Consider the following 72,089-nt stretch of genomic DNA (forward strand, 5'->3'; position numbering starts at 1 on the left):
GAAAGATAAACTCATATTATTATATATCACATGTGTGTGAAAAAAATATATATATATATATATACCTTACAAAGATAAACGCATATTATTACATATATTATATGTAAAAAAAGGAAGTGACTCTCAACTACTCTCGAGACCGCGCATTTAAGATGTTGGGTCTCCGTCCGTTTTGTTTTCTTTGTCTTCCATTTTTATGCTAAAAATTATAAAGACAATTTAAAACAAACATCTAATCTAAAACTGTAGTTTATAATCATATAAAACTGACATAAACATGACTGAATATTCATATAACTTACGTTTTCCGCTTCAGTCGTAAAGTCGCACCTGCCAGCAAGTACTGATCTGCTTTTTAACGCTTTCATCAGTAGCATTCGATGAAAATAGATGTGCAGCTTCTATAAATAGTCACGAATTTTTACCAATAAAATTGAATTTATTTTTAGAAAAAAAAACTGCTGCCAGAATACTTACTGTGTATACTTACTGAATACACAATCCTAAGTAAAGATGTTTAAATGGTTTTTTTTTCTTTCTCCTTGTCCTTTGTGCGATGGGCTTGGGATTTAGAGTTTTAATGAAGTTTATCCTTTTATAACAACGTCTATAATAGTCAATAATTACAAAACTATATTTACAGCTATTTTACAATCGATATTCGATATTCTTGCGGGCGAATGCGCGCGGAGAGAGCCGTCACTCGAAGCGCGAGCTGAATCCCGAGAGCAGCGAAAAGGCGCTTTGAGACCGATCGAAGTTGAACACGAGACGCGGAATCGCAATAGCTCGCTAATTCGGTATCGTCGTCGATAGCGATTATCACTTTTCTCTCGATATGACTCGGAAAACGAATGTTCCTTGGCGCGCGGAGGGCCGGAGCTTTTATCAGCTCGCACTCCGCCTCCCCGTTCGCGCTCCGAAATTTCGCTGGACCAATCGGCAATCAACCTCCCGAGACGTACGTCACTCGACAATTTCAGCAGTCCTTGGGGCCGACGACCGATCAGCTGTTTTGGTATTTGTCTCTCCCTGTGTCCCGAGCGTTTACCTCTCGCTTAGAGGTTCTCGAGACAAAGGGAGCGTATCGGTACACGCGGAAACGGCGTGACACTGTTTATGATCTCTTGCAACTTCTCGGAGACACGGCACTTATTCTTCGAAACGAGAATACATTTAGCTTGAAATATTCGAAATAATCCGATTACGTTGCTCGAGAAATTCTGCTAACATTCTGGCAGCAGTTCGATTTCGAACACCTTTATAACTATATTTGACAGCTACTTCATCCACAAAAATATCTTGCATTATATAATTTATGAATACTTCCAATTTTTTGCCACCACGTTGTAATAACGTTTGTGCCTGAAAACATTGTTTGTAATGATGTTACGTCCAACCCCGGGATTAGGATATGAAATCTGGGAAGCAAGGAAAGGCTAGCCAGAGGGGTCGGGGGAAGGGAGGACGCAGCTAGATACTTACAAATGTCGCTCGCAGGTACGCGCTCGGAGACGCGTGGCGCGAGTCGAACGCACTTTTATGACTCAGAAAGGGTCAACGTCTGTAAAGTCGTTAGGACGCCTTTCGTGAGCGGTGCGATCGTCGGTCCTTTTTCGAGTCAGAGAATTTAATCCCTTTAACTCAGGATCGGACCTCGTGCAATTTCGAGAGGTGGATGGTAGTGGGTCTTAAGTTATAAATGAATGCAAATTGAAATTAATATTTAATATAAGATAAACATTTATTACAATAATATAAGCTAGGTGAACAGTAAATGAGAATTAGGTAAAATAAAATTTGAATACATTTATAAGTGTGAGTGTCGGATGTATGTGTACGTGTGTGGGTATTTCGCGCGGGTGTTACATAGGTGCGGGGGTGATCGGGCAAGATCTTTAAAGAAAAACTTATTTAAAAATGAACATCTTGCCCGCTATTATTATAATCGGAATCAGTAGTGAGATTACATGAATTTAGTGAAGTGTGTAGGTGTTGTAAATTAAGGGGGCATATACCTTTCTCGGACCAAAAAAACAGCATATTTCACGATTTTTTTCCGGCGAAAATATAAAAAATACGAGGATCGGGTTTTTTGCAAATGAAAGTACATATTTTAAAGTGCATTTCCTGATTTTTGTTTTTTATTAGTGATGAAAACCCCTTCCCTTACAGCCCCTTGCCCTAGGCCCTGCTTGTCATGTAGGATTTTGCGGTACCGGCGGAATCTCCGAGCTAGTTCATCTGAAGACAAAAAATAAAAAAAGGTCTTAAAGTTTAATAATTTTTCTAGTCCTTGACCCATCCTTTTTTGAAAATTCAAATTTTCAATAAAATAGCAGACTGTCAAAATTTAGGTATCAATTTTCAACAAAAATTTCAATCTTTTTTGTTAAAAAAAAAATATATAAAATCAAAATTTTTCAAAAAGCATGGGTCAAGGACTAGTAAATTTTATAAACTTTTATTTAAAAAAAAAATTAAATAGATCGGTTGATCCATTACCGAGATATTTATGGTACCGACTTGAAAAACATGGTTTCGAGAAAAACGCGTTTAAAGTTTCAGAACAAGTTTACACTATGATAACTGTTTTCTCACGACTTACATGTAATCATCTATTCCGGGGCCATACAGGGAATCCTCCAGGGCAAGGTGCTCATCATTTTGATGGTTTTTTTCAAGGCGGTGCTGTAGTCGGGCCTCCCGTGTTGCATGCTGCTCTCGGACGTCTGCTTGATCGCAGCGGCGAGTGTCACTCAACGCAGCAAATTGTACTGCGTTTTGTCCAACTGCTATTCCCATTGTACTCATTACTTTCAAAAGAGCTAAGGTTCCTTCGTTAAATAAACAAACAGCGAGAAAAGTCGCAATTTCGACGACTCGAGCGCTACTGTTTGTATTTTTTGGAGCATCCTCCAGATCAAGTTATTATAACTTTCGTTCGTGTTTTTGAGTATATCCGCCAAGGCAACATTTCAATAACGACTCATTTGAAAGATCTTCGTATATAGGGCGAATTGCATTCAAAACGTCGTCAGATAAGGTATCGTAGCTTTGCTCGTACTTGTCCAAAGATCCGTTCGCTTTTGCTAGCGCTCGGACGGCGCTCAGTACAAAGTGCTGTAACTTCTTCAATTTTTCGAATTTCTTTAAATGGCTTTGGATTTACATTCCTGAAATGTTGTTCTTTCGAAATATGCAATAAAAAAAAAATCGATTTTTTGAAGCCGAGAAAGGTATATGCCCCCTTAATTTAAATCGGAGCTTAAAATTAAAGTATATGTAAATTTTGAAGTTAAAACATATGAGAATAAAAAAAAATAAAATTTATTCTAAGATCACGATCTCTGGGTCGGCTAGTTCTCGAGATCGAGGGTCGAGGCGGTCGAAGAGGTTGGAGACGGACTTCGGGAAGAGGAGGGAGAATCGGGAGGTTCTAGGAAGCGGGCTGGATCGGGGTTGACGGGGACCACGCGAGGAGGGACCACGCGAAAACGGAGCCACGCGGCAAATAGGGCGATGTTCGACAAATGGGCGAAAAGGCAGGACGACTGGGCGATAGGGCAGGACGTTAGCGGGACGATTCTGGTTAGAACAACCGGGTTCTTCTGTACACGCTGGTAGGGGCGGTGGGATGGCGAGTCGCGGAGGACCGGCGTTGAGCTGGTCCCGTGGGAGTTCGACCTCCCGTCGCGTCCGCTTGTTCTGGCGATTTCTTTGTCGCCTGATTGTGCGGAGATTCGGTCCTTGAGGGGCTAGGACTTTCTGGTCCACTAAAATTATTTACTATTTAGTCGATCTCTCTCGGACCCGGTCGGAAGCGAACAAAAGGAAATCGTAAAAAAAGGGGGGGAAGGGGTCAGTGGACAGGCTGGGTCCACGACAACGACGAGACGCCGGGAGCCAAGTCAGGCCTACCACAACGCCAACGACCGCTGGGAACTCGATGCCTACACTAACCGACCCACGAGCATAAGCTCAGGGAGGTCAGTGGACCAGCTGAGTCCACGACAGCGACGAGACCCTGGGAGGTAAGTCCGGCCCACGACAACGCCAACGACCGCTGGGAACCTGCTGCCTACACTGACCGACCCCCAATTATATAATAAGCTTCCGGGGGTCCGACAATCGATAGACCGTTTAAGAAGGGGGGCAATAACGCGAAAAAAAAAGGATCAGGAAAATTCCGGGACTTACTACTTGATGACTTGAATTCGAACGAGTCTCAGTACGCCTTCTCTCAGTGATGGATGTTGGACTCGTCGGTGAGTGAGTTGGGGCGACTGGTCCGTCGGATCTGCTGCACTGACTCTAAACGTGACTCTAAACGTGAGCTTCTCGAAACGAATGAGGTTTAGATTGTAACCGAGCAATGCGGACTTGAACTGAGAAAATTTCTCTGGGCGCTAGTCCTGCGACGTCGCGATTTAAATAGGAAGGTTCGAAGGATGGAAGGGGTGGATTTCGTGTGGGATGTGTCTGGTTTTCGTTTAAAGGATTTCTGGTTGGCGGGATGTTTCTAATTATTATTTAAGGAAATTCTTATTGGGCGAGATGTTTCTTGCCCAAGAGGTAGATTTGAGTTTACGCCTATCCTAGTAAGCTAGAGACGGTTATCGATTTTTTCGGTTTTCCATTGGTGAGACCCCTCTTAAGGCCCCACTGTCTTATTGGGGGTGTAACCCATCGGTTCTTTTCAGTGACGCTTTGTTTTTTCGGCTATCGCCGATTTCTCTTTTATTAGGGTTCCTTACTTATCTCGCGACCCTGTTTCTATGCTGACAGACGATCCATACTTCTCAATTTTAAGTGCAGTTTTATTGCAAACAGAAACTTCCGCCACGTGCTCTTAAGATTTCTAAAAGCACGTATTAGGTTTCGTTTCTGTTTGTCGGAACATAGCACGGCCAGTTTTGAGTGAGTCGCGCGATATAATACAGATCCCCATCATCCCTCGCCTGAAGTTAAGGCTCCTTTCTGCGCGTCGTGTCGCCGGATTTATAGTTAGGGCCAGACGAGGTTGACGAGAATCTGGTCACCATATCCCCCGTCTGTTAGTAATTTATCATCTGAGAGGTTGCTTTTAAGTTGCCCAAGCAACGGGTAGTTTGATCATAAAAAAAAGGAATGCGAGGGAGATCTAACCTCACCCCGATCGATAACCGTCCGTACTCGGCTTGTTTATTCTAATCTTAGGGCTATCTTAGGCGCATAAGAATTCCCCGCGAAAAAGGATATCGTTGAGTTCCGCAGGACGTAACAATGACATGATCGCAGATGAAAATAAAATTGCTTTTTATGAAACTTAAATTAATTACCACTTGAGGTACAGTAAACGTTTTATTCTTTAACAGTTTTTCAAATTCTTCTACAGCATTTATATCCTTTAACGGAAAATAATCATATATTAAAGATCCTTTGGCTTGTTTAATTTCTTCCGTTAACATTTTTGATCAGTTCCTGATTTATCATCATTGCATTTAGTCTGGGTTTTTGTCTTCTCAAATATCATCCTGTTCAATTTGTTCATTATTAATGCGTTTGATTCTAAAACAAGAAAAAAAATAATATTTTATTACACGATAATTTTGTACACGATTCAACATAATTTTATCTCTCCAACGAGCGACCAAATTTCTGTTGATTTTTGACTGTTGATATACCAATGTAACAGCCAACGAATCTAATAAAATTAGAAACAGACCGATATCTCAAAATTTGCGAAAGTTTAAAACCACAAATATTTCTACAAAAATTCCGAAACCGCTTTACCGATTATCAAATTCAATCCCAATCTTCCTTACATATGATACTTTATCGATTAAAAAAAAAAGCATCCCGAAATCTTAAAATACGGAAGTTAGAGCATAAACGGATAACAAAAGCGTTACAAAGATACCTAAAAAAATTTTTTTCACGAAAACAAAGCTTCGACCTCTATGAGGAAGCAAAAATGTCAATATTTGTGGAACAGTGTATTATTATAAGTACGTACTAAAATACTATTACTTGTAGTAAGCAATAATTTTTTTATTACGGGGATGTATTTTACGTATTATATTCTTACCGCATAAATATTCCAGTTTCTCATCAGCAGTAAGAAACTTGTAAGCCGGAATACTTTTCGGTAAATCATTATTATTATTTTTACCGAGAACGTCATTCATCCCTTGATCATCATTGGGTAGAGAATGTTCATTTTGCCCACTAGTACCACTTGTACCTACATTTGCGTAAACACAAGTATGTAATTATGTAAAAAAATATATATATATATACAGAGCATTATGGAAGTTTATTTTAATAAATTCAATTAAAATAATGCGGTACAATGCAAAAATACTATTTAATCAAGAGAGAATTATTTTAATCATATAAACTAAATTGAATTAAGGAAAAAAAGCACGTTAATACATTATATATATATATATGTAGGTCCAGAAGTATGTTCCGGGACTTTTATTTTTTACATCGGTATATTCCAGGACATTTGGCAGTTTCCAGGACTGTCCTGGAAAAATTCATGTCCTACGGCACGTTTCGGGACAATTTTTTGAATCTGATTACATATATATGCGTTATATTCCAGGACTGTACATTTCAAAAAACGTAAACAGTCCCGGAACATACCTCTAGACCTACATATATATATATATAACGCCTTTAAATACGAATATATATATTAACAGTGTCAAAACGTGTGCCAGACTAGAGTCAAGCTCAACAGGGTCTTCTTTCCCCGCTAATTTTCCAAGCCCGTTCCCTTGGCAGTGGTTTCGCTAGATAGTAGATAGGGACAGTGGGAATCTCGTTAATCCATTCATGCGCGTCACTAATTAGATGACGAGGCATTTGGCTACCTTAAGAGAGTCATAGTTACTCCCGCCGTTTACCCGCGCTTGCTTGAATTTCTTCACGTTGACATTCAGAGCACTGGGCAGAAATCACATATAAATAATAATAAATATATATATATATATATATATGTATATATATAAATTTATATATATATATACAGAAGAATATATATATATAACTCTATAGTGCAAGTTTATATATTATATTTAAAGACAAAAATAATCCGAATGTCTAGAATTGGGTACGTGTCCAGGCATTGTTACTTTTACCTTCATAAAAATAAATATAATTGTGGATAACATATATGAATGATCACTTACTAGTCTCCCCATACAATGAAACAGAGGGTGCAATACTATTGACAGAATTTGATCTGGTTAAATTGTCTTTAGTTGTTAAATCAATTTGAAGGTAATTGGAGGCATTTGGTGCCTTTGGAAACTCTGTCAGAACAACTTCTTTTTGTTTTTGTTTTTGTTTTGATACTTCTTCATCCGTATCCGTACTGGTATTTGAGGAATCTGTGAATACACGTTTCTTTCTTTCGCTCCTGTGACGTCCTGGGTGATGCGAGGTGGCTCGATCCGGCAGAACGTCTCCGTTGATGGGTTCTTTTTCTTGCAGTTAAGGAGGTAAAACCCCAGGATAATTAACTGTTGATCGGCGATGTGGATTATGGCTCCTTGGATCCGTTGAAGGTAGGTATTCAATAATTTTTATCTTTCTTTTGATATATAGTAAAAGAGTATGGTATTTATTGTAGAACTTTTACGATACAAGTGGCTTATGTGGGAGGATGGAACAAGTATAAGATATGTGACCTTTCCTGGCTCATTCCACACTCTCCGTCGAGAGGGTGAAAGATTCCGCTTTTATACAATTTTGGAAATGGTAGTGGGAGGTGACCGCACCTCGTTACAATGAGTCATAGACGTTGTCTAGCGGATGTGAGTCTACTTCTAGTGGTGTTGCTCGCTTGCCAGCAATGAATCATGGGGTGGTGTCTTGAAATTCGTTACCTTATATGGTCATGCGTTGCGCTCTGCTTCGACATGTCCATATATGGTCTATGCGAAGACTAGATTCACTCGAATGAGTCATACAGGCGACTTATCTGAATTCTATTTCTTTTCTCTATTCTGACAACGATTGTAATAAGAGCGATACCTTCTTTCATTATAAAATCTCAATATGACTTTTAAAGAAATCTTTAATATTTGAATTTTAAAATGTGCAAATATATGTTAAATATTATTTAAGTTTCTTTAGACATACTTTACATTCAATAGAATAATTCAATAGTACAATTAAAGTCATTATTAGCATGTCTAAAGTATAAAAGATATTGCTCTCTTTATCTAACAGTTACTATAGTATATCTGACTCTCTCTTTCTGTCTTTCAGATCGTACAATACTCGCATCTCGCTCGGATTCGCGTTCCTATGCTACGCATATACAATTCTCTTTCTCTGGTTCGTGAGTGGCGCTTCAGCGTTTGACGCTCAAGATTTATATTGATTTTAGTAAGTATATATATATATGTATTTTGTTAATAATAATAATATTGATAAAAGTGATTTTAGTAATGGTAGTGATGTTTCTAATATCTTGTTAATAATGTGTCATGCAGGTAGGAATGGTTAGCATTCTCATTAGTACAGGAAATCAATGAAATTAATTTGTTTATATAATACGATTTTTATTATTTTTATATCTCGCGAATGGTTGGGAATTTGATGGGAGTGTATAGGAAATATATTGTAGGACTTTCACTAAAGTATAATATAGCATCGGAAAATTTTCATCATTAATATATGTGTTTGTTAATAACAAATTATTAATTAAATAAATTGGTACTTTTTAATTTGCGTATTAATATCGTTATGTTCTCTTTATTTAAGAGGTTTTGAATTTATAATATCATCTTGTTTATGAGCACACTTTATTTTATTGTTATAAATATTTTGTAAATAAACAATTGCAGAAATAAAAGTTATTATCATTTTTCATAGGTGTACTGATGCAAAGTTTTGTTACGTCCCGATAGATCGCGGCCGCGAAGGGGGCGGTACTCGGATCGCTTATACGGGACTAGTCGCTTTTCGGGTTATCGAGCCAAGGGGCTCTATCCGGGGATACTTGCGACCGAGGTAATTCGCTATCCAGACGCTCGTCACCAAATCGTTTGCCCGATCCGCACCCTTACTGGGAGATTTAGATTCGGTAGTTCATCACCGTACCGTCGATTCAGAGGATTCGTCAGATATCGTTCAAACGGTTCTTCTACTCTAGTGCATGCGTAACATTCGAAAGCGGGCCGACAGTCGGCTAGAACCTTACTGCACTCGCGAACCGTGGGGAACTCTATTCGCGGCCCGTATTGCACGAAGTGCCTGAGAACGCCTTCAAAATCTTGCCGGAAGGGCTGGTTGGCCGAGCTGGCAATCCTCGCAAATAATGACCCCCGTAGTTTTATTTTGAAAAAACAACGTCCAGACACAGATTCCTGTCATTAGCCATGCTCTGATAGGGCTAGGGGGTGAAATTACCTCCGGAGGTTGCCGATTTACTGGATGTCCGGGACACATGAACAATGGAACGCTAAACTCTAGTTTGGGAGATGGCAATTATCGTAGATTCGCGTTCTAAATATTGGTCTCCTCCCTCGTGTTCCACCGAACGTTTTACGTTAGAGAATATTTCACAACACGTGGTACACGCGGAGGGGCTCTGGATTTCTCCGATCACGACGTCGCACGAATCGCATTCTTCGACTTTGTATCGGTAACCGATATGCATATAATGGCGGACTAAGCAGTCGTACTGGCGGCGTTGCGGGCCCGTTAGATCTCGGAAACACTCTTCACAGAGGTAGTGTTTGCTATCACGATTTTGATGGCAGATAGTAAAGACACACACGGCGCGCGATAACCAATTCCGCCGCGCAATTCTAGAGGCCAATGGGGTTAGTCGGCGCGCGGGGCGTCGCGTGCGCGGCTCGCTCATGCCGTTCGCTTAGCGCCTAGGGGCGTCGTCACTTACCTTTAGTCGAGTTCCAATGGGTGATCCGCGGTGCCCCAGTGTTCTGGTGGTGAGGCGTCGAACCACAGGTGTAGAATCTCGGCGCGGCGCTGGATCAGGCGGATCCGGCGGGGGTCGTCTTTTTTGATTGAAGCGATGAATTCCCAAAATGGAACTGGTGGTGGATTGTCGGAATCTCCCCCCGGTGTGAAGGTGATCGGGGTTAGCCGATAGTTCTGGGCCTTCCAGAATGCTTGGTAATCTGCTCGAGACTCGGCCTTGTCCAGTGGAACGTAGATGTATTGTATACTTTTAATGTTAATTTTGCGCACTGAAGTTACGTTTTCGAGTTTTGGTCTCGCGTCCGCCTTGCACGCGGAACTCGCGACGAAGTACTTTTCGTATTCGGGATCAGGCGCGTAATCGGAAAGGACTCCTAACAATGGATTCGGAGGGGTCCCGAACAAAAGGCGGTTGAGCCTGCGGGTGCGTACCTTGAGTCCGCTTCGTCGCGTCTTGGGCATTTGTTAACTACTGATTGAGGTTAAAAGACAAACACGCTTCGGTTGACTCTCCTTGCTCGTGGCGAGAAAGCGTGCTGCTCGTACAGCACTGCCCCTCTCCAGACACCCACGGACGGTAGCGTGCCGCTCGTACGGCACTGCCTCGTACGCAGATGTGGCACAAGGGGAGGACCGGTGATTCGGATGCCTTATTGCAATTACTAGAATACCCACAGGCGGAGACGTGCCGCTCGTACGGCACTGGGCTCGTGTGTGGATGCAGTGTAAGTGGGATTAGTGGGGGATGTGCGAAGGGGTGTAAGAATTTGCAGGGTAAGATATTGTATAAAAATGATTGTATATTACGATAATTCTATATAGGACATACGATTACAAAAGTAACAAGATTACAATCAGGAATGTATATATGGTGACACGTAATTCTATATGTAGAGAGAGAGCTGAAGGCTCTGGGTTCGGTAACGCACGTGGAGATAGGAAGATTCTCGATGTAGAAATAGGAAGGTTCTGGATTCAGAGAGACTCGAGAAGGATTCAGTGGTTACTTAACTGGAGAGTCCGTGATCGAGGTAGGACTCCGGGGAACTGAGAGCGTCCCTTGGGATGTTCGTCCTTATATTCCTGTTTTCCCGATGGCGGGGGTGGTCGAGTGGAAGGGTTGCCTGAGTGGAAGGGTTGAGTTGCGTCATCGGCTTCGCTTTCGATTTCTCTCCTTATATGGTCATGTTCTGAGTTTTCTTCTTTTTGTTTGCCTGAGTGGAAGGGTTGAGTTGCGTCATCGGCTTCGCTTTCGATTTCTCTCCTTATATGGTCATGTTCTGAGTTTTCTTCCTTTTGTTTGCCTGAGTGGAAGGGTTGAGTTGCGTCATCGGCTCCGTTTTCGATTTCTCTCCTTATATGGTCATGTCCTGAGTTTTCGGGAAAGGTCTGGGAGGGTTTAGGTTTGCGTTACCTGAAGGAAGCGTTGCGGGGAAATTCCTATTGCTAAACCCTTGTGGGCATTGCGACTTATTCGTTGTGTATATACATTATTGGAATAGGCCAAGCCTATTGCGTACATCGTGACTTATTTTCTATATTTATATGCTAGTGGGTAGGTTAGGCCTATCGCGCAGGTCGTGACTTATCGCTGGTGTGATAACTTATTCGGTGGTAATCCTACTGTCGGTAAGTCATGCTAGTAAGTATGGTAACTTATTCGGTGGTAATCCTACTGTCGGTAAGTCATTGTTCTTATGAGTAAGGTCTGACTAAAGTCTTCCTACAATCTAAAGAAGGTTTCAAATTTCCCGGGCGTACAAGAGGGTGGACGTAACACCTCCCCCCTATTTGAAAATGTAGGACGATACTCCTACATTTTATCCTACATAAGGTATACTTAACTACTAGGGTATGGTAATCTTATATTTTATTTTCTTACGAGTTATTGTCGCGTAAATACTTCCTGAGCTCGCCGTAGTCCATTTCTCTGATACCGCTGCTGGTACTGGGCTCTCTGTCGGGGATGAAGGTGGTCGTCTCGAGCTTCTGTGCCTCAGGATCGGTTCCTTTGGTGGGGGTGTCTTTCCTGTTGCTGAGGTGCAAGAGCAGGTGCGTGACTGAGCTCCATACTGCTCCCAGCAGGTGTACGCTCCATCCGTAGACAGAGTGAAGCGCATATCCTCTGATGATGGAGTCGATCACCAGTTTGACCAGGCGGAATAGGAGAATAATGGCCAGCACTCCGGCACTCGCTGAGCCGAATGTGACGAATCCATTCCATAGGCGTCGTCCAGTGCTCTCCGCAATCCTTTCCAGCGATTCCTCGTCCAGCAGGTGATGCAGCGAAACATAGCCGCGTGGGATGTCATGGCCCATTGCTCCCTGCACCAATGTGTTTAGCATCGGTGGTTTCTCTATGGGGAACATGATGTGGTCGCGGAGGCGGTCGAGGTCTCGTGTGGAATATATTCCGCTCGTGGCGAGGTTGGATGGGTTTACGTACTTCCATTGTGGTTTCGTTAATGGCTGAATCGTAGGTGGAGCTAATGCTTCCACCGGGCGCGGCATTAATTTAAACCACGCCTCATCTACCTTATACATTGATGGTAGAAGTTCGTTGCAATCTCGAATTGTGCCGCCCTTGATCAGCACTCGAGATTTCGGGAGCAGGAAGTAGGATATATTATTGTGCGAGACGGGTAGCTCACTGTAGCAGTTCTCCGTCTGCCTTATTTTGCATGCGACTGGCACGCATTTCACTATATATATGACTTCGCCCGCTGTAATAGCTGTGTAGCCCGCGCCTTCATGATTCGATACGCCATTTCGTCGGGGGCGATGCTAGCAAGAGACAGGGCGTTCTCTAACACCTGCTTCTCCAGGGCGCACTTTTGACTCATGATGTCCCGGTAGAGTTGGGTTAATTGCGTCCTCATGTGTTTTTCAACGTATATGAACTTGCTGTTCACATACGTGAAGATGTCTAGATTGTCGATCGATATTCTCGCCTGAATTTTGAAGGTTCGCCCTGGTTTGGTTTCGAGAATGAATAATTTCGGATGCTCTGTTTGTATTATCTTGTAGCCGCAGAGGCTTGTCTCCGTGGTTTTGGCCAGAGCGAAGGTGATGTCCCTTGTCGTCAAGGTGTAGATGACCGGGGTCTCCTTCTGCGTAGGTTTAGGCGAGACTCGGTGGGCGTTTCCCTCGTAGAGCACGTCGTACTTGTTGAACTGGCAGGAATCGGTCGGCAACGTCTTCCAATATGTCATTGTCCCGTCGGCGTCGTAACACTCGCCTTCCATGGCTGGACAGCGGGTGCCAGAGGGTAGCACTACTTCGTTCGTAGCATGTTTTACAGGCACTTCCATCCGTCGCGTCGTTATTCTCACCGTTGCCTGTACAAACACGTTGTTCCAGGTGCCCAAGGGGTCACTATATTGCGTTCCCTCGCATTTACCATTCATGGTGAGTGATCCGGCCATTGTAATAGCGCGGGTGGTGGTGGCATTTACTTTAATGCCGGTTATCATTCCGCTGGCTCCTCCCAGGAATAAGGTTCCAGTATCCTGCATTTTCCGGCAGGCATCCCCTGAGATTTCTCGTATGTATTCGTATTTTCCTCCTTGCACGGCTGAATTGTAGGAGGACCATCCACAATATTTTATATCGCGGTCTATCTCGATTTTGCATTGGACCGCGGTGGTGTGGTCGAATTCGCTTAGTTGTAAAAGCTGAATATATGTCTCCTCGGTGACCGGTTCTAGATCTTCCAGCTCGCAGTCTCCGATATCCGTTAGGGACAGTGTTGTCACATTTAGTCCCTCTCCTCTGCAGTCAAAGCCCAGGAGGCCGCGCGCGGGCGCGCTAAGTACCGCCAGGATGAGTATCACTGTCAATGGCTCCATGATGGTGTTGGGTGTGCTGCTCGACCAGTTTTGTGGCTGGTGGTCGCTACGTCGTTCTTATATACTAGCCCTTAATGCTACGGGGGGGGGGGAGTACAATGGTGGGGGTTTCTTAGTTCCTATGATCTTAGCTCAGCGAGTTTCAATTTGTCTGCATGCACGATTCTAACCCTATTTCCTATTTGGAGCTTAACATTATTACTTCCCAAAGTTTCAGTTATTTCGTACGGGCCTACGTATTGGTCGTCTAACTTCCCTCGGCTCGGCTCTTTGAGGAGGTACACGCGATCTCCTGTTTTAAAAGTGCGCGCATTCATTCTTTTATCGTAATAATTTTTGGATCGCACTTTGGCTCGGTCAAGGTTTCCACCGCGCATTCCCTTGTGTTTCGCGCAGTTTTTCGAATAGCTGTTCCAGGTATTCGACGTAAGTCTCGTTAGGTTCCCCTTCCAGAGGCGGATCGCTTGACGGGGCGCGCGCGGTTTTTCCGAAAATTAGCTCATGGGGGTGTATAGTGTGCCCTCGTGTACACTAGTATTGTAAGAAAAGGTCGCGAATTTCAGGTAGTCATCCCAGTTATCTCTTTCGCAGAATTGTTTTAAGTACTCCCATAGTACGTGGTGCGATCTCTCTATTGAGCCATTTGACTGTGGCCTGTAGGCAGTGGTTTTGTATTGCGCGATACGGAATTTTTTTAGCAATATTGCGCATGAGCGCGTTTATAAAGTGACTGCCCTGGTCCGTGAGCCATGCCCGCGGGGCTCCGTATACGCAGATAAAGTCTTTGGCGAATGCGTCGGCTACGGCGATCGCGGATGCTTGTTTCAGGGGGATGGCTAAGGAATACTTGGTGAGGAGGTCCTGGATTGTGAGGACGTAGGAGTATCCTGTGTTCGTGATAGGTAGGGGTCCCATAATGTCCATGGAGATCTTGTCGAAAGCCGCTCCCGGTGAGCACCATCGGCTGTCGGGTCTTGACGCGAACCAGCTTCTTCAATTGACAGTTTCTGCAGTTTCGAACGAACTCCTGTACATCGTTCTTCATCCCCTGCCAATAATATTTTTCCCTGAGTTTTCGGTACGTCTTAGTGACTCCTTGTGTCCTCCGATCGCCGAGGCGTGAGCTTCTCTCAGGATCCCAGGCTTCTCGGCGTCTAATGGCATCATGATGTGATTTTTGCATACCAGGATGCGAGTAGGGCTACCCCGGAACGCATCTTCTAGTATTCGTCGGAACTTTGGACGGCACGCCGTCTACGCCCCCTTTGCATATAGAGACCGTTGCCAGGTCCAGTGTGGTACACACATCAAGGAGAGATGAGATGGTTTCTGTCACCCATTTCCTCTGCGTATCCTCCGAGACGCTAGTTTTAATTGGCAGTGCGATGATCCTCGATTTGCCTTGTGTAACTACTCGGGCTCGACCGAGCTCCTGATTTACTATCGTCGGCAGTCTCTTTTGTTCCACCATCATCCTACCGCCGAGATCACACGGTTCCCCCTGCTGCGAGATGAATACGACTAAGTTATCCCTTCGCGACAGGAAGTGATCTTTAATTTCCGTGATTTTGGCCTTCGCGGACTGTGGATCGAATGGCTCGTTCGGGTTATCGAAGATCTCCGATGCGCTACTAGTGTCATCTGTGTCGCTGTCGTCCAATGCTATGCCAGGATCGGAATCTTCACGTTCTCCGTCTTCATTTAAATCCTCATCGTCGCTGCTTGGCACGTTACCTCCAATGATTTCTCCTTCTCCCACTGCGGGGGTGTCCTCTGTATCCTTGGGAGAATCCGCGTCGGGCGAGGTGTGTTGCCTCCTCCTGGCACGCGGTTTGGAGGAAAATATCGACTCGTCTGAGTCGGTGGATTCTGTGGCTTTGGTAAGGAGGAGGATTTGCTGCTGGATCGGATTTCGGGAAAGAGCGTCTGCATTCGCGTTGACTTTGCCTGCTTTATAATCAGTGTGATATTTGTACTCTAGGAGTTTCAATCTCCATCGGACCAAACGCGATGATGGATCTTTCACTGAATGCAACCAAACAAGTGGCTTATGATCTGTGACTAGCTGAAACTCGCGGCCGTACAGGTACGGTCTAAAATGTTTGACACAATATACAATTGCGAGTAACTCTTTTTCTATGGTGAAATAATTTCGCTCTGCAGCGTTAAGTAATCGGGAGGTGTAAGCGATCGGTAAGTCCTTACCGACCATGCCCTGACTCAGGACGCCACCGATCGCGGTGCCCGAGGCGTCCGTGGTAAGGACAAAAGCTCCCGTGTCTACCATAAACGTTGTTTCGCCCCTTAGCCCTTCTATCGCTAATCTTACGCTAGGTGCGTGTGACGATTTCGATGGATTCGTTATTGCGATTCGGGTGTTTCTTCGCTCGGTGCTTCTATTATTGTTCTCATCGGACGGATTTCTTTCGGTGTTCCCGTTCGAGGTTCGTCCGCGTTCCTCGAGGGGTAGGGGGAGTTTCCCTGGGTTCGCAAGGAGTTATTGTATTGTCGTTTACGGCATTTCTTTATTTTATGACCCCGGTTTTTACAATATCGGCAGATGTCGTCGCTTTTACCTGAGTCCGCGCGGGCCCTTTCTGTCTCTCGATACCGTGGTCTGTTTGCGTCGTTATCGTAAGTTCTCTCTGTCTCCCTATAACGCGGTGTACGGTCCTCGTATCGAGGTCTGCTCGGAGTGTAACGATTATTGTACGCTGTTCGGTATGCTGTTCCATTATACCGATCCCTGTTTGTTTCGTAGCGCTCGGGGGGGACCTCGCGGGCTTGTAGGCATTTCTTTCTAATCCACGTTCACCGTCATCCTTACGAGGGTTATTGAAACGCGTATTATCTAGCTCTTGTCTCTTCGCGAGGGTCTTAACGTGAGCGAATGCGGCGGGGAGATTGTAATGGTCTCTGCGATTGAGTTGAATTCGATAAGTGAGCGGGAGTCCTTCGCAAAAGGATCGCGCGGTTAGGGCGTCGATTTCGGTCGTTGCGTGATCGTCTAAGTATCCACGAGTACGCCTTTCCTCATCGAAGATGGCCGACCGGAGATCTTTTACTCGGGTTATGTAATCTAATATATGCTCCCCTGATTTTAAATAAATAGTACTCAGCTCGCCGCGGTATTGATCTATCGTGCGCGGTACTCCGAAAACGCCATTTAATAGGTCCGCGAGTTGCGTCACGTTTTCGCACACCTCGTCCTCCACCGCGGATATAGCCCTTCCGCGTAATTTGGTCAGGAGAAGGCGGGTTAGATTGCGTTCGGAAGACGGTGGGAGAATCTCCTTGGCGCGTTTGCAGGCACGTACAAATTGCGACAAGGGAATATTCTGTCCGTCAAAGGAAGGGACTGTGTCTAAGGCTTCTTTGAAGGATATACGCGGGTGTTACGTCCACCCTCTCGTACGCCCGGGAAATTTGAAACCTTCTTTAGATTGTAGGAAGACTTTAGTCAGACCTTACTCATAAGAACAATGACTTACCGACAGTAGGATTACCACCGAATAAGTTACCGTACTTACTAGCATGACTTACCGACAGTAGGATTACCACCGAATAAGTTACCATACTTACTAGCATGACTTACCGACAGTAGGATTACCACCGAATAAGTTACCATACTTACTAGCATGACTTACCGACAGGAGGATTACCACCGAATAAGTTACCATACTTACTAGCATGACTTACCGACAGTAGGATTACCACCGAATAAGTTACCATACTTACTAGCATGACTTACCGACAGTAGGATTACCACTAAATAAGTTACCACACCAGCGATAAGTCACGACCTGCGCGATAGGCCTAACCTACCCACTAGCATATAAATATAGAAAATAAGTCACGATGTACGCAATAGGCTTGGCCTATTCCAATAATGTATATACACAACGAATAAGTCGCAATGCCCACAAGGGTTTAGCAATAGGAATTTCCCCGCAACGCTTCCTTCAGGTAACGCAAACCTAAACCCTCACAGACCTTTCCCAAAAACTCAGGACATGACCATATAAGGAGAGAAATCGAAAACGGAGCCGATGACGCAACTCAACCCTTCCACTCAGGCAAACAAAAGGAAGAAAACTCAGAACATGACCATATAAGGAGAGAAATCGAAAGCGAAGCCGATGACGCAACTCAACCCTTCCACTCAGGCAAACAAAAGGAAGAAAACTCAGAACATGACCATATAAGGAGAGAAATCGAAAGCGAAGCCGATGACGCAACTCAACCCTTCCACTCAGGCAACCCTTCCACTCGACCACCCCCGCCATCGGGAAAACAGGAATATAAGGACGAACATCCCAAGGGACGCTCTCAGTTCCCCGGAATCCTACCTCGATCACGGACTCTCCAGTTAAGTAACCACTGAATCCTTCTCGACTCTCTCTGAATCCAGAACCTTTCTATTTCTACATCGAGAATCTTCCTATCTCCACGTGCGTTACCGAACCCAGAGCCTTCAGCTCTCTCACTACATATAGAATTACGTGTCACCATATATACATTCCTGATTGTAAATCTTGTTACTTTTGTAATCATATGTCCTATGTAGAATTATCGTAATATACAATCATTTTTTATACAATATCTTACTCTGCAAATTCTTACACCCCTTCGCACATCCCCCACTGATCCCACTTACACTACATCCACACACGAGCCCAGTGCCGTACGAGCGGCACGTCTCCGCCTGTGGGTATTCTAGTAATTGCAATAAGGCATCCGAAACACCGGTCTTCCCCTTGTGCCACATCTGCGTACGAGGCAGTGCCGTACGAGCGGCACGCTACCGTCCGTGGGTGTCTGGAGAGGGGCAGTGCTGTACGAGCAGCACGCTTTCTCGCCACGAGCAAGGAGAGTCAGCTGAAGCGAATTTGTCTTTTAACCTCAATCAGTAGTTAACAAATGCCCAAGACGCGACGAAGCGGACTCAAGGTACGCACCCGCAGGCTCAACCGCCTTTTGTTCGGGACCCCTCCGAATCCATTGCTAGGAGTCCTTTCCGATTACGCGCCTGATCCTGAATACGAAAAGTACTTCGTCGCGAGTTTCGCGTGCAAGGCGGACGCGAGACCAAAACTCGAAAACGTAACTTCAGTGCGCAAAATTAACATTAAAAGTATACAATACATCTACGTTCCACTGGACAAGGCCGAGTCTCGAGCAGATTACCAAGCATTCCGGAAGGCCCAGAACTATCGGCTAACCCCGATCACCTTCACACCGGGGGGAGATTCCGACAATCCACCACCAGTTCCATCTTGGGAATTCATCGCTTCAATCAAAAGGGACGACCCCCGCCGGATCCGCTTGATCCAGCGCCGCGCCGAGATTCTACACCTGTGGTTCGACGCCTCACCACCAGAACACTGGGGCACCGCGGATCACTCATTGGAACTCGACTAAAGGTAAGTGACGACGCCCCTAGGCGCTAAGCGAACGGCATGAGCGAGCCGCGCACGCGACGCCCCTGCGCGCCGACTAACCCCATTAGCCTCTAGAATTGCGCGGCGGAATTGGTTATCGCGCGCCGTGTGTGTCTTTACTATCTGCCATCAAAATCGTGATAGCAAACACTACCTCTGTGAAGAGTGTTTCCGAGACCTAACGGGCCCGCAACGCCGCCAGTACGACTGCTTAGTCCGCCATTATATGCATATCGGTTACCGATACAAGGTCGAAGAGTGCGATTCGTGCGACGTCGTGATCGGAGAAATCCAGAGCCCCTCCGCGTGTACCACGTGCTGTGAAATATTCTCTAACGGAAAACGTTCGGTGGAACACGAGGGAGGAGACCAATATTTAGAACGCGAATCTACGATAATTGCCATCTCCCAAACTAGAGTTTAGCGCTCCATTGTTCATGTGTCCCGGACATCCAGTAAATCGGCAACCTCCGGAGGTAGTTTTACCCCCTAGTCCTATCAGAGCATGGCTAATGACGGGAATCTGTGTCTGGTCGTTGTTTTTCCAAAATAAAACTACGGGGGTCATTATTTGTGAGGATTGCCAGCTCGGCCAATACCAGCCCTTCCGGCAAGATTTCGAAGGCGTTTTTAGGCACTTCGTGCAATACGGGCCGCGAATAGAGTTCCCCACGTGTAGCGAGTGCAGTAAGGTTCTAGCCGACTGTCGGCCCGCTTTCGAATGTTACGCATGCACTAAGTAGAGGAACCGTTTGAACGATATCTGACGAATCCTCTGAATCAACGGTACGGTGATGAACTACCGAATCTAAATCTCTCCCAGTGAGGGTGCGGATCGGGCAAACGATTTGGTGACGAGCGTCTGGATAGCGAATTACCTCGGTCGCAGGTATCCCCGGATAGAGCCCCTTGGCTCGATAACCCGAAAAGCGACTAGTCCCGTATAAGCGATCCGAGTACCGCCCCCTTCGCGGCCGCGATCTATCGGGACGTAACAACATCTAGAAAGCATCCCTTGGGACAACACTTTAATTCTCTGGAAGCTGAGTGAGCCAGTAGCGGAAGAAGAAACCGATTGCTGTATTCATTCTACAACATCCTGTCTCTACTTTAACGAGAAAAGGATCGTTTCCGGAGAGCAGCTGCAGGGATAAGACTGCGAGCGTGTGGACAAGGCTTCATGGAGTCGCGCATAACTATCATTCTTTTTTTCACTATCATACGATACATGTAAGTGCGAACTTGCCAACTATTAACAAATAAATAATTATAATAAATAAAAATGGCTGTAGACAGAATAAATGATTTAACTGAACAGATAGGCGATATGAATATCAACGCAACCGACGCGAATCGTAGAGCTGTAAATGCGCCGTATATAAGTTTGCGAGATGCAGCCAAGACAATTCTCCCGTTTGACGGAAAAAATATGCCCGTATTACAGTTTGCTAATAGTTGCATGCACGCTAAAAATGTGATTTCTCCTACCGCGAAATATGGACTTGTCCAAATGATAAAAAATAAATTAGTCGGTCCTTGGCATTAAGCGGAGATAAGAACTAGATTTGCACCAGTTTATTCTTCGTCACAATTGCACGGGGAACTCGCTAAAGTAACTCAACATCCCGACGAATCAGTAGTCGATTACGGTAGCCGAGTATTAATGATCCTGCAACAATTAAAATCTTGTTATCAAACCGAAAATCCGAATCAGGTGATGCAATTTTTGAGTTCTGCTGAAAACAATGCTGTGAGAAATTTTCTAACAGGGCTAAAAACAGATATTTATACAAAAATGTATCCACGCGACCCAATCACTTTAAATACCGCGATAGAATCCGCAATAAAAGCTGAAACGGAGTATCAGGAACACGCGCAGCGTATGAGAATAACAGAGGGACTCATACAATCAATTCGATGCAATAATTGTCTTATGGATATGGTCATGATACTTATTCATGCAGCACTATTAATCCTCTTGCACAAATATCTCACGTACAATGGCAACCAAAAGTATGATCGTATTGTAAACATTCTGGAAATGTACGAGCGGAATGTAGAACCCTACAGCCGCGAATTCTGAACCGAAACCCCTTATTAAATAACGTTCGGAATCCTTTGATAAATAATACCGCGCGAAATATGAATTTTAACAATAATAACCGCTTTAATTGTCCAAATTTAGCTAATCCGCGAAACATTGGTATAGTTTGCCGATACTGCAAGATTTCTGGTCACAATCTCGAGCAATGTCGGAAGAGACAGTATAATAATAATCTGCGGAATCAAGGAAATCAATATTTCAATAGAGAAAATAGAGCTTCTGAAAACGTACGACGCGACAGAGCCCAAGAGAATCCGGGAAACCGAGATCGGGCTCAGCGAGCAGGCGCAGCGCTGAACGAACGACCACGAGTGCGCCTGGGCTGCTATTCTCGAACTCGCTCGCAGCAGAAGCGTATGCGCATGTGCCCATTTTCGAGTACTCGAATTGAAAAGTATATTCTCGAGAAGAATATGCGTATACTAAACGGAGCGAATACTTAAGTTTTTACTCGCAATGCAACGAGTGGGTAAAGGTATTCGCTTCCTACATTGCGAATACGTTTCTTGTAGAAAGTTGGTGGTATAATCTTAACCTTACACGTGAAAAACAATATTTATGTCGTTATCTCAATAATGAACTTTATTAATCAAGCGTTTATTTTAAATGAACTGGAGGCTGCCGAATTTGCAGCAGATAGAAATCCTCGTATAATATACGAAGAACGTGACCCTTTCCAATTAAGCGAAAAGAAATTTGTAAAAATATATCGGCTGTCAAAAAGATTAGCTACTGAATTTATAGAAGACGTGCAGCCTTTTATTATACAAGGAACAAGGGTATCTGCTTTGAGCACAAATAGAAAAGTAAGAAACATATGCCTTGAAATTTACAACATAACTATATTTACCAATTAATTAATTTCTTATTTCTTTGATTGTACGTTATGTTTTGTGTTGCAAAGGTACTTACTGCATTACGTTATTTTGCGAGTGGCAGTTACCAATTAGATATTGGCCAAAATTTAAATAGTGCTGTAAGCCAGTCTTCGGTGTCACGAAGTATACACGAAGTTATTAATGCCGCAAACCGTCCAGAAGTTATGGACAAATGGATTAAATTTCCTCGTACTGTGGCAGAACTACATCATTTGCGTAACGAGTATGTTTTATATAATAGTTATTAGTAAATTTGTATGTCATTATTATATATTTATATTATATCTGCAATATTATTATTAAATATTAAATATGTTATATTTATTAATATATAAAATGAAATGAAGTGGCATAAATCAAATTGTCTCAATATTTTTGTACAGATTTTACCACAGTCACAGATTCCCAGGGGTCTACGGATGTATCGATTGCACACACGTTGCAATATACCCGCCAAAGATTAATGACCCGCTTTACCCAGAACATGCATACGTTAATCGTAAAGGATATCATTCGATCAATGTACAATTGGTAAACTAACTGTACATACATGCTAAAATTGTTGTCTAGTAACTTTTGATTTTTATGTATTCTTTCAATGAATAAATAATTAATATTTTGTTTTTCAGATATGCGATCACAGATTGAAAATCCTGAACATCAATGCACGATTTCCTGGCAGCACGCATGATGTGTATATTTGGAATAACTGTAATGCTAGGCAAGCAGCGGAACAGATCTATAGAAGATTTGGGAGAAATACTTTCTGTTTACTAGGTACTCTCATATTTCATGTGGTCTATTGTGAACAGTATTCATATGCATGAATTGCAGAATTATTAGTACTATGATTTTTCCATTTATTTATGTAGGAAACCAAAAAATGAAAAATATAAGTCACTTATATTTGGTTCAAAATTATAATAATTATTGATTTTATTTGCAGGTGATTCCGGATACCCTTTGCGCTCATGGTTATTAACGCCTATTGCTAACGCACAGCCAATGAGTGCAGAGGCTCGGTATAATGAACGACAAATGGGCTGTCGTTCTTTAATCGAACAGTGCAACGGCGTTTTGAAAATGAGGTTCCGCTGTTGTTTAAAACATCGAGTTTTACACTATGCTCCTGATGTAGCGTCTAAAATTATTAATACCTGTGCCATTTTGCACAACATTTGTATTACAAATAACATGCCCGATCCTCAGCCATTAGAAGGAGACGACGAACTAGATTTTGGCATGTACGAAGAAGATGCTAATGAAGTAGTTGAGGAAATTAGGAATGCTCGTAGAGTGAATGAAGAGTTAGCAGCAGGACGACTACTGCAAACGCGAATTATTAGAAATTATTTTAATTAAAACAATGCAGTAGTAGGCTTAAAAATAACTGCAGTTAAGTTTACTGTAAGAAATAATTTTATTTACAAAGCTTATGTTCTAAGATGTACATTTCATTACACAAGTGCTATTTATCAATTTTTGCTTATAAATGTGTAATATTTTTTATGTAGACATGTAGAGAAACAAAATGTAATATATTTACTAAAAGAAAACTAAGTGAACTTAGATATTAAGAAAGTTTTATCTTAATTCCCAGGTAGCAAACACACGTTATTTCACGTCAGAATGATGTCACTGTGACGTCAAATGACGTTATTTTGATGTCAAATAACGTGCGTTTGTCACCTGGTTAAGTACCTTTTTAAAATAAAAATGTATTTTGAGAATTACAAAAAACTCTTCTCCTGAGTATACAAGTATGATCTGGTATGTATTGTTTATCACATTGTATTATCACATCTCAGTCTTACATACGAGTATCAAAACATGGCAACTTTTTTCGGGTGCTTTCCGGCAACCGTTTCCTTACAAACAATGTGATACTTTATTATTGCAAGAGACCACACTAAATTCTTACTCTTTAACGACAATTAATTGCACACATACAAAGGCTGTACGTATTGTTACTTAAACACTTTAGTTTTATGCAATAGTATCACAACTAAACCTATTTTTGGTACTTTTCTAATAATATCCTTTGGTAATAAACTATGTTATTTAATTGTACACTGCAATCGAGGACGCACAATGTATACTCTTTAACAGTGGTTATTTGGACACACATAAAACAACTGTAATCGCAGTTAATAACCACAACATAAACGTTTATGAAAATATTCTAACAAATTAAATTAAAAGTAGTACTAGCTGCAATAACTTATTATAAGAAGAGTTTTCCTTGTATAACATACATATGCCAAGCTAACAAAGAAGTCAATGTTAATTTAAGACATTTGGCATCTTTCTGCGGCCGAGGCAATGCGTTCCTTAGCCTCTGCACATCTAGCTATATATTCGAGTTTTTGTTTATAATACTCTTGTTTTAGTTTATAATCTTTATTAGCAATATCAACTAGGTTATCAGAAGCTTCTTTAGTCTGTTCTAATTTCCGAATTGCAAAAGGCTTTTTACCTTGTGTTTTAGTACATTTAGCCGTACTGTGGCCCCTGGTACCATTTACAACAGCATCACTTTCAATATTATTGTCTTTCTTTTTTCCCATCGCATCGAATGTGTTCTCTTTATTATCGTTTATGTCTGCTAACATTGATTTTTTCACGGTGTCATAGTTCTCTTCAAGGAATTCTATGTCGTTGTCAAATGCCATTGTTTTTAGGGTTGTACTGTCCGTATCAAAATATTCCACTTCCTTGATAATTACATCATCATCCTATACATATGTTCCACAATATTTATTCATACACACATATCTACATATAGTTATGGTTTTACACTTCATATATATTACAGTGTACATAATACCTCTTCGTTAAGCTGCATTTCAGTAGTTGACTCTCGTGAAGTGGAATGTCCATCCGTTAGATTTTTGGGGATCAATGACATGACTTTTTCTTCGTCCGGTGTAAGAACTGTTGTACATAGTTCTCCACCTCCTGTTTGACGTCTATGAACGTTAATTTCTCCTTGCTTTGATTTGCTTCGGGACCGAAAATCTTGCCAACACTATATAAACAAATTGTTCCTAATCAAAAGTATTATTTACATTACGTACTGTAATAATAATAATTTTAATTACCTTGCGCCATGCCTTCCAATTTTTTTCGGCACCGTTACAAGCATTTAAAATTTCAGCAATTTCTTGCCACAACTTTGCAGCATGATCGACCGTGAAAGTTTTCGAAAACTTGCCACTTACGAGATTCGGGTGATTCGTCATGTACTCTGTCAGCAAATTACGCTGTTCCTCGCTAATGTTGCCCGATCTCTTCTTCTTCTCACTCTTTATCATTTTATTATTGCTCGAAACCGTGGAATAATTCATAACTGCGATGACAATAACAAAGCTGTAGAAAGCTCGATATATGTAGGTTAAGTAGTAGTTCCTGCGCTGTTGCCAAACCTAATTCGTGTTCGCAAGGAAGCGCATACGTTTGGTCCTTCCCACGTTCCGAGCGCTCGCATCGCCTATTCGAGAATTGCAACTAACGAGCGTGCTCGTATCTCATCCACTCGAAATGCTCGTATGCGCAAACTTGCGAGTGAGTTTGAGAATCGAGCCCCTGGTCAACCCGGAGGAACCCCGAGAGGAAACGCAAGTGTAAAAGTCTGTAATAAAATCGGGAAGCCACCTTCTGTCGTTCTGCCAAGTAAAAACTTTCTCGACGAACGCGCTAGCTTTATGATAGATACGGGATCCGATATAAATTTGATAAAGGAAAATTCGCTCCATGAGAATGTGCCCATTGATAAGAAAATAGTTTTCGAGCTTAGTGGAATAACTAAAGGACAAACACGCACGATAGGCGTAGCTAAATTACGCATTCTCGATGCTGATGCATGGTTTCATGTAGTTCCTAATGATTTTCCAATTAAGCCAGATGGAATACTAGGCACGGAGGCGTCTTGACAGGCGAGGCACGAGACACGATACCCGAAATGCGTGGCATCGTGGCATAGCCGGCGCGTGCCGCCGCGACCATATCCCCTCCAGCTGGATAGTTCGGACACGAACCACCAAAGACAGACAATATCGAAAAGTGGATGTATACATAGCACGGACATGAACCAAATTCATCGACAGTATCGAAAAGTGGATGTGACTCGTATTTCCAATTCCTGAAAGTGAATGTGTGGCGCTACTGTATGGCCTAGCAAAAGCGTCTTAAGAAAATCGTCGTTATTTCGTCTCTCATTCTTCTCTCTGGCGATACCGACTGTAAAAATATATCCATTCAAAGAGCTAAATAACGAAGAAATGGACGCAAACGACGCAGAAGAAGACTCAAAGAACAATAAAACACGAGTTAACCAGATAATACAGCTACTACGTCTCGATCATTTAAATGCGGAAGAAAAAACTAGTGTCACTAGGCTAGTAACAAATTATGCGGAACGATTTCATTTGCCAGGAGAATCGCTAGTGTCACGTCTGATGGTGTCACGTTTGACAGTACATTCACTGCTATATTCCAACCGCATAAATTTTTCCATTTCCATCTTCATTGCACCTGAAAACAATATTATAATATAACAATCACTCTAACTTAACCGTCACAACAATTATTCAGCTGATACGAGCACGCGTTTTTAAAATAGTAGACACGAGCCTAGAGAACATGGCCGCCTTAAGGCTTTCTTTCAAACTTAAGCCCCGTTTATCATGAATCACACTATAAACTTTTGGACAAGCACTTATCAGAATTTCCTAGAATCAATAAAGTTATTTACAAATTGCTATTCAATGCTAATACAGGCTTTATGAGACCCTTTATGCAATATAAATTCAGTTTAACACACGAATAAATGCACGTTCCATAAGAATGAACTAAGAAAATTAGAATAGAATATAAATAAATTAATTAGAAGCAAAGCAATCACAGGAGCATAATCCTTTATGCCTAAAGAACATTACCATGCTAAAATAATAATTATCTCATTAGCATTTTTCAAACATGATTGTTATAAACAATTAAATTATACTATTAACAGACCTAGCTAATGTGACTACCGAAACTATCACAAAGGGTCAAACAACTTTTGGTTATAAATCATTATTGTATCTCTCAAAATAAACTAATTAACAATAAAATTTACCATAAAATTATTATTAAAAATAATCAATAAATCACTGTAGATACTCAGCAGGCCATGTTAAGTAGTCTCACAAAAACCCTCACATCATATCTCTTCTTAATTCCGAGATATAATTAAAAATTACGGAAATCCATAGAACACAAAAATTTTAAACAACCTAAAATAAAGCCCTTAATTGTCTGAACACAACAAAAGAAACCCTATATCTTTATCTCTTACCGTTCTCGAGTTATAAATTATTAAAGTTTCACGTCCGCCATTTTGAATTTCTTACCTTTTAAACTTACAAAGACCAAATTACTTTTACATTAATATTTTAGTCTTTTATACATTTTAAGATCAATAAATTTCATTTCTGAACGAAAATTTTGACATTTAATTATTATGATAAAAATGGAATCCGTCATGTTCCTAAACACCAGTAGCGTTAACGCCGATTTTCTATTTAAATTAATTAAACTAATAAACGAGATTGAAAATTTGACATTCGCTTCATGAAAGACGAGGATTGTTTAATACCAGTTCACAGAGAGTAAGACAAAGATAGCCATATAGACTCTTAATAAATTAAAATAAAAATAGAAAACGAATAGTTTGAGATAAAAACAATATATACGTGTATAAGGAATAATCGTCAAAAAGGAATAATCGTCAAAATCGTTCGATAGAAAAACATTTACTACATAATCGTTTATTTTTGCAACTTACTTTTATAAACAATTATAAACAAATTATTGACCATGTCAATAAATATTTTTAACTTATACCTCGGATCACGTATAACAACTTTTATATAAGTCTAAACCATGTCACTTTTCTAATAAAAGCGCTATAAAATTCCAAACAAAAAGACACCCGTTATAAGGGAGATGTCCCTTAATAATGCGGTCGACATATATATACCTCTATGCAAAACGCATCGTTCGGGACAGAGCGACTAAACTTTAATACTTTCCAAAATAATGATAACTAAGAAATACCCCTTTCATACACCTGATTAGCCTAAAACCCCCTCTTGAAAATAGTATATAAAACATAATTGTTAACAATCTGCTACACCTAATTAATTAACAAAATATATACCTCCATCTGCATTATGACGTATAATTGGCAATTATATGTCATGAACATAAAAACTCGTTCTGGTAAACACAAATTTCAACCGCTTATATAAACTCTGCATCAGTACACCTACGAAAAATGATAATAACTTTTATTTCTGCACTTGTTTATTTTCAAAATATTTATAACAATAAGTGTGCTCATAAACAAGATGATATTAGAAATTCAAAACAATGTCAATATGCGAATTAAAAAGTACCGATTTATTTAATTAATAATTCGTTATTAACAAATACATATATTAACAATAAAATTTTCCAATGCTAGATTATACTTTAGCAAAAATCCTGCAATATGTTTCCTATACACTCCAATCAAATTTCCAACCATTCGCAAGATATAAAAATAATAGAAATCTTATTATATGAACAATTTAATTTTATTGTACTAATGAGAAAGCTAACCATTTCTACCTGCACGATACCTTATTCACATGATATTAGAATTATCATTACCACTGCTAACATCACTTTTATCAATATTATTATTAACAAAAAATATATATATACTTACTAAAATTAATATAAATATCGAGCGTCAAGCGCCGAAGCGTCACTCACGAACCTGAAAAGATAGAATTTTATATGCGTAGCATAAGGAACGCGAATCCGAGCGAGATGCGAACATCGTATGATCTGTAGGAGAGAGAGAAAAAGACAGACATACCGTAGTAACCGCTAGACAAAGAAAGCAATGCTTTCATACTTTAGACATGCTAATAATTATTTTAATTGTATTATTAAATTATTCTACCACATGTAAAGTATGTCTAAAGAAAGTTAAACAATATTTAACATATTTCGAAGTCGAATTATTGAACATTTCTTATATTCTTCTACGACAAAAGTCATGTTGAGATTTTATGATAAAAGAAGGTATCGCTCTCGTTACAAATCGCTGTTAGAATAGAAATAGAAATAGAACAAGGTCACTAAGTGACTCATGCGAGTAAAATCTAGTCATACGTAAAATAAGCTGGCAAGCGAGCCGCACAAGTAGAAGTAGACTCATATCCACTAGACAACGCCCTATGACTCATTGTAACCAGGTGTGGTCACCTCCCACTATCGTTTCCAGAATTGTATAACAGCACCTCTCGCCCACTCGACAGAGAGTCTGGAACGAGCCAGGAAACCCTACATATCTTATACTTGTTTTATTCTCCATATAAGCTACTTGTATCTTGGAGTTATACAATAAATATTATACTCTTTTTATATCAAAAAAAGATAAAAATTATTAAATACCTACCTTCAACGGACTCGAGGAGCCATGTATCCACATCGCCAAACACTAGCTAATTATCCTGGGGTTTCACCCCCTTAACCAGCAGAAAAAAAACCCATAAAATTGATTTCGACGGAGACGTTCTGCCGGATCAAGCCACCTCGCATCACCCAGGACGTCACACTTGCGATGTATCTAAAGACCTGAAAGCAGTGGCAGCTCAAGATTGGTTCTTGCTTCCATTTTACATGCCCTCAAAATATTTATGATTTACCATCTGTCCTTATATCGTTCTTTAAAATTTTATATGACTTTTATTAATGGAATAACAAGATTCTATCTTATATAAAAGTTGTTGTGTACGATTAGGGGTATGAATTAAAAATATTTATTGATGTGGTTAATAATTTATTTGTAATTATTTATAACAATTATTCTTGAAATATGGTATAAGGTAATTGTTATTTTAGCGCGATAATGTTCTTTAGGCACCAAGGTTATATTCTTATGAACAATTTGCTTTTAATTAATTAATTTATATTTTATTTTAATTTTCTTAGTTCATTCTTATGGAACATACATTTATTTTCGTTAAATCTGCGTGTCAAACTGAATTTATATTGCATAAAGGATCTCATAAAGCCTGTAATATTTATTTACAATCAATTTTAGTGATTCTGGGGAATTTTAACAAGCGATTGTCCAAAAGTTTATAGTATGATTTATGAAAATGAGGCTTAAGCTTGAGAGGGTGCCTTTAGGCAGCCATGTTCTCTAAGCTCGTGTCTGCTACTTTAAGAACGCGTGCTCGTATCAGCTGACTGATTGTTGTGGCAGTTATTTTAAAAAGTGATTGTTATATTATAATATTGTTTTCAAGTGCTGTGCAATGAAGATAGAAATCGAAAAATTTATGCGGCTGGAATATAGCGGTGATTATATCGTCAGACGTGACAAAGGGTACGGATAGGGCAGGGAGAGGTATGGATAGAGGGGAAGTGGTGGGTGTGGGATAAGGTAAAAGATGTGCTTAGGAATAGTAAAGGGAGGTGTTGGAAAGCAGGGCAAGGAAAAGGGAAAGAAAGCAAAAGAAAGGAAGTGCAAAAGTAAGTTGAGTAGAAAAAAAAGAGGGAACGGGTGGATGAAAAAAGAGTAGAGAATGAGAAGGATAAGAGGGAGGAATTAGAGAGAAGATTTGGAGAGAAGAAAGGAGAAGAGAAAGAGGGAGAGAGAGAGAGAGAGAGGAAAAAAGGAGAATATATAAGGAGGCTTTTTGGAATGTAGCGAGATTAACAAATAAAGATAAAGAGTTTTGGAAGGGGCTGGAGGAATGGGATGTAATGGTGCTATGTGAGAAGTGGGTGGATGATAAGGAATGAGAAAAGATAAAGGAAAGGCTGCCGAGAGGTTACGTGTGGAAAGTGCAGAAAGCAGAGAGGAAGAATAGGGCGGTAGGAGGAATGATAGTAAGGGTGAGGGTAGGGGTGAAAATGGAAAAAGAAAGGACAAAAAAGATAAAGAAATGATGCTATCGATAAAGGTGAGGTTAGGGAAGAAGTGGTGGAACATAGTAGGAGTATATATAAATGAGATATGGACAGGAAATTAGAAGACCTAAAGTAATAGGTGGTAGAAATAGAGACGGGAATGAGGGTGCTGATAGGGGGGGATTTTAACGCAAAGACGGGGAAGGAGGGGGGATTCGTAGAAGAAAGAGAAGAAGAGAAAAGAGAAGGGGAATAAAGAATGAAAGATGGCAAGGTAAACGGAGAGGGAAGAAAGTTATGTAGGTTTTTGGAGGAGCATGGGTGGGCGATTTATAACGGGGGAATTAATCTATCTCGCCCACCGCGTTACCGTTGAACACCACGAAGGAACGTCCTCTGTGGGTGTTCACCGCTCCGTTGATCAACGTGTTTTCGGGAAATCCGAGTTCTTGCAAGGTCTTCGGCCAACCTGGCCGCAGACTAAATTCCGGATATTGAACCAAGTATACCAAATTATCTACGAACACCACGAAATCGCCGGACGGGGATTGATAGGCGGCGGTCACGCGCGTGTAATTGTCGTGAAGAAAGCTCATGTGATTCGAAAGGGCTAAAGGTCCGTTGTACGTCCTACCGTCCACATCGATCGACCAAACGTAACGCTTGTACGAGATGTACATTCGATTTTCCAAAATCAATATCCCGTTCACGCGATCGAGGCTGCACAGGTCCGGCGATGGCGGCGGCGGCGGCGCCGGCGTCCGACGCGGGGGCTTGTTCGTACTTTTTTCACTGTACAAACGTTGAATATCGGCGATGTCGTTTTGGTCGAGCTTCACCGGATACTGCTGGTCCGGCTGTATCGCAAACATCACCGATGTTTTGCGCCTGTTGTGCACCAATCCGAGAAAGTGGCCGATCTCGTGCGTCAGCGTGTAATGCAGGGAGAACCTATCCGCGGGATGTTTATTGACGTAAATGTGTCACGGCTCGTCCCCGTCAACGTGCACCTCGGAGACGAACCCCGCTTGGTCCGTCGAGAGAGACGCGTGGGCGAGCACGTTGCCGGGGCCGTCGAATTTGTCCGAGCAAATTGCTCCGTTTACCTTGGTATTCGTGTTATAGTGACGTAAGCGTCGCCAAGATATTATAATGTCGGCATTCGGCGTTTCGGAGCGTTCAAACGTCAATGCCGAATGCTGCGACCACAGGTCGAACGCGGCCCGCGCCGTGTTCAGCTCGGTGTCGTCGGCTAAATGAAAATGCCACGTCAGGTGCGTCTTCGGCCATTTGGACAGGCTCGCTTTCGTTCCGTGCTTCAGGATATCTCGGAAACCGCATCGCGGTTTACTCATCAATTGCAGCGTTTCGTTGTTGGGCGTTCCGTCGCCGGGTAAATCGTAGTAATTCTGAAAATCCTCGAAGGCTTTGCGAAAAACGTCGTTTTGTCTCTGAGCCGGAACCGCGTCTACGTCTTTGGACAGATATCCGTATTTCTGCAGGTAGTCGAACGTGAGCGCGTAATTTTCGTCCGTAATTGTGAGATTGATGCACCTCGCGGCGATAAAACACGCGGTTAACGCGATTACGCGCGCGAGCCGCATCGTCGAGAGCGAGAGAGACGGCGAAACTGCGATGACGGCGCGTTGCGGTTTGAGCGCGATCTCGACGAGCGCTCCGGATGCGAACGTTTACGCGAAGACGCTCGTTAGCGATAACGCGGATAGGTGGCGGCGGGGGTCTCGGGCGTGAAAAAAATGCGTCGAAGATTCCGGCGGATGAGTCGGCCCGATAAAAATGCATTATTTTTCCTCGATGTATTTTTTCTTCGACGCAAAAACGCTGTTCTTGTTACATTTTTTTTACCGCGATATCTTCCCTTTGTCGCGCTTTCTCGGCGCGGATAGGTGCGGCGGCGGGGTCTCGGGTGGGAAAAAAAATGCGTCGAAGATTCAGGCGGATGAGTCGGTGTGATAAAATACATTGTTTCCTGGATGTAAAAACTATTATTATTATATTTGTACCACAATATCCTCCTTTTGTTGCATTTTTTTCGATATAAAGAAGTCGTGGCTAGAGCGGGGGGTCTCGGGTGAAAAAAATTGCGTCGACGATTCCGGTGGATGAGTCGGTTTGATAAAAATGCATTATTTTCCTCAATGCATTTTTTCCTCGACGCAAAAAATGCTATTCTTATCTTAGTATATTTTTTTACCGCAACATCCTCCCCTTTGTTGCACTTTCTCGGTATATAAAGAGCTCGCGGCTAGACTTGGGTGTAGTTTACCCGTATTTTTTACGCGAACTATTGTATACTACTGAGACATATAATGGATAAAGTGAACGAACTTTGCGCGATATGTGACGAAATGCAAACTCACGTAACTCACGTAGCTACGGCTACGGACGAGTTCCACCAAGCAATCCTGCAGTTGCAGGATCGCCTCTTTAACATTGTGCAAAGAGCGCCGCCTTGTCTCCATTTGACAGTTTGCGTCGACGAGTGTGACGTCCTGGGTGATGCGAGGTGGCTCGATCCGGCAGAACGTCTCCGTTGATGGGTTCTTTTTCTTGCAGTTAAGGAGGTAAAACCCCAGGATAATTAACTGTTGGTCGGCGATGTGGATTATGGCTCCTTGGATCCGTTGAAGGTAGGTATTCAATAATCTTTATCTCTTTATCTTTCTTTTGATGTAAAAGAGTATGATATTTATTGTAGAACTTTTACGATACAAGTGGTTTATGTGGGAGGATGGAACAAGTATAAGATATGTGACCTTTCCTGGCTCGTTCCACACTCTCCGTCGAGAGGGTAAAAGATTCTGCTTTTATACAATTTTGGAAACGGTAGTGGGAGGTGACCGCACCTCGTTACAATGAGTCATAAGGCGTTGTCTAGCGGATGTGATCTACTTCTAGGGGTGTGGCTCGCTTGCCAGCAATGAGTCATAGGGTGGTGTCTTGAAATTCATTACCTTATATGGTCATGCGTTGTGCTCTGCTTCGACATGTCCATATATGGTCTATGCGAAGACTAGATTCACTCGAATGAGTCATACAGGTGACTCATCTAAATTCTATTTTATTCTCTAGTCTAACAACGGTTTGTATTGAGAGCGATACCTACTTTCATTATCAAATTTTAATATGACTTTTATCATAAAGAAAAATAAGAAATCTTTAATATTTTAATTTTAAAATGTGCAAATATATGTTGAATATTATTTAATTTCTTCAGACATACTTTACATAGGGTAGAATAATTCAATAATACAATTAAGTTATTATTAGCATGTCTAAAGTGTAAAAGATATTGCTCTCTTCGTCTAATAGTTAATATAGTATATCTGACTCTCTCTTTTTCTCTTTCAGATCGTACAATATTCGCATCTCGCTCGGATTCGTGTTCCTTATGCTACGCATAATACAATTTTATCTTTCTCAGGTTCGTGAGTAACGCTTCGGCGCTTGACATTCGATATTTATATTAATTTTGGTAAGTATATATATTTGTTAATAGTGATATTAATAAAAGTGATGTTAGCGGTGTTAATAATGATTCTAATATCAGGTTAATAATATATCGTGCAGATAGAAATGGTCAGCATTCTCATTAGTACAGGAAATCAATGAAATTAAATTGTTCATATATATATATATATATATAATAAGATTTTTATTATTCTTATATCTCATGAATGGTTGGGAATTTGATAGGAGTGTATAAGAAATATATTGTAGGACTTTCATTAAAGTATAATATAGGATTGGAAAATTTTATTGTTAATATATGTATTTGTTAATAACAAATTATTAATTAAATAAATTAGTACTTTTTTAATTTACATATTGGTATTGTTAAGCTCTCCTTAATTACACGGTTTTAATTCTACAATGAAATAATTTTTTATAAGACACTTTATTTTATTGTTATAAATATTTTGTAAATAAACAATTGCAGAAATAAAAGTTATTATCATTTTTCGTAGGTGTACTGATGCAGAGTTTACGTGCGCGGTCAAAATTCGTATTTACCCGAACGAGTTTTCATCCACATAATTGTCTCATCCACATAATTGCCAATTATATGGACAAATGCAGACGGAGGTATGTATTTTGTTAATTAATTAGGTGTAGCAAGTTGTTAAAAATTATGTTTTTGATACGGGCTTGAAGAGGAAGGTTCAAACTTAATTTACATGCAAACGGGGTATTTTTTGCAGACGTAATTTAAGAGATATTAAGGATTGAGATATTTAGGGCGTATAATTTCAATTATATGGAACAATTCCCATGCTAAACCGTTATACCGGGTGTCTTTTCCTTTGGAATTTTTTGTAGCCTCAACCAGAGGAGTGACGAGGTTTTGACTTATACAAAAGTTGTTGTGCATAACCTGGGGCACACGTTAACGGCTATTATTAGTGTGGTTAATTATTTCCTTTGGAATTTTTTGTAGCCTCAACCAGAGGAGTGACGAGGTTTTGACTTATACAAAAGTTGTTGTGCATAACCTGGGGCACACGTTAACGGCTATTATTAGTGTGGTTAATTATTTATTTATAATTGTTTATAAAAATAAGTTGCAAAATTGAACAATCTTGTTGTAAGTATTTTTTCATTAAGTCGATCGGTTTTTCGCGATGATTTTGATGACGTAGTTAGTAAAATGGTATTGATATAATTTTAATTGTTTATAACAATTGTTTTGAAAAATATTAATAAGATAATAGTTATTTCAATGTGGTGTTTTTTCATAAATATAAAAGAATGTATTTCTATAATTGTTTTATCTCCGTCTATTTGTTTTCATTTTTTATTTTAATTTATTAAGAGTCTATAGGGCTATCCCTTGTCTTACTCTCTGTGAATTGGTATTAAACTATCCTCGTCTTTCATGGAGTGAATGTTCAATTTTCAATCTCGTTTATTAGTTTAATTAATTTAAATAGAAAATCGGCGTTAACGTTACTGGTGTTTAGGAGTATGAGAGATTCCATTTTTATCATAATAATTAAGTGTCAAAATTTTTGTTCAGAAATGAAATTTTTCGGTCTTAAAATGTATAAAAGACTAAAATATTAATGTGAAAGTGATTTGGTCTTTGTAAGTCTAAAGGGTAGGAAATTCAAAATGGCGGACGTGAAACTTTAATAATTTATAACTCGAGAACGGTAAGAGATAAAAAGATGGGGTTTCTTTTGTTGTGTTCAGATAATTAAAGGCATTATTTTAGGTTGTTTAAAATTCTGTGTTTTATGGATTTCCGTAATTTTTAATTATATCTCGGAATTAAGAAGAGATATGATGTGGGAGTTTTTGTGAGGTTACTTGACATGCTCTGCTGAGTGTCTGCAGTGATTTTATTCATCATCTTTAATAATAATTTTATAATAAATTATATTGTTATTAGTTTATTTTGAGAGATACAATAATGGTTTATAACCAAAAGTTGTTTGACTTTTTGTGATAGTTCCGGTAGTCACACTAGCTAGGTCTGTTAATAATATAATTTAATTGTTTATAACAATCATGTTTGAAAAAATGCTAATGAGATAATCATTATTTTAGCGTGATAATATTCTTTAGGCACAAAAGGTTATGTTTTTATGAATAGTCTGCTTTTAATTTATTTATTTATATTTTATTTTAATTTTCTGAGTTTATTCTTATGGATTATGCATTTATTCATGTGTTAAATTAAATTTATATTGCATAAAGGATCTCATAAAGCTTGTAATATTAATTTACGATCAAGTTTAGTGATTCTGGGGAGTTTTAACAAGCAATTGTCCAAAAGTTTATAGTGTGATTCATGAAAATGGGGCTTAAGCTTGAAAAGAGGCCTTAAGGCAGTCATGTTCTCTAAGCTTGTGTCTACTACTTTAAGAATGCGTGCTCGCATCAGCTGAGTGATTGTTGTAACAGTTAGGTTAAGGTGTGATTATTTATTCTTATATTGTTTTCAGGTGCTGTGCAATTAGGATGGAAATCGAAAAATTTATGCGGCTGGAATATAGCGGTGATTATACCGTCAGACGTGACACGAGGACGCACATATGCAGGATCGATTGTAAGTGTACAAACGTTAAATTATATTTTTCTTAAATAACGCTGTTTATTTATTGATAATATTTATTAATAATATATTTTTGACGCAGAGGACTTATTGTCTCCCTGTTGCGAAAGGCGCGCAACCACATCCGGTTGTATGCCGCAAGAATTAGAAGCATTAACCGCGATGCTGCGCGCTTTGACCACGACGATTGCAATAATAAGGACGGCGATGAAAATGATGACAAGGAAGAGAGCGGCCGAGGAAATATTGACTTTGATATTATAGATGTTGACGGTGACGTCCCCCAAGTGTGGGCCTCCTTATAGTAAAAAGTTGTAACAATAAATGAGTAAAATATATAATTGAAATAAATATTGATTATAAAGTAGTATAACAATACTCAAATAAATATATACTACATAAAGTAGTAAATATAATGTAGTATATAGTATAGTAAATATAGTACAGCAAATATAATATTTTAAGCTACCGAGTATGTATAAAACAAATAATAAATATTATATATAACAAATAATAAATATGTGTGTGTGGCAATTAATAATCACATCCAACGTTCCCTCCACCGATACCGCGTTCTTACTCGACGCCCCGATCTCACTTATTAACTTTTATTGGTTTCTTACGCTTGTTACTTTTTTCTTTGATATTGAATATTGAATATAATTTTTTATTCAGCTCTTACTCAATTCTTTGCCAGTGACTATATAATCTTTTTTGTTCATAAAATGTCACGTTGTAAGCACCTACTATAGTATATTGTGCACCAAGGAGAGAAAGCAGCGTTTTTCAGACTCGTGTGATTTGCCGCTCTCGCCTTTGGCTCGGGTGGCAAACTTCACACGAGTCTACAACACAGTTCTTTACACTTCAGACTTATGATCTGAAATGCTTGCTTTTCGGAATTATGACACAAGCAAATGATATTCAAATGCGTGAATTTAGTTGTTGATTTTGTTGTGCCGTAACCGGGATAGTATATTATTGTAGTGGTTAATGTGACGCACCTGTTCGTTCAGATTATGATTTGCGACTGCCCGCCCGATCTTACAATTCGGCGGTATTTATAATGTCGGAGTCGACATTCCGTTGCTAGTCTAGGACTTTCGAAATAGCGTTAACCTCTCGCTGTCAGTGCCTTGCGCTAGCCTTTGCATCAGCGCTTTCGGTCATCCCGGAGTTGAAGTGGAAATTTTTAAGCGTACGGCGCAACTGAACAGAAATAACGCAACACCTACCTACAGCGCGACGCCTATACCACATATCATCTCGTCTTGCCAAAAATCTAATAATGGTATAATAAAAATACACATGGATGTATTTGGCATTTGACGCTCTTAAATTTGCGTTGGAAAAATTGTTATATTTGGCAAAAATAATAGGTGGGGGTGGGGTTAAATTAAAAAATGTGACAAATTTTAAAAATCTGATTACGCCATTGTAAAGAGCACAAAAAGCCATAAACATTTCGTACAAATGTTTTGTCGTTACGCCTTATATTTTCGAAGATATTCGCTAAAAACTATAAAATCCGTTATTTTCAAGGGGTTGTTTCAACCCCTAAACGTCGAGATACGCAGCTAAAAAAAAACACGTGTCTAATGTTTTTTGATGCTCAACAACATATCCAAAGGGCATCCAAATCGGTCGTTATTTTTTAGGGATTTTTTCAACCAATAAACGTCGAGATACGCAACTAAAAAAAAACACGTGTCTAATGTTTTTTGATGCTCAACAACATATCCAAAAGGCATCCAAATCGGTCGTTATTTTTTAGGGATATTTTCAACCAATAAACGTCGATACGCAGAAAAAAAAATTACGAGTCTAATATTTTTTGATGCTCAACAACATATCCAAAGCGCATCCAAATCGGGTAGGGACACTTCCGACCGTTCCCTTGTTAGTCCCGCGCTAAACGTTATCGCTCGTATCCGCTTTGCCGTCGGCGTCAGCGTTCGTTATCGTGTACCCGCCTCGCGTTTTCGTTCGCTCCCGTATCGCTCACTCGTTATGTCGTACCCGCCTCGCGCTCTCGTTTTCTCTCTCTGTTTATCCCGTTAAGAGGTATCGCGTTCCCGCGACCGACCATTATTACGCACTCGGTATTATCGCGCTCCCGCGACCGGCCATTTTCGCGCACTCGGTAGCATATAATGTACGTATATAAATACGGGGGTAGGTATGCGAAAAGAGGAACACCGTTGTTCATAGATTTTACGTCGATCTTTATTCAATAAAATATAGATAGAAAAATATATATGATATAATGGAGTAAAATAAACGAGTAAACACAATATAGATAGACAAATATATATATGAAATAAAAAAAACGAGTAATACAGTAAGATAAAACGATCAATACATTAAAAAATGAAATTATGTTAAACCAGTAATATATAATGTTTTTTTTACAAAGATTTATAAAATAATTAAATTTGCGGAGTCGATGCTGGCGAGACATTCGCGTCGCTCGATCCACCAATCGCGCAACTTCATCACGTTCTCCATGGCGCAGCACCGTTGGTGACGCCGGCAGCGAAACGCGCGATCGGCGCGAAGAAACTCCAACCGATCGACGTCGTCGTACTCCGCGTCGACGGTCACGATCGTCGCGTCGACGTCGCCGAGAATCTCCTGCAGCCATCTCTTCTTCTCTAGACCTTTTACGTAGATTCGCGCGCTGGGCGTCTCCTCTCTCTCCTACAACTCTTCCAGGTTGTCGCACACCGCGCGTCGAATGATCGTCTTCGCCTGGCGATAGTCCGTGTCACCGTCCTCCCAACGAAGGCCGTGATGGTTTGCTATCAACCAACTGGCTTTTGCTTTCTCGGAGCTCGTCAGCAGATCCCAACTCATCGGCGCGCGAAACACGTGATGCGCGAGCACGCGCGTCTCGCTTCGCAGCACGGCCACCTCCTTCGCGACGAATCTGTCGCCTGTTACGTCCACCCTCTCATATGCCCGGAAAATTTGAAACCTTTTTTAGACTGTAGGAAGACTTTAATCAGACCTTACTCATAAGAACAACGACTTACCGATAGTAGGATTACCACCGAATAAGTTACCATACTTACTAGCATGACTTACCGACAGTAGGATTACCACTGAATAAGCTACCATACTTACTAGCATGACTTACCGACAGTAGGATTACCACCAAACAAGTTACCATACTTACTAGCATGACTTACCGACAGTAGGATTACCACCGAATACCGACAGTAGGATTACCACCGAATACCGACAGTAGGATTACCACTGAATAAGTTACCCCACTCACTAGCATGACTTACCGACAGTAGAATTACCACCAAATAAGTTACCACACTAGCGATAAGTCACGACCTGCGCGATAGGCCTAACCTACCCACTAGCATATAAATATAGAAGATAAGTCACGATATACGCAATAGGCTTGGCCTATTCCAATAATGTATATGTTACGGGCAATTTGATAAATTGGGCATTATGCATAATGGCCGGGCATTATGCATAATTCCCAATTTGTTCGGCCAATATGATTAATAGAGAAGAATTAATCAAATTGCCCGGTCATTATGCATATTTCCCAATGCTAAATGGTCATTTTGATAAATCATCTCATTTGAGTTGATTTTCCCGGCAATCTTAAGCCCCTTGCACAATAGGCGATAGCGATAGCGACAGCGACAAAGTTGCGAACTAAAGTATAGCTTTGTTGGCAACCTTGTCGCTGTCGCTATCGCTTATTGTGCAAGGGGCTTTAGTTTGGAAACTTAACCTCTTAGAACAATTTCCAATCAGCTATTGATAAGCATGGTTATGTTGTAGTAAAAGTGAATGGCGAAATAGTTCACGCATACACTTTTCACGCAAACCGAGGTTCACGCACACCCCCCCCCCGTGCTTTCGGGGAAAGTGCGGTAGTCCCGAAATAGTTCACGCATACACTTTCCACGCGAACCGAGGTTCACGCACACCCCCCCCGTGCTTTCGGGGGAGGTGCGGTAGTCCCGAAATAGTTTACGCATACACTTTCCACGCGAACCGAGGTTCACGCACACCCCCCCCCCCGTGCTTTCGGGGGAGGTGCGGTAGCCCCGAAATAGTTCACGCATACACTTTTCACGCGAACCGAGGTTCACGCACACCCCCCCCGTGCTTTCGGGGGAAGTGCGGTAGTCCCGAAATAGTTCACGCATACACTTTCCACGCGAACCGAGGTTCACGCACACCCCCCCGTGCTTTCGGGGGAAGTGCGGTAGTCCCGAAATAGTTCACGCATACACTTTCCACGCGAACCGAGGTTCACGCACCCCCCCCCCCCGTGCTTTCGGGGGAGGTGCGGTAGTCCCGAAATAGTTCACGCATACACTTTCCACGCGAACCGAGGTTCACCGGCCCGAAAGCAAGGGGGTGTGTGCGTGAACCTCGGTTCGCGTGGAAAGTGTATGCGTAAACTATTTCGGGACTACCGCACCTCCCCCGAAAGCACGGGGGGGGTGTGCGTGAACCTCGGTTCGCGTGGAAAGTGTATGCGTGAACTATTTCGGGACTACCGCACTTCCCCCGAAAGCACGGGGGGGGGGGGTGTGCGTGAACCTCGGTTCGCGTGGAAAGTGTATGCGTGAACTTTTCATGCGTGGAAAGTTAATATGCGAGATGCCACATGGGTTAGATGACGCGCTTTAAACAGTTAAATATTTTTAAAGCGCGTCATCTAACCTATGTAACTGTTTAAAGCGCGTCACTAACCTACATCTCGCTTCGCGGGGCAGAGCGACACTTTTTTCTGCCAGATTCGGTCGTTTTGTGCAAAAACGCGTCGATTAAGCCTAAGTTCAACGAAATCGGTGAGAAGGCCACTATTCTGCACATTTACCAAATAATTTATTAATTTGTCTGTTATAAATTATGTTTAAACACAAAATATAAAATATTTTAGTGCATGAACTCATTGTAAGTAAGAAAGTTGAAATTACAGACAGACTGCCATTCTTTTTAGAAAGATATTTTAATATGTTAATCACATTTCCCACTTGTCTGTGGGCATTATGCATAATGACCGGTCAGTTTGATTAATTTGAACATTTTTGCTTTTATTATTCAAATGGCCCGAAAGAAGCGGGCATTATGCATAATGCCCGGCCATTATGCATAATGACCGGATTAATCAAATTGCCCGTAACATATATACAACGAATAAGTCGCAATGCCCACAAGGGTTTAGCCATAGGAATTTCCCCGCAAACGTTTCCTTCAAGTAACGCAAACCTAAACCCTCCCAGACCCTTCCTGAAAACTCAAGACATGACCATATAAGGAGAGAAATCGAAAGCGGAGCCGATGACGCAACTCAACCCTTCCACTCAGGCAACAAAAGGAAGAAAACTCAGGCCATGACCATATAAGGAGAGAAATCGAAAGCGAAGCCGATGACGCAACTCAACCCTTCCACTCGGGCAACAAAAAAAAGAAAACTCAGGCCATGACCATATAAGAAGAGAAATCGAAAGCGGAGCCGATGACGCAACTCAACCCTTCCACTCAGTCAACCCACTCGACCACCCCCGCCATCGGGAAAACAGGAATAAAAGGACGAACATCCCAAGGGACGCTCTCAGTTCCCCGGAGTCCTACCTCGATCACGGACTCTCCAGTTAAGTAACCACTGAATCCTTCTCGAGTCTCTCTGAATCCAGAACCTTCCTATTTCTACATCGAGAATCTTCCTATCTTCACGTGCGTTACCAAACCCAGAGCCTTCAGCTCTCTCACTACATATAGAATTACGTGTCACCATATATACATTCCTGATTGTAATCTCGTTACTTTTGTAATCATATGTCCTATGTAGAATTATCGTAATATACAATCATTTTTATACAATATCTTACTCTACAAATTCTTATACCTCTTCGCACATCCTCCACTGATCCCATCCACACACGAGCCCAGTGCCGTACGAGCGGCACGTTTCCGCCTGTGGGTATTCTAGTAATTGCAATAAGGCATCCGAATCACCGGTCCTCCCCTTGTGCCACATCTGCGTACGAGGCAGTGCCGTACGAGCGGCACGCTACCGTCCGTGGGTGTCTGGAGAGAGGCAGTGCTGTACGAGCAGCACGCTTTCTCGCCACGAGCAAGGAGAGTCAACCGAAGCGTGTTTGTCTTTTAACCTCAATCAGTAGTTAACAAATGCCCAAGACGCGACGAAGCGGACTCAAGGTACGCACCCGCAGGCTCAACCGCCTTTTGTTCGGGACCCCTCCGAATTCATTGCTAGGAGTCCTTTCCGATTACGCGCCTGATCCTGAATACGAAAAGTACTTCGTCGCGAGTTCCGCGTGCAAGGCGGACGCGAGACCAAAACTCGAAAACGTAACTTCAGTGCGCAAAATTAACATTAAAAGTATACAATACATCTACGTTCCACTGGACAAGGCCGAGTCTCGAGCAGATTACCAAGCATTCCGGAAGGCCCAGAACTATCGGCTAACCCCGATCACCTTCACACCGGGGGGAGATTCCGACAATCCACCACCAGTTCCATCTTGGGAATTCATCGCTTCAATCAAAAAGGACGACCTCCGCCGGATCCGCCTGATCCAGCGCCGCGCCGAGATTCTACACCTGTGGTTCGACGCCTCACAACCAGAACACTGGGGCACCGCGGATCACCCATTGGAACTCGACTAAAGGTAAGTGACGACGCCCCTAGGCGCTAAGCGAACGGCATGAGCGAGCCGCGCACGCGACGTCCCGCGCGCCGACTTACCCCATTGGCCTCTAAAATTGCGCGGCGGAATTGGTTATCGCGCGCCGTGTGTGTCTTTACTATCTGCCATCAAAATCGTGATAGCAAACACTACCTCTGTGAAGAGTGTTTCCGAGACCTAACGGGCCCGCAACGCCGCCAGTACGACTGCTTAGTCCGTCATTATATGCATATCGGTTACCGATACAAAGTCGAAGAGTGCGATTCGTGCGACGTCGTGATCGGAGAAATCCAGAGCCCCTCCGCGTGTACCACGTGCTGTGAAATATTCTCTAACGTAAAACGTTCGGTGGAACACGAGGGAGGAGACCAATATTTAGAACGCGAATCTACGATAATTGCCATCTCCCAAACTAGAGTTTAACGCTCCATTGTTCATGTGTCCCGGACATCCAGTAAATCGGCAACCTCCGGAGGTAGTTTTACCCCCTAGCCCTATCAGAGCATGGCTAATGACGGGAATCTGTGTCTGGTCGTTGTTTTTCCAAAATAAAACTACGGGGGTCATTATTTGTGAGGATTGTCAGCTCGGCCAATACCAGCCCTTCCGGCAAGATTTCGAAGGCGTTCTTAGGCACTTCGTGCAATACGGTCCGCGAATAGAGTTCCCCACGTGTAACGAGTGCAGTAAGGTTCTAGCCGACTATCGGCCCGCTTTCGAATGTTACGCATGCACTAGAGTAGAAGAACCGTTTGAACGATATCTGACGAATCCTCTAAATCGACCGTACGGTGATGAACTACCGAATCTAAATCTCCCAGTGAGGGTGCGAATCGGGCAAACGATTTGGTGACGAGCGTCTGGATAGCGAATTACCTCGGTCGCAGGTATCCCCGGATAGAGCCCCTTGGCTCGATAACCCGAAAAGCGACTAGTCCCGTATAAACGATCCGAGTACCGCCCCTTCGCGGCCGCGATCTATCGGGACGTAACAAACTACGCCCGGAAATTGGATATATATTGCAAGAAAACGAGAAATAATCCGTATAGAATGCCAACAAAGCAAACAAGAAGAAATAATTAATTCTGGCATTATTTCCATACGCCAAGGATGTAAAATTAAAGCAGGGACTACTACGATGAGCCATCCATCTGTTCACTCTATAGAATTCGTACAACATTATACACCAATGAACAATCTAAGCATTTTACAGTTATACGAGCCAATCTGTGAGAAATATCAAGTAAACTTGACCGACGCCGCACGCGAGTTATGGGCGATAAATGACAGCCATGTATCAACGACTTTTGATGACATCATTAAGAAGGCTCGCCAGATCAAGGACAGGAGGATGCAAGAACAAAGACTCATCACCTATAGCGCAGTAGGATGGGGCATGAGTGTTCTCGGAATACTTGTAGTCATCATCTGGGCGATAAGTCGGACTTCTTGGATCGGCAATACCACGAAAATGCTCTATGAAAAATGCTGCCGGGACAAAGGAACCAAGGGACCTACCCCTTGCCCCGCAGTAAAGAATAAAAGCCGAGACACCGAAGCGCGAGACGCACAGTGTCACTCAGAACTTAAAGAAGCGAATGAAGAGAACGAAGTATTTCAGAACGAGAACAGCCAGCAATAAACGTCGTAAGTGTTTCGTTCCAAAGTACTCTGAACCAGTAAGTCTTTGGAGCAACTCACTTACAGGAGCTGCATGCAAGGAAGCCATCGTGACCAGCGCAAACCGTGGCAACGGATCCTAGGGTGCCTACGTCGAATTCTCTTAACCATGCCAGGGGCTGACGATATTCCGATGGATCTACGAGCTGAGCAATCGTATAGGCGATCACCACCATCCTTAGTGCTTATACCACCGACGCGACAACCTCCGAAGCTTGATAACCGCCCTTTAGGGGTAGATGTCTATCCGGGAATGGATGGGGATTTTCCGGAGCCCACTGATCCGGAAGTGTTTAATAGACCTCAGCGCCCACCAACACCCGCACCTATCTATGAAGTTCCGCGGATGAGCGTGGCAGCGGTCGAAGCTGCATTAACACCAACAACAACCTCGATGATTGACGAAGTTTTGGCCGCTATTGACCGTGAATCCTCGATCGACACCACCAGAGACAGCCCAATGGAAGCAGACGTTGTGCCTGATATAACAAGGCCACCACCACCAGCTTACAGTAACTTGCCAGCAACACGGGCGGACCGGACGATTGCAGATGACTATATCGAAATGTCATCCACGCGTGCAGAAGCCGGAAGCAGCCAGGGATCACAGGCCTCACCTCTTGAATCAGGCCGAAGCCGTCCATTCCTGAGCGAACCTTCCGCTTCCTATGACGACATCAGGGAACCTGACCATCTTCAACATGTCATAGGTGAGCGCGGTATACCAATTCCGCAAAATTCACCACCCGCTACGCGTCCCCCTGTGCCGTTGCCCGTACCGATATATTATCGCGATTACGCTGATCCGTATGCCAGATCGGCGTACAAATTAATCTGTCACTCTGCGTGGTTTGTACAAGTATAGTAGAAAATACATTAACGCTTTGTGCCGAATGCGCCACTTCAGAGCACACCTTCTGCATTTTTAATCGTGCAAATGCAGTATGGAGACAACTCCATTTGATATCTCGTACATTTGTGCATACAGATCTGCATTGCGGAAAATGCTACAGAATATTAATGAAAACTCGTCGGGCTATTGATTGTTTCGCATGCAGATCGACTATTATAGACTTACGTGGTCGCACAGAACATCTCACTTATAAAAATACTTTGCGAGGCAGTCGTTCCTCGTGGAGGACTATAAAATAATGCTTAATCATATATTACATGTCAATAAACTTATTGCTTGCGCCAAATTTTGTTTACGAATATTATACTTTTCAGCGTACTGGCTGGAAGGGACTGTATTGCTTATAAGCGCTCTAGTATTAATGTTATTTCTCGCCCGAATCATAACGGAATAAATTATAATAACCATTGTTACGTCCACCCTCTCGTACGCCCGGAAAATCTGAAACCTTCTTTAGACTGTAGGAAGACTTTAGTCAGACCTTACTCATAAGAGCAACCACTTACCGACAGTAGGATTACCACCGAATAAGTTACCACATTTCCTAGTATGAATTACCAACAGTAGGATTACCACCAAATAAGTTACCACATTTCCTAGTTACCACATTTCCTAGTATGAATTACCGACAGTAGGATCACCACCAACGATAAGTCACGATCTGCGCGATAGGCCTAACCTATTCACTAGCATATAAATATAGAAAATAAGTCACGATATACGCAGTGGACGCAATAGGCTTGGCCTATTCCAATAACGTCCATACACAATGAATAAGTCGCAATGCCCACGAGGCTTTAGCCATAGGAATTTTCCCGCAACGCTTCCTTCAGGTAGCGCGAACCTAAACCCTTCCAGACCCTTCCTGAAAACTTAGGACATGACCATATAAGGAGAGAAATTGAAGATGGAGCCGATGACGCAACGCAACCCTTCCACTCATTCAACCCTTCCACTCGACCACCCCCGCCATCAGGAAACCAGGAATATAAGGGCGGACATCCCAAGGGACGCAGTCAGTTGCTCGGAGTCCTACCTCGATCACGGACTCTCCAGCTAAGTAACCACTGAATCCTTCTCGAGCCTCTCTGAATCCAGAACCTTCCTATTTCCACATCGAGAATCTTTCTATCTCCACGGGCGTCACCGAATCCAGAGTCTTCAGCTCTCTTACTACATATAGAAATACGCGTCATATAAAAATACGCCATGCGTTCGTTCTACTCGACAATCATATAAATATATATATATATATTCCTGATTGTAATCTTGTTTTAATTACTTTTGTAATCATATGTTAGCTCATAGATGTCCTATGTAGAATTATCGTAATATACAATCATTTTTACACAATATCTTACTCTACAAATTCTTACACCCCTTCGCACATCCTCCACTGATCCTGCCTTCAGTGATACTAAATTTACACTACATCCACACACGAGGCAGTGCCGTACGAGCGGCACGTTTCTGCCTGTGGGTATTCTAGTAATTGCAATAAGGCATCCGAATCACCGGTCCTCCCCTTGCGCCACATCTGCGTACGAAGCAGTGCCGTACGAGCGGCACGCTACCGTCCGTGGGTGCCTGGAGAAAGGCAGTGCTGTACGAGCAGCACGTTTTCTCGCCACGACCAAGGAGAGCCAACCGAAGCGTATTTGTCTTTTAACCTCGATCAGCAGTTAACAAATGCCCAAAACGCGACGAAGCGGACTCAAGGTACGCACCCGCAGGCTCAACCGCCTTTTGTTCGGGTCCCCTCCGAATCCGTTAGGAGTCCTTTCCGACTACGCGCCTGATCCTGAATACGAAAAGTACTTCGTCGCGAGTTCCGCGTGCAAGGCGGACGCGAGACCAAAACTCGAAAACGTAACTTTAATGCGCAAAATTAAAATTAAAAGTATACAGTACATCTACGTTCCATTGGACAAGGCCGAGTCTCGAGCAGATTACCAAGCATTCCGGAGAGCCCAGGATTATCGGCTAACCCCGATCACCTTCACACCGGGGGTAGATCTCGATAATCCACCACCAGTTCCATCCTGGGAATTCATCGCTCCAATTAAAGAGGACGACCCCCGCCGAATCCGCCTGATCCAGCGCCGCGCCGAGATTCTACACCTATGGTTCGACGCCCCACCACCAGAACACTGGGGTACCGCGGATTGCCCATTGGAGCTCGACTAAAGATAAGTGACGACGCCCCTAGGCGCTAAGTGAACGGCATGAGCGAGGCGCGGACGCGACGCCCCGCGCGCCGACTAACCCCATTGGCCTCTAGAATCGCGCGGCGGAATTGGTTATCACGCGCCGTGTGTATCTTTACTATCTGCCATCAAAATCGTAATAGCAAACATTACCTCTGTGAAGCGTGTTTCCGAGACCTAACGGGCCCGCAACGCCGCCAGTACGACTGCCTAATCCGCCATTATATGCATATCGGTTACCGATACAAAGTTGAAGAGTGCGATTCGTGCGACGTCGTGATCGGAGAAATCCAGAGCCCCTCCGCGTGTACCACGTGCTGCGAAATATTCTCTGACGTAAGACGTTCGGTGGAACACGAGGGAGGAGACCAATATTTAGAACGCAAATCTACGATAATTGCCATCTCCCAAACTAGAGCTTAGCGTTCCATTGTTCATGTGTCCCGGACATCCGGTAAATCGGCAACCTCCGGGGATAGCTAGCCCCTAGCCTTATCAGAGCATGGCTAATGACGGGAATCTGTGTCTGGTCGTTGTTTTTCCAAAATAAAACTACGGAAGTCATTATTTGTGAGGATTGCCAGCTTGGCAAATATCAGCCCTTCCGGCAAGATTTCGAAGGCGTTCTCAGGCACTTCGTGCAATACGGGCTGCGGATAGAGTTCCCCACGTGTAGCGAGTGCAGTAAGGTTCTAGCCGACTGTCGGCCCGCTTTCGAATGTTATGCATGCACTAGAGTAGAAGAACCGTTTGAACGATATCTGTCGAACCCTTTGAATCGAGGTGACGAACTACCGAACCTAAATCTCCCAGTGAGAGTGCGGATCGGGCAAACGATTTGGTGACGGGCGTCTGGATAGCGAATTACCTCGGTCGCAGGTATCCCCGGATAGAGCCCCTGGGCTCGATAACCCGAAAAAGCGACTAGTCCCGTATAAGCGATCCAAGTACCGCCCCCTGCGGCCGCGATCTATCGGGACGTAACACCATAGCGATTTAATAAATAATACCGACTTATGAATTACTATGCTACACTAACAATTTCAGCTATTTTATAGACATAAGTTTGACAAGATATATTGTCTTTTAGAAATAAGATATTAACTTGTATACGACGACATCCATATAATCAACTATTAACACAATCATACTTATATTCTAACATTTAAAGGAGCGACCTTATACAAATCATTAATCATTAGCAAGCATTCTACATGTATATGGTGAAGGGTCTATTAAATAAACTTACATAATTAACATATGACAATGTTCAATAAGCACGGTAGAAAAATCCTAACTCCTTAGAATAAGTACCTTTAAGAAATAGACATCAAGAATCGTAGCAAGCAGTTTCTAATTCTAAAATGGGAAGAAAAGGGGAAGAGACACGCTACACAAACACAACCTTATTTAATACTTTGCTGAAATCACCACTATAACGTATTCACTTAAAATAAGTCCATTGCCTCTTCTTTTAGCTACAACAAAAAAAACAGAGCAAAATGTAAACGTATATATATATACTAATAAGAATATAAATTAAGATTGAAATACTTAACTTTATTAATTCAGTCTCAGTTCACTGTTACCTCCTATCACCTATAACAATAACGGAACATATTAATTAATGCACTTTTATAAGATAAAACCGTTACATAACCGATAAATAATTATCCTTACAGAGCTAAGCAAAATGTCAACAACAAGCCTTATGCTAGAAGTGAAAAGACTACGTAATTTTGCTTATCGCCTGGATATAGACCGGAACCGGCACCAGAGTCGGCATTCGTCAGCGAACGCGTACGGTGGCACGTCGTGGGGCATGCGCGCGCGCAAGAGAGAAAGAGAGAGAGGGGTGCAAGCCGCGCAACGAAAATGGCGTAGTGATTGAGCTTGAGTGTGTCGTTCCGCCTGCCGCGTTTTTGCATGAACAGCGAGGAGGGGCCAGTCGTTTGGAGACGCGCCGTCGATCCCGCCGACGGTTAGGTTTCTCCCCCGCGGGGACCGATCGACCGTAGAAGTGCGCGCCATGATCATCGAGTCGGGACGACGAACCCGGCGACGTCGTTAGGTGATATTTATGCAGTGTGTACCCCCCAGGTGTGCTAAGGAAGCTAAGGAAGCTAAGGAAAGAATTCGCGGTAAATACTTGAACATATTTAAACGAAAATAATAATAATAATAATAAAAAAAGACTAGATTATATGATAAAATGTAGTAATGACAGAAATATAGCATTAACTTACTTTCAATCTATCCTTATGATATCCGTCCAACGAAGTCACAGTGACAACGATGCAACGAAACCTGTAATACAATAAAGATGACATATATACGTATGTTAAATACTTATATACTCAATATTAATAAATCGAAAGCGATAACACGAATATACACTTAACCAATAACGATAAATAAACTGCATAATACTTAAAACAGGACACAATATAAAAAAAATATTTATTAATATATATACAATAATAAATACACGAACCGCTTAAAAACATTTAATCACCAATAACATATTGTAGAATAAAACGCAACGACGATAACATAATTCAGAAACAATTTAGTCTTAATACTACCTTTATCATACCCGTCCAGCAAAATCACGGTGACAGTATAGACAACAAGCCCTGTAATAAAATAAGAATAACATGTATTAACAAATATCCGAATAAGTAACATAAGGAATGAACATTGAAAACAAATATGTGCGTCTATATATGTATACAAATACAAATATACACGTGTATATGCCCAATAAAACAAAAAAAAATAATATTTTTTTTATTACTAATAAAATCTATGTAACTCTAAAACTACTTAAATACTTTGCTAGAATAACTCTGATTATAAAGCGACTTAAATACTTTCCTGGAATCACTTATATGAAAAATATGTATATCATAGACTATAATAATACTGCCTTAACACATTGTCAACGGAACTAATACCTCGATTTAGGTAAATCCAGCTGCAGCAACACAGCTCTTACACTGCCAGGCACACATTAGAATCCTATAATAAGAATCACATGAATAATTAATTATATATATATATATATATAATTATACTCTATACGACATAACCATAAATTATACTTACTAATAAAAGTTCGCGGACCGAACTTCCCTAAGGAGGGAGATGTCACGTCTGACGGTACATTCACTGCTATATTCTAACCGCATAAATTTATCCATTTTCATCCTCATTGCACAGCACCTGAAAACAATATTATAATATAACAATCACTAACTGTCACAACAATCATTCAGCTGATACGAGCACGCGTTCTTAAAGTAGTAGACACGAGCCTAGAAAACATGGCCGCCTTAAGGCCTCCTTTCAAGCTTAAGCCCCGTTTATCATGAATCACACTATAAACTTTTGGACAAGCACTTATCAGAATTCCCTAGAATCAATAAAGTTACTTACAAATTGCTATTCAATGCTAATACAGGCTTTATGAGACCCTTAACACACGAATAAATGCACGTTCCATAAGAATAAACTAAGAAAATGAGAATAGAATATAAATAAATTAATTAGAAGCAAAACAATCACAAGAGCATAATCCTTTATGCCTAAAGAACATTATCATACTAAAATAATAATTATCTCATTAGCATTTTTCAAACATGATTGTTATAAACAATTAAGAGTTATGCTATTGACAGATCTAACTAATGCGACTATCAGAACTGTCACAAAAAGCCAAACAACTTTTGGTTATAAATCATTATTGTATCTCTCAAAATAAACTAATTAACAATAAAATTTACCATAAAATTATTATTAAAAATAATCAATAAATCACTGTAGATACTCAGCAGGCCATGTCAAGTAATCTCACAAAAACCCTCACATCATATCTCTTTTTAATTCCGAGATATAATTAAAAATTACGGAATTCCATAAAACACAAAAATTTTAAACAACCTAAAATAATGCCCTTAATTGTCTGAACACAACAAAAGAAACCCCATCTCTTTATCTCTTACCGTTCTCGAGTTATAAATTATTAAAGTTTCACGTCCGCCATTTTGAATTTCTTACCTTTTAAACTTACAAAGACCAAATCACTTTTACATTAATATTTTAGTCTTTTATACATTTTAAGATCAATAAATTTCATTTCTGAACGAAAATTTTGACACTCAATTATTATGATAAAAATGGAATCCGTCATGTTCCTAAACATCAGTAGCGTTAACGCCGATTTTCTATTTAAATTAATTAAACTAATAAACGGAATTAAAAATTGAACATTTGCTTCATGAAAGACGAGGATAGTTTAATACCAGTTCACAGAGAGTAAGACAAGGATAGCCATATAGACTCTTAATAAATTAAAATAAAAATAGAAAACGAATAGTTTGAGATAAAAACAATATATACGTGTATAAGGAATAATCGTCAGAATCGTTCGATAGAAAATATTTACTACATAATCGTTTATTTTTGCAACTTACTTTTATAAACAATTATAAACAAATTATTGACCATGTCAATAAATATTTTTAACTTATACCTCGAATCACGTATAACAACTTTTATATAAGTCTAAACCATGTCACTTTTCTAATAAAAGCGCTATAAAATTCCAAACAAAAAGACACCCGTTATAAGGGAGATGTCCCTTAATAATGCGACATATATATACCTCTATGCAAAACGCATCGTTCGGGACAGAGTGACTAAACTTTAATATTTTCCAAAATTATGATAACTAAAAAATACCCCTTCCATACGCCTGATTAGCCTAAAACCTCCTCTTGATAATAGGATATAAAATATAATTTTTACTAAACTTCTATACCTAATTAATCGAAAAAATATATACCTCTGTTCGCACAACAACACCACGTATAAACCGTAGTAATAAAAACTCTTTCCAGAGTATATGAAATTTGCCTGCATATATAGATTCCGCATTAGTAACCCTGTAAAAATAATAACAACTTTTATTTCTACAATTTTTTATTTACGAAATATTTATAACAATAAAACAAAACATATAAAAAATTATTTTATTGTAGAAACAAAACCGTGTAGCTAAAGGAAGCATAACAATATCAATATGCGAATTAAAAAGTACCAATTTATTCAATTGATAATTTGTTATTAACAAACACATATATTAATGATAAAAATTTCCAATGTTATATTATATTTTAGTGAAAGTCCTGCAACATATATGTTCTGTACACTCCTATCGAATTTCCAACCGTTTCCAAGATATGAAAATAACAAAAACCTTATTATATAAACAATTTAATTTCATTGATCTGCTGTACTAATGAGAATGCTAGCCATTTCTACTTGCACGTAATATTACTAACATAATATTAGCATTATTATTATTACTCCTAACAGCACTCTTCATTGAAACAATATACATATATACTTACTAATATTAACATAATTACCGAGTGTCAAGCGCCGAAGCGTCACTCACGAACCTGAGAAAGATAGAATTGTATTATCCACGGCGTAGAAACGCGAAGCCGAGCGAGATGCGAGTATTGTACGATCCGAAGGAGAGAAAGAGAGAGTCTGATATACCATAGTAATTGTTAGACAAAGAGAGCAATATCTTTCATTTTTTAGACATGCTAATAACGACTTTAATTGTATTATGAATTATTTTACCATATGTAAAGTATGTCTAAAGGAAATTAAATAATATTCAACATATATTTGCACATTTCAAAATTGAATTATTAAAGAATTCTTATATCCTTTTATAATAAAAATCATATTGAGATTTTATGATGAAAGAAGGTATCGCTCTTATTACAAAACGCTGTTAGAATAGAGAATAGAGAATAGAATTCAGACGAGTCACCTGTATGACTCATTCGAGTGAATCTAGTCCTCGCATAGACCATATATGGACATGTCGAAGCAGAGCGAAACGCATGACCATATAAGGTAAGGAATTCAAGACACCACCCTATGACTCATTGCTGGCTAGCGAACCGCACCACTAGAAATAGACTCATATCCGCTAGACAACACCCTATGACTCATTGTAACGAGGTGCGGTCACCTCCCACTACCGTTTCCAAAATTGTATAAAAGCGCAATCTTTCACCCTCTCGATGGAGAGTGTGGAACGAGCCATGAAAACTCACATATCTTATACTTGTTCCATCCTCCCATATAAGCCATTTGTATCGTAAAGTTCTACAATAAATATCATACTCTTTTATATAAAAAAAAAAGATAAAAATTATTGAATACCTACCTTCGACGGATCCGAGGAGCCATAATCTACATCGCCGACCAACAGCTAATTATCCTGGGGTTTTACCTCCTTAACCGCAAGAAGAAGAACCCATCAACGGAAACGTTCTGCCGGATCGAGCCACCTCGCATCACCCAGGACGTCACACCACCATATGAGCCTATGTCGACTAGTGTAAACATGTATTTGTAATCACGTGCAGCCATCAGCACAATACTAAACGTCTTTTTGTAATTAAAGAATAAACTCCCGGAATTTGGCGGAACTTGTATTTCTACATGTTTTTCGTCAAAAGACCCAACGCAATTAGGGAAATTCCAGTTTTCCAGAAAACCAGTACAAATATTTTTCCATTCTTCTTTGGTTGGCAAACAAAGATAAGTCGGCTGCAACACCTGAGCTATAACTTGACAAGTTTCATGGATAATTTTTCGAACTGTTGACTCTCCACATCTAAACGCTAGTACAATAGATAATATTTGATCTCCGGTTGCTAAAAACCTGCGCAAAATAATGTTAATAGGAATACAGATAAGAAAAAATACTGACATAAAAGATTTAAAAAAATAATATTGTCTTACACATGTGTTTCATTATTCAACTGAACAGTTTATAACAAAATAAGTAAGTACTTTAGAGTTATGATCAATCGATGCTCCGGACTAAATGCTCGATGATTTGATTTGGTTAAAAATGGCCTTGTCATTTTTAGCAAAAGCCTGAAAGTTTCCTCTCTCATCCTTGTGTATCGAAAGAATATACCTGCATCATTATGCTTCATCTCTTGAAAGAGGTGTTTATAATCACCATATATAGGACGTACAACATTAATGGGTCTCACTCACCACCTCCGATTTAGCCATCTTTTACTTTGTTTCTTTCTTTTTAATAATACTAGTAGGCATAATTGCAATACAGATAAAATGAGAAAATCTTTATCATCCATATTTATAGAAACTGATGTCATGTATTATAGCTGGATATAGAATCGGTCATCGCCTAAAAAAATATTTCAAAACCTAGTTTCCAAATTCTTACATATTTTTAATTACTTACATTGATATCATATTATTTTATCCCCTTTTTACAGTTACGTACAAACAATTATGATAATACTCTTTAAATACTTAATAAGTTTATAAAGTCTACATTTCAATCAATTAATTAAATTAATATTTTATTTATAAATCCACATATGCAACGCAACTTACAAAGAAAATCGGTGAATTGTACTTTTAGGTTTGAAAGCGGACTACGCCACATGGAAGAAACTACGTCATCTTGAACATAAAGTTCTTCTGTGCATGTTGTGCGTTGCTGCGTGTGCGTTGCTACGCTTTATGCTATGTATTATGCGTTATGGGTTATGCTTTATGGAAAAGTGTGTGCTCCCCGCTTTAGCGTTCTCAGCGAGCCTCTGTCTTTAATTTGCAGTTCATGAAGACAGGTAACAGTGTTCTTGGGCATTGCTCCTCTTGTCCCGATAACGGATCATACAGTTTTTCGCCCCTAATTGAGCTTTAAACGGGGCTACGAAGGACGCATATTTTGCGAGCTTGTCCCTTCTACCTCTCTCTAGGAGATCGCCGTCTTCATGGCAGATTGTGATGTCAGCCACAAAGACCCTTTCCCGATACTGTATGATCAGGTCTGGTTGGAGATTCCTCAGTTGAGGGTCCTGGAGTCGGGCCTCCTTCGTTACCGTCATGTCACGCCGCCCCAAAACGTGACGCTATACAATCTCGGATATCGTTATGCCACTTGATTCGGGCAGACTTGGTGTACGTGCACTGCCCCAGTATGTGACCCAGCGTCTCAGGCTGTGCCATGCATTTGCGGCACATGACGTTGTCGGTCTTGGCAATTCTGTTGAGCGACATTTTGTTTGCTGCCACATTAGCTCTGAGTTTGAGCGCCGTGATATATCTCGACGGCTTCAACAGATTAGGACGGTATAGCCACTCGTTGCCTATTTTATCATCTTTGTAGACTTGCATTCCCTTCCCTTGTGAAGGTAATTCCAACCATCTCTTCCACTCGCTCGCTTTGGCTTTGAGCTTGTAGCTTTCGATCTGTTTGATCGACTGTATTGGCCAGCCAAGTCTGGCTACATGCGCCAGGCGCTTTAGTTTCTTCTCCAGCCCCGACGCTACTACTAGGGCTTGTATAGCCGGGTCGCTATTGTTTAAAAAGCCAAATCCAGCTTTTAATGTTGCGGACGTTACAGCAATTTTGAGCTTCGGAAAGCCCATGCCGCCATCGCGTTTGGACGCGTATAGCAGACCATCTGCTGTGGACAGTGGAAGGTGCAGATAGTCTTTCACCGCCGTCTTCAATGTTTGGTCCAGATCCCTTAGTTCAGTGGCACTGATAGCGCCCGCGGATAGCCTTCAGGGATAGCCTTTTAATTCTTGGGAGCGTGTCCCTCAGTCGTGCACTAGCGCGCTTAACAACCACTCCTTCCCACGGAATGACCTGCATACCCAGGTATTGCATTGAGGGCCGCAGGGCCGCAGTTGGCGACTTTTTCGCCGTTACTGTAAATTTCAGGGTCCACCATATGCCAGCTATCTTTGGTGGCGACAATACCAAAGGCAACGCACTTTCCAATCGATAGTGCCATTCCCCATCTTGAAAGGGACCCGACAAGCTCATCCATAAGCCGACTCGCCGCAATTTCATCATTTGCAATTAGTATTATATCGTCGGCAAAAGCACGATATGCTAAGGCCATCCATAACTTGGAAGCCTTCCATCCTTTCCAGTCTGTCAATAATTAGATCCATGCAGACATTGAAAATAAGTGGAGACAGAGGGTCTCCCTGTTTGACACCTCTACTCAACTCTATGTCGAACGTTTCGTTCCGACATTTCATGGTCGTTTTGGCTCCTTTATACGAGTCCATTATCAGTGCGACCACCTCCTCCGACAACCCTTTCCTGCGTAAGGCATATTTGATAATTGGATGCGGAAGGCTATCAAACGCCTTGGCAATGTCCACCTGAGTGGCAACGATTCCTTTGCCCTTTTTAGCTGCTGCGAGAACTTCGTTTAGCAGATTGATGTTATTGTAACATTCCATTTCCGGTACAAAGCCCTTTTGCCGTGCATTCAGGTGAACCATTTTTCTTAGGCGTTGGTCCATAATGCCCCAATACAGCCTACTTACTATTGACGAGATAGTAATCGGCCTATAGTTAGCCGCTACTGAGGGATCTTTCCCCTCTTTAAGCAATAGCGTTGTTCTATTGTAGCGCCATGCACTTGGTTGTTTCAGCGCCAGCATGATCACGTTGAAGATTGCGTGGAGGATATATCCTCCCTCATTCCTCATCAGATCTCCCTTACGGAGCCCGTCAGGTCCGGCTGCCACCCTCAGCCGTGTAGACCTGAAACGCTTCAGAATCTCCGTTTTGGAGATAGGATGCAGAGTCTCTTGCTGGGTTGTACGCCACCGTAGCCTCTTGCTCTTCTTGGTCGATATCACATTGACCTGGGTTTCCCCATAGACCTTCATAGAGCTCCTTGATGCTCTCCACTGACGGACTCACTGATTCATCCGTTTCTGACACTCGAACGTCCGTACCCTCTCTTACCATTTTGCTTGTGAACGAGCAACTATGACTTTCACTAAACGTGTTACGTCCCGATAGATCGCGGCCGCGAAGGGGGCGGTACTCGGATCGCTTATACGGGACTAGTCGCTTTTTGGGTTATCGAGCCAAGGGGCTCTATCCGGGGATACCTGCGACCGAGGTAATTCGCTATCCAGACGCTCGTCACCAAATCGTTTGCCCGATCCGCATCCTCACTGGGAGATTTAGATTCGGTAGTTCATCACCGTACCGTTGATTCAGAGGATTCGTCAGATATCGTTCAAACGGTTCTTCTACTCTAGTGCATGCGTAACATTCGAAAGCGGGCCGACAGTCGGCTAGAACCTTACTGCACTCGCTACACGTGGGGAACTCTATTCGCGGCCCGTATTGCACGAAGTGCCTGAGAACGCCTTCGAAATCTTGCCGGAAGGGCTGGTATTGGCCGAGCTGACAATCTTCACAAATAATGACCCCGTAGTTTTATTTTGGAAAAACAACGACCAGACACAGATTCCCGTCATTAGCCATGCTCTGATAGGACTAGGGGGTAAAACTACCTCCGGAGGTTGCCGATTTACTGGATGTCCGGGACACATGAACAATGGAGCGCTAAACTCTAGTTTGGGAGATGGCAATTATCGTAGATTCGCGTTCTAAATATTGGTCTCCTCCCTCGTGTTCCACCGAACGTTTTACGTTCGAGAATATTTCACAACACGTGGTACACGCGGAGGGGCTCTGGATTTCTCGATAACCAATTCCGCCGCGCAATTCTAGAGGCTAATGGGGTTAGTCGGCGCGCGGGGCGTCGCGTGCGCGACTCGCTCATGCCGTTCGCTTAGCGCCTAGGGGCGTCGTCACTTACCTTTAGTCGAGTTCCAATGGGTGATCCGCGGTGCCCCAGTGTTCTGGTGGTGAGGCGTCGAACCACAGGTGTAGAATCTCGGCGCGGCGCTGGATCAAGCGGATCCGGCGGGGGTCGTCCCTTTTGATTGAAGCGATGAATTCCCAAGATGGAACTGGTGGTGGATTGTCGGAATCTCCCCCCGGTGCGAAGGTGATCGGGGTTAGCCGATAGTTCTGGGCCTTCCGGAATGCTTGGTAATCTGCTCGAGACTCGGCCTTGTCCAGTGGAACGTAGATGTATTGTATACTTTTAATGTTAATTTTGCGCACTGAAGTTACGTTTTCGAGTTTTGGTCTCGCGTCCGCCTTGCACGCGGAACTCGCGACGAAGTACTTTTCGTATTCAGGATCAGGCGCGTAATCGGAAAGGACTCCTAGCAATGAATTCGGAGGGGTCCCGAACAAAAGGCGGTTGAGCCTGCGGATGCGTACCTTGAGTCCGCTTCGTCGCGTCTTGGGCATTTGTTAACTACTGATTGAGGTTAAAAGACAAACACGCTTCGGTTGACTCTCCCTGCTCGTGGCGAGAAAGCGTGCTGCTCGTACAGCACTGCCCCTCTCCAAGACACCCACGGACGGTAGCGTGCCGCTCGTACGGCACTGCCTCGTACGCAGATGTGGCACAAGGGGAGGACCGGTGTTTCGGATGCCTTATTGCAATTACTAGAATACCCACAGGCGGAGACGTGCCGCTCGTACGGCACTGGGCTCGTGTGTGGATGTAGTGTAAGTGGGATCAGTGGGGGATGTGCGAAGGTGTAAGAATTTGCAGAGTAAGATATTGTATAAAAATGATTGTATATTACGATAATTCTACATAGGACATACGATTACAAAAGTAACAAGATTACAATCAGGAATGGTGACACGTAATTCTATATGTAGTGAGAGAGCTGAAGGCTCTGGGTTCGGTAACGCACGTGGAGATAGAAAGATTCTCGATGTGGAAATAGGAAGGTTCTGGATTCAGAGAGACTCGAGAAGGATTCAGTGGTTACTTAACTGGAGAGTCCGTGATCGAGGTAGGACTCCGGGGAACTGAGAGCGTCCCTTGGGATGTTCGTCCTTATATTCCTGTTTTTCCGATGGCGGGGGTGGTCGAGTGGAAGGGTTGCCTAAGTGGAAGGGTTGAGTTGCGTCATCGGCTTCGCTTTCGATTTCTCTCCTTATATGGTCATGTTCTGAGTTTTCTTCCTTTTGTTTGCCTGAGTGGAAGGGTTGAGTTGCGTCATCGGCTTCGCTTTCGATTTCTCTCCTTATATGGTCATGTTCTGAGTTTTCTTCCTTTTGTTTGCCTGAGTGGAAGGGTTGAGTTGCGTCATCGGCTCCATTTTCGATTTCTCTCCTTATATGGTCATGTCCTGAGTTTTCAGGAAAGGTCTGGGAGGGTTTAGGTTTGCGTTACCTGAAGGAAGCGTTGCGGGGAAATTCCTATGGCTAAACCCTTGTGGGCATTGCGACTTATTCGTTGTGTATATACATTATTGGAATAGGCCAAGCCTATTGCGTACATCGTGACTTATTTTCTATATTTATATGCTAATGGGTAGGTTAGGCCTATCGCGCAGGTCGTGACTTATCGCTGGTGTGGTAACTTATTCGGTGGTAATCCTACTGTCGGTAAGTCATGCTAGTAAGTATGGTAACTTATTCGGTGGTAATCCTACTGTCGATAAGTCATGCTAGTAAGTATGGTAACTTATTTGGTGGTAATCCTACTGTCGGTAAGTCATGCTAGTAAGTATGGTAACCTATTCGGTGGTAATCCTACTGTCGGTAAGTCATGCTAGTAAGTATGGTAACTTATTCGGTGGTAATCCTACTGTCGGTAAGTCATGCTAGTAAGTATGGTAACTTATTCGGTGGTAATCCTACTGTCGGTAAGTCATTGTTCTTATGAGTAAGGTCTGACTAAAGTCTTCCTACAATCTAAAGAAGGTTTCAAATTTCCCGGGCGTACGAGAGGATGGACGTAACAAACGCTCAAAGCAACAAGCCCCCGGGACGGCTCAGTGTCCACGGGGGCGGCGGCGTGTTGCCTGTCCTCAAAGCAAAAAGCCCCCGGGACCTAGGATCACCAGGGGCTTAAACCTCTCCAAATTCTAAAATCTCTTAAAGCAAAAAGCCCCCGGGATCGGCCATTAGGGCCGATCAACCAGGGGCTAATGCATATGCCATGCACCACGGATCTCAAACCTCTCCAAACTCCAAAAGCTCTTAAAGCAGAAAAGCCCCCGGGATCGGCCACTAGGGTCGATCAACCAGGGGCTAATGCTCATACCATGCACCCCAAATCTTACTTGTTGCCAAATTGACCGACGAAGAGGTCTATGTACTAGAAGAAAAGAAACAAAAAAATTATAGTAGAAAAGGAAAAGTTACTCCCGCCGTTTACCCGCGCTTGCTTGAATTTCTTCACGTTGACATTCAGAGCACTGGGCAGAAATCACATTCTGTTCTCACAACAGTTTTACTCAATGTTATGCTGATGCTTCATGATATTTCGTCATTGTAACACTTGCGCTCGTCCAGAGAAGGACGTTTTAACGTTTGTATAATCACGCTGAGAGATGGTGTCTTAACTCTTATCAATTTGACTGTCAGGTAACTTTTGCGATTTTATTTTTAATGTATGACCATAGATGATTATTTAATTTATTTCTTCTCACGGAATTAAGGTAACAGTCACATTGGGGATACGAGATACATACTCTCACAATATCTCGGAGAGCGAAATTTTGACTGCATTATACTACTTTGACCACTGCATTATACTTCTTTGACCACTGCATTTACTCCGTTGACTATTTGTATGTGCTGAGGAGGGTCCAAACTAAGGACCGAAACGTTTGCTATATTATATTTTATTATTTAATCAATTTTGTAATTTTTTGTTACCGTCGCCCGACCAACGTGCGAACTGGCTCTCATTTGCCTTTGTGAGTTTACTTGTTGTTATCGAGAGCTTTATCCTTGATATTAATTTAATATTTTATTTTTACATTTTGTTCTTTCTCAGATGTTACTGGAGAGCTTTCCCATTGATACGCTACATAAAGTGCTGCAAGAAGAAGAAAAGTAGAGAAAATTATAACACAAATGTCCGTTGAAAATACTGCAACAACATCGAGCCAACATTCATCGCAAATATCCGATAAAATAATCGCTACTACTAGCTTTGCTGAAATACTTAATTCCAAAAGTGATCTGCTACAGAATCATCCCCAACAGTTTTCAACGTTTTCCTCCTCTACTCAGCAATTACCTCAATCAAAAGTGAATGTAAACTTATTCTCGGTAAGATTTTTACATTCTTGAATATAAATTTAAAATTGAGATTTTTTGTGTATTTTCTCTGAATCAGTTTTTCTTTATTTCTCTTTTTTTATTTTTAGCGCTATGGAACTGTAGAGAAAACACTTGAAAACCATATGCAAGGTGCCTGTTTCGGAATGGCTAGGAATTTCGTGAAGTGAATTGTAAATATTCAATTAAAGCAAGTGAGCTTATTGCGTTGCCAGGTACATTGTGAATTGACTTTTCAAAAAATCTTTAATTTTGCTGCTTGCCTAGCTGTTAACGGGCAACCGGGAAGGTCTTCGTCATAGAAAACCTCCTGGTTGTTATTAGAATCGACCATCTTGCCCGGAGTTGTAGGGACCTGATCGAGGGGTAACTCCGGGATCACAGGGCCGGCTGGTTGGTCTTCCGCTCGCTGCTCCTCCTTTTCCTCGTCTCCGTCTGCGTGCCTACGGTCCCCCAGGCACCCGAAGGAAAAGGCTTCAGTCATCCGGGTCATCCGGGGCAAGGCTCACCCCTGGTGGTCGGGTGAGTCTCCGGTGTGACTCGGGGAGGCTCACTGGCGTTTAAAAGCCACCGTGGCTCTGGCGGAGGCGCAGGCTCCCTTGCCACCAGTGGTCGTCTGAGAGAGGAGGGCCAAGAAGCCATAATTATTTTAATTTATATTTTTGGTTCTAGATATCGTGGATGACACATAAGTTGCCATCCGACAACAACAAAAAATGTATAAAAAATTATCTTAAGGAAACTTTCTCAAATAGAAGGCAATGGTACACTTTGGCTCTACTATATCAAATATTTTTGAAAAATATCCGCGCCTTTTCTAGACCACCGTGGTGAAATGGTGAATTTGAATTCAGCTCTTTCAATTTGGGATTGCTGTTACTACACAATATGCATGTGTTTCTTACTTTTTGTCAGACGATTTACTAGTTCGGATATGATTTTTGGTAATTATGCAGTTTAGGGGAAGCACCTTCGATGACCTTGACCTTGACATATGTTGTCAAGGTCACCCTCCTGAGTGACCTTCAGAAGGTTTTAGCCGTCGCTCGTTTTTTATTAAAAAGTTATTAACAAAAAAAAGTTTGGCGACCTCACCGATTTCAATGACCTTGATATATGTTGTCAAGGTCATGACCCCGAGTGACCTTCAGAAGGTTTTAGCCGTCGCTCGCTATTCGTTAAAAAGTTATTAACAAAAAAAGTTTGGAAAATATAACATATATAGGTGCATATATAGGTTAGTTGACGCGCTTTAAACACTTAAATACTTTTAAAGCGCGTCAACTAACCTATGTAGGTTAGTGATCAACGATTTACTGCTTTAAATGTTGTGTTTTGGTAAAGCAGCGACTTTTTCGCAAAATAAAGTATTCTCTGCTTTAACAAAAAGACTTCAATTTATCAACAATTTACTGCTTTAAATGTTGTGTTTTGGTAAAGCAGCGACTTTCTCGCGAAATAAAGTATTCTCTGCTTTAAAGAAAAACGTAATATTAGTCGTTTATGCCTCTCAGTACTTAAAATAACTGCTGTATTTTCGAAACTTTTTTGTTTATAACTTTTTAATAAAAAACGAGCGACGGCTAAAACCTTCTGAAGGTCACTCAGGAGGGTGACCTTGACAACATATGTCAAGGTCAAGGTCATCGGAGGTGCTTCCCCTAAACTGCATAATTACCATTCCCTTCCTTTTATACTAAAAAAAATTCTTGCTTACACAATATAGACCAGATATCATAAAGAGGACTAACGATTTTTCAGTTAATGATGGTGAGTGTTTCAGACTAATAAATTGTTTTTATTTACTGATAAATCTACTTATTGACCGGAGTAGTTATGACTAAAAAGTGAAAATTTTCACAATATGCATGGTGTTTCTTTCTTTTTGTCAGATGATTTACGAGCTCTGATCGTTCTGACTCTCATTTTGCCCCCATCAAACTCTTCACGAAAAAATAATGAAAGAAAAAGCAAGAAAAAAGTGAGTAGGTTTTTTCATTTTACTTAAGTTATTAATATTTTTTTTAAAGGTAATTTCACACATCCTCTTTATTACAGTTGCAAAAAAAAGAAAATGAGAACATTCCGAATGCTGAGGTACCAAACCCCCATCTTATAAAAATTTTACCAGTATGTTTTTCAGCTTTTAGATGTTGCCACGTATTTATAACTAGATTTTTCGCCCGCGCTTCGCGCGGGCTCAAAATCTACTCCCCTCTCCCCAAACTCACTCATTAATTAGGAGCACCAACAGAGCCCTATAAAACCCAATTTTCAACCCCATAATAGCCATTTCCATAAAATTAGTAATTTTTTGGTACCAATTTCATCAAAATCAACAAAAAATTAGAAAAATTTTGGCACTGGTTTCAAGAAAATCAATCCATTAATACAAAATTATCCATTAATGAAAAATTAAACTTATCCTCCAAAAATTAAAACAAAATTTGGTACTGGTTTCAAGAAAATGGGTTAATTAATACTTATTATTTCTCGAAATTTGAATAATTTCCAAACTGGTTTCCAAAAAATCGGTAATGAAAAATTATCCATAAAAAAATTCAGTTTGATACCTCAAAGTTTGCGGAAATTGGAACAATCACGTACATTTTTTTTAAACAGAAATCGGCAACCCTTTTAATATTAACAATTTTTCTAATTTTATTACATTTTTTAGTTCTTTCTACCCCTATTTTATATATAATTGTTTAAAATTTGAACAATTATTTCCCAAAAAATTTGAAAAATTTTGGAACCGGCGGTTTCCAAAAAATCGGTAACAAAAAATTATACACTTTATGGTAATCCCTGAAAAATTCTACCCTTACTTCATATATAATTCTTTAAGATTTGGTCCATTAACAAATGAGTTCGCGGACAGACAGACAAACAGTCGGGTTTTATATTATAGTAGTTTTCATAACCGATTTTTATGAAACCGGTTTCCAAAAATAAAAATAAAAATTATTTGAAAAATTTAGCTTAATATCTCAAAATTTGCGAAAATTAGAGTAATCACGTACATTTTTTTAAACAAAAATTTTAAACCTTTTTATTATTAGCAATTTTTCTAATTTTATTACATTCTTTAGTTCTTTCTACCCTTACTTCATATACAATTCTTTAAGATTCAGTTAATTAATTCCCGAAAAATTGGATAAATTTTGTAACCGGGTTCCAAAAAGATCGGCACTAAAAAATTATACACTTTATAGCACTTTCCGGAAAGTTCTACTGTTTCATATATAATTCTTCAAGATTCGGTCAATTATTTCCCGAAAAATTGGAAAAATTTCTAATACCGGTTTCCAAAAAATCGGTATCAAAAAATTATCCATAAAAATTATCCATAAAAAAAATTCAGCTTGATATCTCAAAGTTTGCAAAAATTGGAGCAATAACATACAATTTTTTTTTAACAGAAATCGAAAACCCCTTTACTATTAGCAATTTTTCTAATTTTATTACATTCTTTAGTTCTTTCTACCCCTATTTCATACATAATTCTTTAAGATTCAGTTAATTATTTCCCGAAAAATTTGAAAAATTTTGGATACCGGTTTCCAAAAAGATCGGTAACGAAAAACTATACATCTAAACTTATTAGCATCAAAAACTCAAAACCAATCTTTTCTTTGGTTTCTTCTACCCCTATTTCATAAATAATTCATTTAAATGTGGTTGATTAGACCCAACTGTATACGCAATAAAAGGTTCATATACGAAATTTATGAAAACAAAGCTTCCTCTATGAGGAACCGGTTTCCAGAAAATCGGTAACAAAAAACTATACACATCATGGCCAGGGTTCAAAATAATGCATTACTTTTTGTAATGTATTACGGTTTCATTAAAGATTATTTTTTTAATAACCAATACGAAGGTTTTCAATTACGCATTACTTTTTAAATAATTAGTGCGATTTTTTTCATTACGCATTACTTTTCAAATAATCAATGCGGTTTTTTCCATTACGCATTACTTTTTAAATAATTCATGCAATTTTTTTCATTACGCATTACTTTTTAAATAATTAATGCGATTTTTTTCATTACGCATTACTTTTTAAATAATTAATGCGATTTTTTTCATTACGCATTACTTTTTAAATAATCAATGCGATTTTTTTCCTTACGCATTACTTTTCAAATAATCAATGCGGTTTTGTTTATTACGCATTACTTTTTAAATAAATCAATGCAATTTTTTTCATTACGCATTACTTTTTAAATAATTAATGCGATTTTTTTTATTACGCATTATTTTTTAAATAATCAATGCGATTTTTTTATTACGCATTACTTTTTAAATAATCAATGCGATTTTGTTTATTACGCATTACTTTTTAAATAAATCAATGCGATTTTGTTTATTACGCATTACTTTTTAAATAAATCAATGCGATTTTTTTCATTACGCATTATTTTTTAAATAATTAATGCGGTTTTTCCATTTCGGATTATTTTTTTAATAATTAATAAGTAAAGAATAAATTACTTTTTAAAAAATTAATAAGCAACTCATTATTTTTTAATTTGAATTTTTATTACGCCCAGTTACATTTGCGTTACAGCATATGTCGTAATTATTGTGGTTATGATGACTCTTTTCAGCCATTCTTCCAACAAATTATTATATATTTATAAATTATTTATTGAAATAATTTCTTTAATTTTTGTATGTTTTACTACTTCACCCAAGTATGTTCAATCAGGATTCTTATATATTTGCTAAAAAATAATAATAAAAATAAAATTTTGATTAATGGTTTAATTGAATACAATCAATATACATTGCACAAGTATATATATTTTTGACGTAGAACTACGTCTTTCCTGACAGTGGGTAGGAGGTAATATTGGGAGCAACGGTGACGGTGGACGTGGACGGGGATGGGGTGGAGACGGTGGACGGGGACGAGGGACGGGGGACGGGAGACGAATGCAACGGCAACAAATGCAACAAAAATACGTCACACTTTGAACGTTTATATCTTCGGAACTAATAATCGTAAAGTAATGATTAATACGTCATTAGATAGCTTATATAGTCCCATTTCCTCTCGAAAGTATTGAAAGTCTCAAAAAGCTTCCTCAATGAAGAAGCCAAACAATTATCTATCTATATAAAATAGAATGTCTGTATGTCTGTTTGATCTTTATACACTCTTAAACTATTTGACCGATCTGGACCAACTTTTACATAGTTATTCTTTACATCCTTGCGCAAAACATAGGCTACGGAACCTAGATATATTTCATTTACCGATCAGCGATTTTATCCCTTGCTTTTCCCGCGCGTTTTTTTAGAAATTTTGAGATTGCTCGCTCGCGATGTATACAAAACCTCGATATTTCACTTATAACCGATTACCGATTTCATCCCTTGGTTTTTCCGGGCGTTTTTTTTGGGAATTTCGAGATTGCTTGCTCAAACAAGAAGAAACTTGAACATTGCTTTCTCATTATTTTACTTTGCTTATAAAGTTTCCTCTATAAGCGAAAAAAATGATGAGGAAGCAAGTTTTAGATAAAAATTTAGAAATGCCACAAAAAAGCGGCAGTTTACTTTAAAGTAAATATAGTAAAACATTTCTTGTTATACTGCTAAAAAATTTTTAATTTGAAAGAAGAACTAATCAACCAAATTTTAAAGAATTATATATGAAAAAATTGCAAATATAATAAATATAAGCGAAAAAAAATCAAATTGGCACAGTAACAATTACTGTCCTGCCGCAATCAACAACGTAGAACTACGTCAACTGTCTTACTTCATGTTAAAGTATACAGCAAAGGACAGTTGACGTAGGGCTACGTCAACACGAAGTAGTGACAGTTAATGCAACAAAGACATCGCACGATTAATTAAGGATGGATCGCGGATCCTTCACATTAAAATTTGACAGTGTTAAAACTGCAAAAAAATTTATGTGCGGCTAATCTTTAATATGGGACAGTAAACTCTTGATAAGGACACAAAAGTAGTGTCGAAACGTCGAATGAATTAATGTAATACTACGATATTAAACGTCAGTCAAATAATGGTCAAATAATCACTCTTGTTATTTTATTTAAATTACGCTTTATCAAACACACGGTATGAAGTTAAATTTTACACATCATAAATATTTAATGGATATGATATACATTATAATAATCAATATTTTTATTACACGTTATATTTTGCGTATTACTATTGTATTGAGAATGCGATTATCCATCCAATTTTTTTTTACATTTTATTGTTATTTATTATTAGTATTAATTATTTTTTATTTTTATTCTCATGTTCGGTACCAAAACAAATTCATATTATATTTTAACTTACATTATTTTTTAACTATATTACACATACAAATGTTCTAAGTTAACGGTATTTTTTTCCTGCATTTGCTTTTAATAATACTCGTTGCTCAAAATGCTCATCCTTAAGTCGATTGTATTTTGGTAAATTCATCATAGTTGTATAACTGAACATCCTTTCCACGGGAGCAGATGACGGCAACGGTGTATTATACTTTACAAACGTTTTCCGAATCGATGGATAATTTTCCAACATATCGAGTTGGATTTCTTTACTTTTTAAATAACGCGTTACTTCTGCTGTTAATTCTCCCTGAGATAGAGATGGTTGGAACTCATCGATTGTCAAATTGGTGTGTCCAAATTCAAAATCGTCGTCATAGTTCTGATCGACAGAGCTTTGTACTTCTTGTGACGATTCTCGAGATACTGCTACAAGAAAGCGTTCATGAATATTTTTTTGCACATCTCGTGAATACGGTACTAGCCAACGACCTTTGAATTGGGGATGAGAAATAGCAGCTATGACTGCATCGATATCGGGTTTTGAAAAATCGAAAATTTTCTCAAAACGACGATCAACACCATCAATAATTGCTTCAATCATTGGTTTACAGTCAATAATATCTTCATTAATGGTTAACATATTCATTTGATGCTTTAAAGATACCAATGTCGGAAGAAGAATACCGTAATAGCAGTTATCAGCTTGTAAACGATCAATAGCATTTGCGAGAGGAGCAGCACATCGCACGTATTCTTCCAAATATTGAAAATCTAAGTCATTCAAGGGTTTTTTGAATTTAATTGAATCGTTATTCAATAGCTTCTCTTTCACAGTCAATAATTTTTTGATACAATCATAACTCGAGTTCCAGCGAGTTACGACTGGTCGTTGAAGTGCAATGCCAAGGTATGCCTTCAAATTTTCATTAAATTTCGGAGAACGCAACGACTTCCATATTGCTGTGCATTTGTGCATGACATTATTATGCTTTGAATTTAATCGTTTACAATTTTTTATAGCTTTCAAAACATCAGTTTTAGCTATAAGGTTTAATGTGTGGCTAGCACATCTGATATGCCGAGGTAATTTTGCGTCACACTCATTGCTAAATTCATTGTCAATTTGAATACAATTTTCATCAGAATCGACATCCTCGTCAAATATGCTAACGTCAAAAGCATCATCGTTATTTTCGTACTCATCTTGAGAATCATCTACAATAAAAAAAAGAAAACACTTGGAATAACTATATTCAAGAACTGTAAGACGTAAAAGCCAATTAGCCAAGTTGAAGAAAGAGAAATTTCTTATTTTTTACTTACTACTAGAAGGGTCATTCGGAATTACAATACCGAATTCTTTGAAAGCCTTAATAAAATTAGATCCGTTATCGGTAACGGTCGCTCTTATTGTCTCAGGCGTTAACTTGAATGAAACATGAATTTTTGACAACAGATCTGCAATAGCATCAAAACAGTGGGTTCCGAGGAATCTCTTGCATGCAAGTGCAGCCGACTTTCTTTCCAATGTTTCAGGATGTATCTGTACAAGTAAAGTTAAATTGTTGTATTGATTCAATATCAAAACACAGGAAATGCGGACTACAAGCATATTTACTAGAGTAAATGTGAGACGTATAATTTTTTTCTTGAGACACTAATAATTTAAATGAATGATAAAGCGTGCTTATGAATTTGAAGGAAATATGTATGAAATGCAAGAAATAAAAATAATAAATTTTTTTAGTTATGTATTAGCAGTATTCGTGCATAGAAAAATTCAACCATTCAACTATGTGTATATATAGATATATATGTATATATACGTTTCAAAAATTACAAAAAAAAAGTTTTTACAGTTTACAAGATTTAACCTTCTTATTAACCAAAGGCTCGAAATGAATCGATGTGAGCTTCGTGGGGGAACAGCCAATCGGAGGGCCTTGTGTAACTATGTGAGTGCAGCGCGCATGTGTGGTGTGTTGAGTCCCCTACCAATGTTCGGACTAATACCGTATCAATTAAGATTTACCAGCGAAAAAAATCAGTAAAAATTTGGAAAATAAACAAAAGTAAATGTTAATATAATGTTTTATTTGTTAATGCATATCACATTTTTAAAGACAAAATAATTTAAAGTTAACACTTTCGAGGTTAGGTTGTCAACGGTAAGTATACATACACGGTCAAGAGTAATTATAAATATTGTAATACTAACGTTATTTTTTTTCATTTATGAGTATTTAGGTTGAAAAAGTAGTTGATGTGTTATGTAGATAAAAAAAGATAAAAAAAGGAAGAAAAATGCGAAAGGAAATGCATCGACAAAAAAGAGGACCCGCAATAAAAACTCAGAGGAAAATAACATATTAATTTGGTTTCACACACAGCCTGCAAACATACCAGATGTGTTACGCCACATAATAAAAGAACATTTACAAATGATGATCCGGAAAATGGAAAAAATTGTCGAAAAATTCGTCGTACAAAAACAATAAAACGTGATAATTTTGTGGAGCCTAAAAAAAGAGATCGAATCTCTCCGCGAAAGTCTTCAAAATGTAAACAAACTTTCACGTCTGACAGCCGTGACAAATCAAAGACAATTAATTCAAGAAGAAACATTACACCAAATGATGAAGATGATGAACAATCATCATTGGACAGTGATACATTTGATTTACCGTGGGATTATTCTTCAGAGGATGAAGAAATACTTACTAAAACGAAGAACTCTGTTTTATGGGCCACAAAAATAAAAATTACAACATTGCACCTTTTTTACCATAAAGAGGACCGAAGCATAACTTACCAGCAGGTTCAACACCTAAAGATTATTTTTAATTATTTATTAACAAAGAATTTTATGAGAAAATCGCCATAACCATGGAAACAATAAACATGCATTTATTTACAACGTATAGCTGATAGAGCTGATAAGAAGTGGAACCCAGTTATTTCAAC

General features: G+C 40.5%; 4 protein-coding genes, 2 long non-coding RNA genes and 3 pseudogenes across 8 annotated transcripts in view; 1 reads left to right on the forward strand and 8 right to left on the reverse strand.

Annotated features, from left to right (window-relative positions):
• Positions 1-2,604: 2,604 nt before the first annotated feature.
• On the reverse strand, positions 2,605-3,165 carry LOC139823202 (uncharacterized; annotated as a pseudogene).
• An 8,658-nt stretch (positions 3,166-11,823) lies between these two features.
• Positions 11,824-13,793, reverse strand: LOC139823258 (uncharacterized; annotated as a pseudogene).
• Positions 13,794-22,272: 8,479 nt separating this feature from the next.
• Positions 22,273-23,618, forward strand: LOC139823008 (putative nuclease HARBI1). The gene is made up of 4 exons (XM_071795269.1): positions 22,273-22,439; positions 22,600-22,747; positions 22,846-22,993; positions 23,163-23,618. The coding sequence occupies exons 1-4, from the start codon at positions 22,381-22,383 to the stop codon at positions 23,576-23,578; spliced, it is 771 nt and encodes a 256-aa protein (XP_071651370.1). The 5' UTR covers positions 22,273-22,380; the 3' UTR covers positions 23,579-23,618.
• Positions 23,619-23,676: 58 nt separating this feature from the next.
• Positions 23,677-27,065, reverse strand: LOC139823007 (uncharacterized). The gene is made up of 3 exons (XM_071795268.1): positions 25,318-27,065; positions 25,044-25,244; positions 23,677-24,951 (listed from the first exon to the last, which is right to left on the reverse strand). Exons 1-3 carry the CDS (start codon positions 25,561-25,563, stop codon positions 24,505-24,507), a joined length of 894 nt encoding a protein of 297 aa, XP_071651369.1. The 5' UTR covers positions 25,564-27,065; the 3' UTR covers positions 23,677-24,504.
• A 435-nt stretch (positions 27,066-27,500) lies between these two features.
• On the reverse strand, positions 27,501-29,867 carry LOC139823189 (uncharacterized). Of its 2 annotated transcripts, XR_011734723.1 has the most exons (4): positions 29,709-29,867; positions 29,423-29,573; positions 28,971-29,021; positions 27,504-28,526 (listed from the first exon to the last, which is right to left on the reverse strand). It is a non-coding gene; the product is annotated as an uncharacterized lncRNA (long non-coding RNA). The 2 variants fall into 2 exon arrangements; XR_011734722.1 differs by having other exon boundaries at positions 27,501-28,526; positions 28,971-29,573.
• Positions 29,868-32,154: 2,287 nt separating this feature from the next.
• Positions 32,155-32,775, reverse strand: LOC139823259 (stromelysin-1-like). The gene has a single exon (XM_071795637.1). It carries the CDS (start codon positions 32,773-32,775, stop codon positions 32,155-32,157), a length of 621 nt encoding a protein of 206 aa, XP_071651738.1.
• Positions 32,776-48,573: 15,798 nt separating this feature from the next.
• On the reverse strand, positions 48,574-52,051 carry LOC139822854 (uncharacterized). 2 transcript variants are annotated; one of them, XR_011734620.1, is made up of 5 exons: positions 51,858-52,051; positions 51,707-51,770; positions 51,335-51,385; positions 50,996-51,056; positions 48,574-50,348 (listed from the first exon to the last, which is right to left on the reverse strand). It is a non-coding gene; the product is annotated as an uncharacterized lncRNA (long non-coding RNA). The 2 variants fall into 2 exon arrangements; XR_011734621.1 differs by lacking the exon at positions 48,574-50,348 and adding an exon at positions 50,355-50,872.
• Positions 52,052-55,064: 3,013 nt separating this feature from the next.
• On the reverse strand, positions 55,065-56,710 carry LOC139823260 (uncharacterized; annotated as a pseudogene).
• A 12,473-nt stretch (positions 56,711-69,183) lies between these two features.
• Positions 69,184-72,089, reverse strand: part of LOC139823261 (uncharacterized) — a 5,182-nt gene continuing 2,276 nt past the window's right edge. Inside the window, exons 3-4 of the mRNA XM_071795639.1 lie at positions 70,449-70,668; positions 69,184-70,340 (exon numbers count right to left, since the gene is read on the reverse strand). Coding sequence (XP_071651740.1) covers positions 69,184-70,340; positions 70,449-70,668 — 1,377 coding nt within the window. The remainder of the gene's footprint in view (positions 70,341-70,448; positions 70,669-72,089) is intronic.

Source organism: Temnothorax longispinosus, chromosome 12 (genome assembly GCF_030848805.1).
Source record: "Temnothorax longispinosus isolate EJ_2023e chromosome 12, Tlon_JGU_v1, whole genome shotgun sequence".
Lineage (NCBI taxonomy): Eukaryota > Metazoa > Arthropoda > Insecta > Hymenoptera > Formicidae > Temnothorax > Temnothorax longispinosus.

What these genes read in the sequence shown, in the direction of transcription:
- LOC139823008 (XM_071795269.1), top strand. Translation starts at nt 22,381, where the DNA reads ATGGACAAATGGATTAAATTTCCTCGTACTGTGGCAGAACTACATCAT. An exon ending in ATTCGATCAATGTACAATTG is followed by an intron (nt 22,748 to 22,845) that starts GTAAACTAACTG and finishes TTTGTTTTTCAG; the next exon opens with ATATGCGATCACAGATTGAA. An exon ending in AAATACTTTCTGTTTACTAG is followed by an intron (nt 22,994 to 23,162) that starts GTACTCTCATAT and finishes TTTTATTTGCAG; the next exon opens with GTGATTCCGGATACCCTTTG.
- LOC139823007 (XM_071795268.1), bottom strand. Translation starts at nt 25,563, where the DNA reads ATGAATTATTCCACGGTTTCGAGCAATAATAAAATGATAAAGAGTGAG. An exon ending in ATTGGAAGGCATGGCGCAAG is followed by an intron (nt 25,245 to 25,317) that starts GTAATTAAAATT and finishes TTGTTTATATAG; the next exon opens with TGTTGGCAAGATTTTCGGTC. An exon ending in AAATGCAGCTTAACGAAGAG is followed by an intron (nt 24,952 to 25,043) that starts GTATTATGTACA and finishes ACATATGTATAG; the next exon opens with GATGATGATGTAATTATCAA.
- LOC139823259 (XM_071795637.1), bottom strand. Translation starts at nt 32,775, where the DNA reads ATGCGGCTCGCGCGCGTAATCGCGTTAACCGCGTGTTTTATCGCCGCG.